This window comes from Actinia tenebrosa, unplaced genomic scaffold (genome assembly GCF_029948245.1).
Source record: "Actinia tenebrosa isolate PJP-AT-01 unplaced genomic scaffold, QUT_ActTen_1.0 PGA_scaffold5__44_contigs__length_20552954, whole genome shotgun sequence".
Taxonomy (NCBI): Eukaryota; Metazoa; Cnidaria; class Anthozoa; order Actiniaria; family Actiniidae; genus Actinia; species Actinia tenebrosa.
This window is the reverse complement of record NW_028292582.1, coordinates 12,206,997-12,279,085: the sequence shown is the minus strand read 5'-3', so window position 1 is coordinate 12,279,085 and position 72,089 is coordinate 12,206,997. Positions and strand designations below refer to the sequence as shown.

Sequence of the window (72,089 nt, the reverse complement as noted above, 5' to 3'; positions counted from 1 at the left end):
ATACAATCTGAGCATTGCTTCGGCTGTTTGTAATCTTGCAATGCGTGGCGATCAATCTACTTTTTATTCAGAACGCCTTAGATTTAAATGACAAAACTGGCCGAACCTCCTTCAAAACTCCATTGGAATTGTTCTTTTTTTCGTCTTTGGCAGTTTTTTCTACGATTTACATATACATCTACATTGACTATTTTCTTAAGTAGCCACTTAGTAAATACAACTGTTGATCAGTAATATCAAAACTTCGCTCGATCGAGTTTATGAGATTTTTTTGCTGAATGCCGCCGTGACTTTGAGCTGTCTCTATGGAGAATAAAGTCCTCCAGAGCTTGAAATCAGACTCTCTTCTTGAGTTCTAATAAAAATAGCTCGGTATCCGGCTCGATCTACGAGTCTTCTGAAAAATCGAAATGTTGACGTTGTACATAGGCGTTTTTGTTTACTTTAATGCATCAGAAAAAAAGATCTAACTCATTGAAAATTTATTTCAGGCGTTAATTGTATAGTTTTACTTCGACTTGCATATTAGCGATTTGAAGTTGAAAAGGAGCGCGCCGAGAAAACCCCCATCTAGCCTTATTAAGGCATAACCTAATGATAATGTTAGTCTGATAAAGTTTGTGTTTAAAATAATATAATATAGCTTACCAGACTTTAAGCTAGGATCACACTCTCGATAGATCACTTTTGAATCTGTTTTGGATCAGTTTTGGATGGATCATCAGTTTTTATATAGCACTAACGATACTAACGACTGCTTAAACGACTTATATAGTATTGAACTTGGCTTACCCTCCAAACACACGCCACCGCTATTGTTTCACCAACCAATAACAATCGGGGAGGCGTTTGTAACGAACGTCAAAATCTGTTGCACGACCACGATCTGTTGCCTATTCAAATCTTACTAAGCGGTCAAGCATATCAGATGCAAACAAGTTCCAAAGTTGAAGTTCCATTCATTTTTTTGGTTTTCAAAGCCGGCACTTTACGTTACTAGTAGGCTATTATTTATAGCTTAGTAGTAGCTTGTTCAATCAGAACGTTAGCCAAGAAATGATTAATAACAAATAAAATATCTTTTCAAGTGAGTGTTAAATATTTTCGAAATTCAATATATTGAAATCAGCTACCGGAAGCCAAAGTTATCCACATTAAACTACTTTGATACTCTAATGTGTTTTCCCAAACTAACATGGCACAATTTTGCTGTCCAAAGTTGTGGAATGCGCTCCCAAATGAACTTCGCAAAATTACATCTATTGAAACTTTTAAACGTCATCTGAAGACTTTGTAAATTAGCGTATAAATGCTAAGCTCCTATATCAGTCTACTCTTTTTACTATTTTGCTATGTTATCGTTATAGTAATCATATTATTGATGCATTACTTTTTATAGTATTCTTAGATTAGTAGTAGTAGTATTTGATTAGGAGTTAATATTGTAATACTCATTTCATCATTATTTGCAATCTGCGCAATATAAATTAATTAATCATTATTAGAAATTTGCCGACTCAAAGGTCAACGGGAACTTAGTTAGGGGCTTTCCCTGTAGTCAACTTAATATAAATATCCCAGCATGTGTATCATAACAATACTCTCACACTCTGTAATGCGTCTAGGCACGCCGACTGTGATGACATCAATCACGAAAATGCATTTCCTTTTAAAAAAAAACACCTCTTATTAGCAATTTACATTATTTTAGCAGTTAAAACATTCGTTTACGTAGATTCGGATTTCGGGACAATCCTTTTATTTTATTTTCATATTGCTATTCGGCGAATTTTTGCAAACTTTTGTACATTTTCATTTAGCTATAATGTGCCTTCGATTGTCAGGGATGCGGAAAAGGAATGTAGTGAGTCAGATTTCTTGGAACTAGAATGTGATATTCAAAGGAGTCACGTGAAGACCCTGTGGAGAATGCGTCTAGGCACGCCGACTGTGATGACATCAATCACGAAAATGCATTTCCTTTTAAAAAAACACCTCTTATTAGCAATCTACATTATTTTAGCAGTTAAAACATTCGTTTACGTAGATTCGGATTTTGGGACAATCCCTTTATTTTATTTTCATATTGCTATTCGGCGACTTTTTGCAAACTTTTGTACATTTTCATTTAGCTATAATATGCCTTCGATTGTCAGGGATGCGGAAAAGGAATGTAGTGAGTCAGATTTCTTGGAACTAGAATGTGATATTCAAAGGAGTCACGTGAAGACCCTGTGGAGGAATGCGTCTAGGCACGCTGCTATTTTTAAGGTAATATCGGGCATCGGCCGGTCACGGTCAAAATTTCGATTTTGCTCATTTTTGGTTTGCTCGAATGTATTACCGAGTAAACTAACTTGGTATAGTTAGTTTTTCAAAAAACCGCTAAAATTCTGAGAAATCCGAGAAAATTTATTGGCCTAGCGGCGACATCAAAAGTATGCACATTTTCAGTTGAATCAAACAGGTCCAAAAACAGCTAAAGCATGCAGAATAGGAAAAAGATATGAAAATTATACGTTTATAAATTGATAGAAGAGATGTTTGAGACTTGATTGGGTATAAAATAACGGTTTTAGCTATTTATTGAAAGCGGTCAGATGAGATTTAAAATTGGGTGGTATTAAGTGAATGATTAGCATAGTCAAGGGACAACAGAACAGTTTTGTAGACGACAACTATTTGATTTCCTAATTAGCGTAGGTTATTAATATTCATAAGTTGAAATTATGGGATGTAAGCGGGGGCAGGCAGCAAGACGATCGTAATACGTACACCATATGTGAAACTCGTAATTATAAATCTGTCTATTTAGTCCATAAGCTGAATCCTGAAAAGTCCCTAAAAATCAGTTTTCGTAGCACCCCCCTGGAGACATAGTGAAACTGGTATCAAATGAAAGCTTATTATCTATATTTTCATGAATCACTTGTTACTTTTTATGTAACCTGTGCTTAAGTGAGATATACGACCGAATCTGAGGGGGGTGGGGTGCGAATATATATAATTTGAAGTAATAGCCTCTCCACAGAGAAAAAATATATCTTTGAAAATATAGCTCCATAATCAATAAAACTTTCCAGAAATGATCCTCTGATTACATGGTGTCGAAAAATGTATGTGTAGGGAATCTAGATGTTTCCATGGCAACCGTTGCTAGGAAGAAGTTAAAAGTTGCAGAAACATACACGATTTTCACTGTTTTTATCGTAAAATATTCTTTCAGTTTTATTATTGTGAAACGTAGTTTTGCTCGAATAATGAAACTATGATAAATGATTATTTGGCCTTCATTTTACTTGTTTTGTCTCGTTAACTTGACCTTTAATTACTTTTGAGGGTTGATCTTTTAAGAGATCCTTAATTGGTGCAAACGTGCACGTATACGTTTGTAGTGTTTTTGCAAAATGTTTACAATTTTTTGAATCCCTAAACATGACACAGTTACACTACATTGACCACTTCTAGCTAGAAAAGGTGCCATAACAACACCATAGGTGGTGTACAACCCATAATGCAGTGCAACCTAATATGACATGTGATAAAACAGTGACCGCCATGTTGGAAAGGAAGGGTTGATGTAGCTGTCTGGTCTGTAAGTACCTCACTATTTGATGCAATACTGGATATTTAAATCTTTATTTGTGACTTTTTGTATTTAGGTAAGATATTTTTTTGATTAATTCTAGAAAGAAAAAAAGAAATAAGATGTGAAAATACTTATTTCTAGGTGAATTGTGAGGCTTGTTTTCCAGAGAAATTCAGTCGTTATGACTGAAATAACTTCTAGAAAACGTTCAGCAGTACAGCAACCGAACTGGAATAAATGCCTATGTCATGTTATTGAGAATGCTGATGGCAAGTTGACAGCTTTCACGGAGAAAAGTTGGGAAACGTTTCACAAATGTGCTCATCAAAGGAGGGATTTCATATGGATGAAGATGGAAAATTCTGGGGATCAGGGACCAAGAGGCAACTACCATCGGCGCTGTTATCAAGAATATACCGATAAAAACAAAGTAGTCAAAGCACAACAAAATCACCATTTCTCTAAAGAATATCTCAGTCAAGAATCCGTTATGTCTTCACCTCCTAAAAGAATTCGCAGGTCGCAGAATTCTAGTTTTGATTTGAAAAAATGTGCAATTTGCCAAAGAGATAAGATAACAACATCCAAAGGAGCAAGAACAAGAGAGTCCCTTACCTTAAACGTCAGCGAGTTTGGTAGCACTTCTTTGACCAAGGCAGCTCAAATACGCAATGATAATCACCTGCTCTTGAATATTCAAGATCAAGATACAATAGCAATGGAAATCAAGTACCATCGTTCCTGCTACAAAGACTATGTACGTCAAAGGGAACTTGATAAGTTAGAGGAGAACAACTGTAGAGAAGAAGATATTGGAACAGAAGGCTACAATAAAGCATTTGACAAATTAAAGGAGATTATAGAAGAGGAGATTTTGAAAGAAGCAAAAGCAATTCCCATGTCCGACCTTGTGGGAAAGTACACAACTTTTCTATTTGACGAAGGAATCAGTGCTACCTCATACAGGTCATCCAAGCTCAAGAACCGCCTAATTCGATGTTTTGGTGAAAAACTGTCTTTTCGCCAACCAGTAAACAGAAACCAATCTGATATTGTGTATAGCTCACTAGTCAACGTTGGAGAAATTGTAGAGACTATCCTTAAAAACAGTGCTCAGTATGAAGAGTATGAAGCAGAGGAGTTAAAAGCGAATGACTGTACAACCGATACGGTTCTGGATGAGAGCTATCACATTTTCCATGCAGCTAAAGTGATAAGGAGCTTACTTGTAGACGTGAAACCTACTATGACTTGGCCACCATCACCAGACGATTTAGACAGTGGCAGTGCTATGGTACCTGATTTGGTGTACAATATGATGGCGTGGATTTTAGTGCCCCAGTCAGAGTATTCCAAAGAGAGAGTTGGGAAGCTTTCACCAAATGTTCACCGCCTAGTAGTTTCTCTTTGCCAGGACTTAATACATTGTGTCAGTCGTGGTCGAGTAAAAACCCCAAAACATGTTGTTCTGCCTATGACAGTAAAAAGTCTTACTGGGAATGTTGAATTAATAACCATCCTCAACAGATTTGGTCATAGCTTATCATACTCTCAAATAGAAGAATTGGAAACAGCTCTAGCCGAGAATCAGATTGCAAAGCAGCAAAATTGTGTCCTAATCCCAAATGCTTGTTCTCCTGGCGTGCCTGGTGTGTTTTGCTGGGATAACAATGATCTTCTTGAAGAAACTCTTTCTGGTAGGTGTCAACGTAAGTTCAATTGAAACCACGCGTCCATTTAAAATGCTAGATTGTTTTTCATTACGCAGGAAAAGAGACCACCCATTGCACAAATGGCATCATTGTTCAACGCAAACCTCATACCTGTGAATTACCTCCTGTCAATTCAGCTAGTCCAGCATTATCAAAGAAACGCTCTATTGATTATGTTCCCTCAGATGTTCTTCATTTTAGCTCAAGCTCTCGCAAAGGGCCCAGTCCAGTCAGCATGGATATTAACAAAATGTCAAACAGTAACCAACAAGTCAGCGTTTATGCTCAACTCATCAACTTTGGCTGGAGACTCTGTCGGCGACCATATCAAGATAACATCTTTGATGTGCAGGAGAATCAACCACAAGTAATACCAGCATGGACTGGTTTCAACACGATGCTACAAGACAACAACCCTCTCAGAGAATGCTCCATTGGCTATTGCGAGGTTATTGATGCAAGTCCAACAGAGCTTCCAACTGTTTACACGGTTCTCCAAAGGTCACTCAAAATGGCAGACCAGCTCGGACAACAAGATGTCATCGTTGTATTTGATCAAGCCATCTATGCAAAGTGTCTTGAAATAATATGGCAAAATCAGGAGGAGTTCAAACGACTGGTTGTTAGAATGGGAACATTCCACACCATATGTGCTTACCTAGCTGCTATCGGCAAACGATTTGGAGATGGTGGCCTAGCAGATATTCTTATAGAAAGTGAAGTTGTTGGTTCTGGATCTATTGCTGCAGTTCTTGAAGGGCGCCATTATAATCGTGCAATTCGTATCCACAAGGTGATAATTTATAATACATAATTTAATATGTATTAATAATACACTAAAACAATTTCTTATTTTCAGATTGTTTATGAATCATTGCATCGATTGCAATGGAAGGGCTTTAGGTCTTGGCTACTAGCACATGATCACCCAGTTAATTACGTCATGATAGTCAACCAAGTAATGGACATCCGAAAAAAGTTCAGCAAAGAAAAGTTTGATGGCCTACTGTCCATGGAAGATTTTACCTTTTGGAAAGCCTTTTGGAATAGTTATCTAGAGATGGTTGAAGTGTTGTTGAATGTTGTACGAGCAACGAGGGAAGGCAACTGGAACATGCACTTAGAAAGTACCAAAGAGATGCTACCCTGGTTCTTTGCATATGATCACATTAATTATGCAAGATACCTACCAGTCTACTTGGCAGAAATGATGACACTGGAAGAAAGCCATCCAGAAGCACACAACATGCTTGCCAATGGTGATTTTGGAGTCCAAAGAACGATCCATCATGGGTTTTCCCAGGTGCCAGTCGACCAAACGATTGAGCAAACACTCAATCGAAGTACTAAGACAAAAGGAGGTATAGTGGGCTTCAGCTTGAGGAAAGCTGCTGTGCAGCGGTGGATGATTACTGCCCATTCTCGAGCAGCTTTTGTTGACAGATGTAGGATCATGACAGACGGTTGCCAAGAGATAAGCCAATTTCCCAAAGAGAATGGATCACTACGTATCAAAAAAGATGAAGAAGATGTAGAGAAGATAGTAGAGGTCATAGAGAGCTGGCGTAATCCATTTGATCCTTCGGAAGAGCTTTCTGTCATCAGCTCCGGGCGTGTTGCTGATGAAAATGTGAAGCAAGATTTGCTGATGGCCAAACAGAAAGGAAAGCAGGCGCTTGAGTCATTCGTAAATGAGAGATTGGTGACAAACAGCAAAGGATTCTTTCAACCCCTAACCAAGCTCAAGCTTGGGTCTTTTCGTGAAGCCCAAAAGAAGACATCATTAAAAGCAGGAGGAAGAAACATCATCATCAGAGCTGACAGAAACCTCTTTGCACGCCTTCTAATCATTGGTCAGAGCCGGAAAGTAGACCTCAGGGACCTTTTGACGTTTGAGCTTGGTCCTCTCCCCTGGTCACTGGCCTCGTTTGATGGGTCCATAGCCAAGACCAACAAAGCTGCTCTACCAAAACTACTTGAAAATGGAGTTGAGTGCCTAGACAGTCTTCCTGATCAGACAACGGCTTTCATCATAGACGCCATGGCACTACTTCAATCGTTGGTGAAAGTACCTGACAGATTTGAATCTCTTGCAGAAATGGTGATGAAACGAGTCATGGCAGTGGCTGGGCAAGCAACAAGAATAGATTTTGTAGCAGACCAGTATCCTGAAATCTCAATAAAAAACACTGAGAGAGACAGACGAAGCAGTAATGGCCAATTGGTGGTTGCAATCTTTAGCCCTCAGCAAATGTGCCCACGTCAATGGAAGAAGTTTATGGCAAATGGTTCAAACAAAACTGCTCTGTTGAACTTCCTCGTAGTCGAATGGACATCTAACCATATGTATGCCCGCATGATTGGAAACCGCACCCTTTTTGTTACACATGGACAAAAGTGCACCAAAATATGTACTCAAGACGGCAATATTATATCGGAGATCAGTGAAGATCTATGTAGTAATCAAGAGGAAGCGGATACAAGAATGTTGCTACATGCTTCTCATGCCTCACAACGTGGCCATCAACGCATCGCAATCAAGTCTTCAGATACAGATGTCGAAGTACTGGCTTGTTATTACCAGATAACCATTCCATCTGAGTTGATCCTGGTAAGCGGAACCCAGACTAGAATTCGACTAATCTGTGTGCCTAAACTTCGTGATGAACTCGGATTAGACACATGCCGGGTGCTGCCAAGCCTTCATGCATTGACTGGCTGTGATGCAGTTAGCTCTTTTGCAACAAAAGGAAAAACGAAAGCTCTTACTGTCGTTCAAGAAAATGAAATTTTGAGAAAAGCTGTTGAGACCTTGGGTGAACGAATTCCAATTGTAGATCTTGATCAGTTGGAAACCTATGTTTGTACCCTCTACAACGATCCAAAGTGCAAGAGTGTCAACGAATTAAGATACAAGATGTTTTGCAAGGGCAAAAACTTACAGTCACACCAACTTCCACCATCAAGAGCAGCGTTAGTAAATCATCCCAAGCGTGCCAACTTCCAAGCTTACATTTGGAAGCATGCCTTAGATGCAAACATCATCCAAACACCTAATGGTCAAGGCTGGCAAGTGAAACACGACTGCCTGGAGATCGACTGGACAGACCAGCCCCCTGCTCCTGAAGCAGTGATGGCCCTGGTATGCTGTGGATGCAAAGGACAATGCAAAACACGACGTTGTTCTTGCGTTCGTAACGCCCTTTCGTGCACAGGAGCATGTGCATGTGAAAAATGCGAGAACAAAGTGGGAGAAGAAGACACCTATGAAGATGATGAAGACGAAAGTGACGACGAGTAATTGTTTGACTATTTTTTGTCATTGGAGATTATTTTTCTTTTTGAAGAAGTTGTAAAAACAAGTTTTGATCTCACAGTTTGGATTAGATGTTTTTGTAAAAAACATTAGGGGACGACCCCTCCCCCTTGCTTTCAAATGTACATATACACCACCTATGGTGTTGTTATGGCACCTTTTCTAGCTAGAAGTGGTCAATGTAGTGTAACTGTGTCATGTTTAGGGATTCAAAAAATTGTAAACATTTTGCAAAAACACTACAAACGTATACGTGCACGTTTGCACCAATTAAGGATCTCTTAAAAGATCAACCCTCAAAAGTAATTAAAGGTCAAGTTAACGAGACAAAACAAGTAAAATGAAGGCCAAATAATCATTTATCATAGTTTCATTATTCGAGCAAAACTACGTTTCACAATAATAAAACTGAAAGAATATTTTACGATAAAAACAGTGAAAATCGTGTATGTTTCTGCAACTTTTAACTTCTTCCTAGCAACGGTTGCCATGGAAACATCTAGATTCCCTACACATACATTTTTCGACACCATGTAATCAGAGGATCATTTCTGGAAAGTTTTATTGATTATGGAGCTATATTTTCAAAGATATATTTTTTCTCTGTGGAGAGGCTATTACTTCAAATTATATATATTCGCACCCCACCCCCCTCAGATTCGGTCGTATATCTCACTTAAGCACAGGTTACATAAAAAGTAACAAGTGATTCATGAAAATATAGATAATAAGCTTTCATTTGATACCAGTTTCACTATGTTTCCAGGGGGGTGCTACGAAAACTGATTTTTCAGGTCTCAGCTCATGGACTAATTGTGAATGAAATAACTGAAGAACATCAAGATTATCGAGAATTAAATCGCTGATATAATCGACGAGCGTTTTGCGTTGTGTACCCATTACTGAATTAGATGTCCCCACTGAACGAAAGAAGATGTCCGCTACATTATTGTTCACATATGTTATTCACCGACTGATGGACATTTATTAAGCTTGATTCTGCAGTTATCCAGCGTTTATTTCATCTCCGAAGAGTGTTTACAAGAATCGTACGGCTTGTGAATTCCTCGAATTTCCATGTGCAGCGATGGATGATGACACAGGAAGCCCGCCGGCAAGACGCAAGAAGCCCGCTGATCGTGAAAGTTGTGACGGAGTGAGAGAAGAGAGAGCTGAAGCTCTAAGACGCTCAAGATCGGGATATATTGGCCAATTGACAAAGAATTATCGAAATATAAAAGAAGTGATGAAATCAGAGAATTTCAATGATATTGATACCGTTCTGAGGATAAGGCAGAAAATATTGAACACATTTGATAACTTCGAACGGTGTTGTCAACAGCACTTAGAATGCTTGAAGGAACAGTTGGATATTGAAGCTGAAGGCATTTACAGTAGAGAGCTAGAAGCTAAAAAAGACACTGAGGGAGAAATTGATGCGTGGACCCACCGGAACAAAAGACCGTTCATTGACTTTGATCTGCCTCTTGTCGAACCCTGCGATTCTAGTAGCCAAGCAGGCTCTAACGAAAGTTCCCAATCAAGTACAGCAACGAAGTTAAAGTTGAAAGCGAGGGCAGATCAAGCTGTTGCCGAGCTTAAGATTAGACAGTTGAAGGAAGAGCAAGAATTGCAAGAAAGAATTGAAGAGATGACGATGAAATTGCGGTTAGAGGAGGCAATTCAAGTCAATAAAATAAAACGTCGACACACATTACTAAAAGCTCAACACGAAATGGAACAAAGAAACACTGAACTAAAAATCTATGAAAGGGCCGAACGAGTTGAGCTATACAATTTTTACGACGACGACGACGACGACGTGTTACCTGGTTCAAACCCCTTTGGCTCCACACTAAGAAGTGCCCCAAAGGAATCGACTAGAGTTGCAGACTTTAGACAGCGCCTCCCTGTGAACCCGTTTGCAACTCCGATAACACCGATCTCCACTAACCCATTCGCAGCCCCGATGGCCCAGACGCCTGGCAGTTCGTTAGCAACACCGACAAGGGGAAGCTCAAGTAACCCGTTTACGACGACAGAATGGCCTGATGTAGTACACAGGAAGCCCAAACCGAAGTTTGTTATGCTGCGCATGCACCGACACCACAGGCATGGCTGGACCTGAACACACCCGAGTTCTACGTCGCTGATTATGATAACCGTCTAAGCGACACTGCCAATAACGATGAACCACCTAAGCCAGCAGTCCATGAGAAGGTCCTCAGTCAACTGATAAAGCAGCAAGAAAGGATCACCAGCGCCATGACCAACGCTTTAATGCTTCCTAAACCAGAGCTATTAACCTTTGATGGAAACCCATTACACTACTGGAGGTTTATTCGCAACTACGAACAGAACATTGAAGCAAAGACTGAGGATAACGGAGAACGATTGAATTATTTACTGCAATATTGTACGGGCAAGGCTAAAGAAGTGATCAAGAACTGCGTAGTATTGGACTCTACCGACGGCTACCTCACAGCACGAACGTTATTGCTTGAAAGATTCGGCGAACCTTATGTCATAGCCACGGCCTACATTGATCTTGTAACTGAGGGACCCCCGCTGAGGGCGTCTGATAGAGAAGGCCTGCAAGTTTTCGCCGATAAGTTAAAGGACTGTGAATTAACTCTACGTGCCGTTGGATATTATGACGACTTGAACAATGCTGACAACTTGAAGAAAATAGCAGAACGTTTGCCTGTCCACCTAAAGGCTAGGTGGCTCGAGACGGCTAGAGTGATACGAAGCGGAGGAGGAAAACCCAGCATAGACCATATGTCCGAATTTTTGTCTGAGAGAGCAAAGGCCGCAAATGATCCTGTTTTCGGACAGATTATGGACTCAAAGGACACGTCCAGGGACAGAATGCGACCCCGAAGTAAACCGTTTCAGAACACGCCAAGGCCGCCAAGAGCTACCACCCTAGCGACACACCAAGCAGAAACGCCGAAAGTGACGGCAACAACACAGGATTCACAATTAGCTTCGAGGGCCGCATATACTTTAAACGACCAGGTAAAGTGTGGTCTTTGTGCCCAAGCACATCTTCTCACAAGCTGCGATGAATTTAAGAAGACGCAAGGTGAAAGAATGAAGTTTGTTCGAGACGAAGGGTTATGTGACAGCTGCCTTAAGCGAGGACATAGAGCAAAGAATTGCTATCAGAAAAAACAGTGCGAAGTGGATTCCTGTGAGGGAAAACACCACACGTTGCTGCATCCACCGAACAGCTCTAACCTTAATTAACAGCCGAGCCAGGATTCAAGTAACAATACGAACAGTGCTAAAAATTATAATGTCGTCAAGGCTGATAGCGTAAACAGCGTCGATGTTCTTGCCAAGGAGAAAAGAGTATGTCTTCCAATCGTGCCCGTAAAGGTTCGTGGAAAGAAAGGTCAGAGATCTGTTGTCACCTACGCTCTTTTGGACCAAGGATCCGACACGACATTGTGCGAGAAACGCCTAATAGAACAGCTGGGAATCGAAGGCGCCGAACGAACATTCTCGTTGACAACTATCGAAAAGGCAAACGTTCAGCGAAAGGGATTAACCGCGAGTTTGGAAGTTACAGCTCTTGACTCAGACAATGTCGTCGAGATACCGACCGTATGGACAGTCAAAAAATTGCACATCACTACAGAAGGTGCACCCAGAGATGAAGACATTCGTAGGTGGCCACATCTAGCAGAAATACAAATACCTGAAATAGACACTGATGAAGTTACTTTACTCATCGGCAATGATACGCCTGAAGCCTTTTGGGCGTTAGAAGAGAAACGAGGACAACGGAAGGAACCGTATGCGGTCAAGACACTCCTTGGATGGACCATCGTAGGACCGATGACTGAGTCTACGCATCAACAAAGCTTGAACGCACACTACATATCTTCCCACGGTGATGAGCTTAAGGTTCAAGTTGAAAGATTCTGGAGGACCGATTTCGGAGATGCAGTACTAAGTTCCGAAGAATGCATGTCAGCAGAAGATAAAAGAGCGTTGTCTATCATGCAGGAAAGCACGGTTTTATCTGAGGGTCACTACCAAATGGTCCTGCCGTGGAGAAACAGCAGTTATTGTACATTGAACAACCGACCGATGGCTGAGTTTAGACTTGCAACATTAAAACAAAGATTCCTGAACGATCCTGGACTTTATGAGAAATACAAAGAAGTTATAGATGACCATCTGACTAAGGGCTATGCCCGTCGCCTTCCCAACGAGAATTTTGACCAGAAGAGAGTGTGGTACCTACCCCACCATGCTGTGATTACCCCCAAGAAGCTACGCGTGGTATTCGACTGCGCCGCCAAATGGAAAGGCATGTCATTAAATGACCAACTATTGCAAGGACCTGATCAAACGAACAATCTCGTAGGCGTCCTTACTAGATTTCGCGAAGAGCCCATAGCACTAGCAGCAGATATCGAAGCTATGTTTTTGCAAGTCAAGGTTGAGCCCAAGGACTGTGACATGCTTAGATTCCTTTGGTGGCCTGATGGAGATCTTAGTCAACAGCCAGCAAATTTTCAAATGCTAGTCCACATTTTCGGTGCAACGTCTTCGCCAAGTTGTGCGAATTTTGCACTCAGAAAAACAGCTGACGACAATCAAACCGAATTTGATGATGAGATTGTGAACATCGTGCATAGGAACTTCTATGTGGATGATATGCTGAAGTCGACAAGTACTGTTGAAGGCGCTATACGAACTGCATCTGAAGTGACTGAACTGCTACGACGAGGAGGATTTCGTCTCACAAAGTGGATGAGCAATAGTAAAGAAGTCCTCAAGTCGATACCTGAATCTGAAAGAGCTAAGGCTGTAAAGGAACTAGAGTTTGAACGATTTCCGACGGAAAGAGCCTTAGGAGTTGAATGGGATGTCGAGAAAGATTGCATCGGATTTAAGACACAGGTAAAGGAAAGGTCTCTTACAAGACGTGGGATGTTATCCATAACGAGTTCTGTGTATGATCCATTGGGTATCGCTGCTCCATTCGTCCTGTTAGCCAAGCTAATCTTGCAAGAACTTGTAGACAGCAACTAAAATGGGATGACCCAATCCCTGAACATAACCTCGTTGAGTGGAAGAGATGGCTAGAAGACCTACCAAGACTGTCAAATATGAAGCTACCGAGATGCTTGAAGTCACCTGACCTTGGAGACATCGTCACCTATGAATTGCACCATTTCGCAGATGCTTCCCAGTCAGCTTATGGCACCGTATCGTACCTGCGGATGGTTGACATTAATGGGGAAGTACATTGTTCGTTCCTGAACGGGAAGTCAAGGCTCGCTCCTGTAAAACCAGTGACCATTCCTGGCTTAGAACTATCGGCGGCCGTTGTAGCAGTCAAAATTGATAAGATGTTAACAGCCGAGCTAGATCTGCCGCTGACTGAGTCGACGTTCTGGACTGACTCTACAACAGTGCTTCAATACATCAACAACTTCTCAAGACGATTCAACATCTTCGTGGCACATCGGATTGCTATCATTCACGAATTTTCTACCCCCAAGCAGTGGAGATATGTGAATACCAAAGACAATCCTGCGGATGATGCGTCCAGAGGTTTGACCGCGGAGAAAATTACAGGAGACGAAGGAAGGCGATGGTTGTGCGGCCCTGAGTTTTTATGGAAAGGCCAAGATTCGTGGCCAGCACCAGTTCTCAAGATATCTGAGGTACCAAGTGACGACCCAGAAGTGAAGAGAGAGAGAGACAGGTCTATATGGCACAGCAAAGGGACTCAAAGAACCTCCTGCAACGAATGTACGAGCATTACTCTGATTGGTATCGCTTAAAGGTGGCCATTGCCTGGATGCTGAGATTCAGAAACTACTTCGTAAACAAGTTAAGAAGTTCAAAGCATGATATTGAAGTTAAGCCTGCTACAAGAGGAAGAATAACTGTGAAAGAGATTCGAGAAGCAGAAGTTGCAATTATCAAGGATGTACAAGGCCAAGGCTTCACAAGGGAAGTGAATATCTTGAGCAAACAGATTGAGAAGTCGAAAGTCAAAGTTTCCACAAGAGAGAAACCCCTACCAAAGGCAAGTTGCACTTTCAAGCTAGCCCCCGTGCTTAAAGGAGGAGTTTTATTAATTGGAGGCCGCTTAGAGAACGCCCCAATTTCTGATGCAGCCAAACATCCACCAATTCTACCGAAGAACCACCCTGTCTGCGAGCTTGTTATTAGACATTATCACCAACTGTACGGCCACGCTGGAAGAGAACACCTACTGGCCCTGGTAAGACAGCGATATTGGATAGTAAGCGCAAGATCCCTAATTAGACGTGTGCTGACGACATGCTTTGACTGCCGAAGACGTAAGGCCCCGCCTATATCCCAACAGATGGCAAACTTGCCAGTTGACAGGCTCACCCCTGACGAACCACCATTTTCATTTGTTGGAACAGACTTCTTTGGTCCATTCTTAGTGAAAAGAGGTCGGAGCACAGAGAAAGGGTACGGATGCATTTTCACTTGTTTAACATCACGAGCCGTACATCTAGAGGTTGCTCATAGCTTGGAAGCAGATTCCTTCATCAATGCGTTGCAGCGGTTCATGAATCGCAGAGGAAGACCCATCGAAATCAGAAGCGACAATGGCACTAACTATAAGGGTGGTGAGAGAGAGCTACGCAAATCTTTACAAGAATGGAATGTTCAGAAGATCGAGAGTTTCCTAAAACAGAGAGAAATCGTCTGGAAGTTTAATCCCCCAGGAGCCAGCAGCATGGGTGGAATATGGGAGAGAATCATAAGATCTGTAAGGTCCATTTTAAGGGCCCTGTTGAGGGAGCAAGTTACTACAGACGAAGTCCTGTTGACTTTAATGACGCAAGTGGAGACCATTCTTAACAGTAGGCCGTTGACAACTTGCAGTGATGATCCCAAGGACGACTCCCCTTTAACGCCTAACCATATCCTGTTACTGCGTCCAGGAGCGAGTATGCCTCTAGGTGTACTCACGGCTTCTGATAACTATGGCAGACGTCGATGGAGACAGTGTCAATATCTAGCCAATCTGTTCTGGCGCCGTTGGCTCAAAGAGTACCTACCAACTTTACAATTGAGGCAGAAATGGATCTCCCCACAAAGGAACCTAGCGAAAGGTGATGTTGTTTTGGTGGTGGACGAGACCGTTAAACGGGGCCAGTGGCCTCTGGCATGTGTACTAGAAGTTTACAAGGCAAGGGAGGGACTTGTACGCTCCGCAAGAGTCAAGACGTCTAAGACAAAGTTGGTCCGTCCCATTCACAAATTGTGCTTGCTGGAAGGAGTTGATTAAAGCCTCAAGAATCAAGGAAGCACTGTTAGCGAATTACACAAGAACATTGTTGAGTTAATTGATAATTGTGCTATGAAACCAAATTAATTTGTTATTGTCGTCAGGACAATGATTTAAGAAATGATCCATAAGAAATGCCTCATTTGGGGCTAGTAATGTAGACGACAACTATTTGATTTCCTAATTAGCGTAGGTTATTAATATTCATAAGTTGAAATTATGGGATGTAAGCGGGGACAGGCAGCAAGACGATCGTAATACGTACACCATATGTGAAACTCGTAATTATAAATCTGTCTATTGTGAATGAAATAACTGAAGAACATCAAGATTATCGAGAATTAAATCGCTGATATAATCGACGAGCGTTTTGCGTTGTGTACCCATTACTGAATTAGATGTCCCCACTGAACGAAAGAAGATGTCCGCTACAAGTTTTATCTGATTATTCCATTCAGTGGAAAAATCCAAAGTCCCGTTCCTTTCCTTGATACAGTCTTGTCTTTTCTACAATCGATTTGCATGCAATAAAGACTGAATTTTTAGAGAACAAGCAGAGATTTCAACGAAACTTGGCCATGCACTTGTTTGTTTTTCGCTTCTCGCTATCTATCACAGGATAGATAGTGAGTACGTTAGCCAATCAGATGGCAGGATCCGTGTTTTCAAAAATGAACTCGAAAATTAAGGTTTCCCTGCTCTACTTATCGTCCCTTAAAACAGCCCAAGATGCAACGCATTCTGCAAGTGGGAAAGGGCAATAAAGAGAAAACGATAAAAGAACACGCAATTTTTCTAAAATTTTATTTTGGTGATTGTAATTTTATTCTGTACATCCAATCTTGATCTTTTAATTATCTAATTCAGACTACTAAAGGCCGTAACATAAAAATATGATACACGTAACTAAAAATACAATTAAATAACTGGCATTTTTGTTTCTCAAATTCCCCACCAGAATAAAGATCACATTGGAATTAGCTTAATTTGAGAATTTAATCAAGATTGGACAAATTCCAATAATAAAGTTGCGATATTAAAAAAGATATATAACGTGTTTGGACACTATATATATATCTCTATGTAATTATACAGTGTTTTTATGCTCATAATATTGTTAGCATATGAACAACGTCCTGAAACTTAGTAAATAAGTTTGTTTGAACCTGGTCTTTCATCTGATTGGGTTATAATTTTCTACAATACTCTAATTATTTGATATTTAAGCTAGAAGCAGTCCCTTGCTTGTTTTGCTTTGTTTTTTGTTTTTTTTCACTAGCTAATATATGCAGTGTAGTGTAGGCCAGCTATAGCTAAGCGCCTTTATGCGATAGTTCTTTTTGTGCGTACGATAAAAACATGTATAACATGTTAATTAAAAGCGAAAATATAATTGATAAACATATTTAGAGAGGGTTACATTATAACCTCGTGCCCCTCTGTCTAGTTTAACGTCTGGATATCAGACGGGAGTGCTATACATTGTCATTCAAGTCAAGGCGAAGAAGTGAATATTTAACAATGGCCTATGAGTCATGAGCTCATAGGATATTGAACATAGTCAATAGGCTATTGACTCGTAGTATGAGGGCTAGAGGTCTAATCGTTAGTTAGGTTTTAGTCTAAACCTACTGAACGGTGAAATAAATGGATAAAAAAGAAGCTGCTTAAAAAGGCAAATTAGACTCCATAGTTCTAGTCTTGAAACCAGCTCTTTTCGTCTGCCGGTCCATCATCAATAAACAAGCTCAGCCAATCAAAGCGCAGGATTTTTGATAGCTCACTGTAGTAGTTTTAAACTAATTGCAGTTTTAGATCAACCTTATTCAGTTAACCTTATTTAGTTTTAGGTCAATCCCATTGGGATTGATAATTTTACGTGATTTAATTATTCAAAAATAAAACTTCGTTGTGGTGCGAAAAATATCTTTCCAGAAATAGCTTTGTCAAGGTAAAAAATTATCTTAACTAGCCCCACTAGTGTCCTTTGCCGAGAATAGCATAACGTGAAAAAGATTGTCTTCCATTAGCTTTTTTGGGATTGAAATCACCTCCCCTACCTCCAGCGGCCTCGCTTGCATAGGTACCATTGGGAGTCCTTACATCTTCATGTTTTTGTCTTGTGGTAGACACACGCCTTGGACCGCCTTGTTCTTGGCCATTAGAGATTGTTCTGTGAGATGACTCGCCGTCGACCACGACCATGTTCCTAAAGTCATAAAGGGGTGGAAATGTGGTTTCATTTTACTGTAAAAACTTGAGTTCAGGATTGAAAATGTAGATGAGCAGTTTGTACGTTTTCGTTAAGTTAGTTGCCATGGCAACAGCACATATGAACTTTGACCCTTAATTTAAGAAAACTTGATTAAAGGCCTCGGGATTGGGGATAGCAAAAAGTTAAAGCATCAGTATATTGTGACATTGTAGTCTCTGCTAAAGTTTCATGCAAAAATCCTACATAGTTGAGGAGATGGACCACCCGCTCTTGATTTGCAGGAGTCATTTTACTCCTGAAGACGTTATAGTTTTATTATATCAACAAGAACTGACTGGAAACGAATAGAAAAAAATAGATCAAAACAGGACCAAGAGTTTTGCATTGAGGTTTCACTCCAGAAACAAATGAATTTACAGATCAGTTTAAGGTCAACCTTATTTATTCAACCTTATTGGGATTGTATAGTAGTAATACATTATGCGTTCGGTTTATTGGGATTGATAATTTTACGTGATTTAATTCGGAAATAAAAACTTCGTTGTGGTGCGAAAAAATATCTTTCCAGAAATAGCTTCGTCAAGGTAAAAATTCTAAAAGATTCTATTTCCCGCAGGTACCCATAGAACATCCGCTAGGTCCGCCCTAGCTAGCTAGAGCTGTAAAACTGCTTGCGCGTCGATCCAAATGACGGAATAAATCTTTCGTTCTGGCTCATGATAGACACCATTGCCGATTGACCATGCTAGATAAAGTAAACATTTAATATATGAAAAAGTATAAATATATGAAACTGGTAACGGTTTTAATAACACGACGTTTCGGAGTCGTCATGACGCCATTATCAAGTGTAAGATAACAAGAAGATTGCAAGTGATTGTAAATCAATTAAATGAAATTTACATACTGTAACAATAGGTACCTCGTGTTACCAGTTTCATATCTTTATTCTTTTTACTATGCTTCTCTAAGCAGCATTTAATATATGCAGTTGTATAATACTATTGAGCTCAACAAACGCAGCCTGATCTCAACGAAGTGAACGAAAAATCACTGGGAAATGGAGATATTTGTGGCATCTTTTTCACGGTCCGGTTTCGACCCAGTCCTCCTAAGATATTAAACTCGGAAATAGCAACGACTAACCATATTCCTACCTGTTTTCAATAATACTTTAACGATTTGATGGCCTGTCAACTATTTCTTCTGGTATTTTTATGAAATTGCATTGCACAACGCACTATTTTTACAGATTTTCCAGCCACTTTTTTTGTGCTTGTGTGACATAAGCAACGGTAACTAATATAAGGGGAGTCGGAACCCATGGGCGTACGTGGATTGGTTGATTGTTAAATAAATGTTGCCAACCAGAAATCTATTGGACAATCCAACAAAGCAAAGTGACAAAACCTATCGTTAAAATGGACGTATAGGCGGCAGAGCATCACAATAGCAATGTTTATATAAACGATTAATATACCCACCTATATAATATCATTCTACTATTAATTTCTATTAATTATTATTTATTATTTATTATTTATTATTAATTTTTATTAATTTCTACTATTTCATTAGTGCCACGCGGTCCACATACTCTCATCTTTGCATCATAATTACCGCGACCTAACATCTATTTCACCCCGGCCTGCTCTCAGTCTGACCTCTAGCTCAGCTGGTAGAGCATCGGTAGTACAGTTCCGAAGGTCGTGGGTTCGAATCCCAGCGAGGTCGGAAATTAATTTTTCCGAATTTAATTCCAAGGGCTTTCGCCCGGAATAACCTCGTTCCCAAGCACTACAACTTACCTATATTATCTTGTACTATATAATATCATGCATAGCATGTTTTACTATGGGTTTTAAGAAATGCTTACCCTTGCGGTAGCTTGCGGTTTGTTTGTGTCCATATATCTTTAAGCTGATCTACTGCCTTGACGTTATGCTTTCCTAACTTCCCCATTTCTTTCAAGTTGATTTTCGCAGCATCTATGACCTTTTCTGTCAAGGGTGGATGAGCAGTTTCGTTCCCTCTCTTTTTGACCGGTTTTAGCTGTTTTAACAAATATTCGTCCCACTTAGTTTCGTTCTTTAACTCTTCCCATCTTAACCTTGCTTTATTTTGTTCATCTTCGTCTTCAATTTGCGTTGAAATGTAATTTTCCATATCCTGAGTCCTTTTGTTCTGAATTTCTTCGAAATATCCCTGCAGCACAATCCTCGAGAGGTTTTCCTGAACGCTTGAACAGAGTTGCCGAATGATCAACTCATCTTCAGAAAGCTCAGACTTCTTTAATTTTTCATCTAAGTTTCCTAACTTTGTCTTCAACTCTCCGATTTCCTTTTTGGCATTATCATCAATTTCTTTCATTTGTTTTTCAAGGAATGTGTTGCTCTCTTCTAAGTCTTCCGTTTTCATCTCCAACTCTTTGATATTTTCTTGAAGGGTATTGTTTTCTTCTTTAAGTTTTTCTATTTCTCCTTTAAGTCTTTTTATTTCTTCTTCCAGCTCATTGATTTTGGTTTGACAATTCTCATCATGGTCTTTCAGTTTCTCTTCTAATTTCCTTAACTTTTCTTCCATTTCAATTTGGATTCTCTCGTTGTTCTTGATATCGTCTTTCAGTCTTCCTACGTAACTAGTCTTACCTTTCTCGGCCATCACTGAAGCTGCCCTAAAGATAAATGTATGTAAGCAATAATGGTGGTAGAATGAAAAAAAAAAAAAAAAACATTCATCGTAGCATTGTAATAAAGTAGACGCTGTAGGCAGCGTTCACTGGGATACCTGGAAGGGGGAGTGGAGGACCTGCTTTCAACATGCATGGAGTATTTAGTTGATTGAGCTTCCAAAAATACTGATAAAGTAGTACTGATAAATAACTCAATTTGGATTTTGGCATACGTTATAATTAGGTTGTTGTTTGAGCATAAACGTGCACATTCGCACGGGCATTGTATAGCTCGCTTTAAAATCAAAATGCTTCATTTAAACGTAAATTCGGGCTAATATTTGCTCCAGACCTCTCTCATAATTGCTTTACATTTTATAATTTTATAATTTTATAGTTTTTCGATATTTTTTAATGAATCACCATTTTTTGAAGAAAAATTAAAGGAGATCATAACGCTTCGAACGGCAAAGATCAAACCCTGGAATGTGCTTAGCAAATTATTTATTTTGCTTCTTAAATCAAATAGAATCTTAAAATAAATATTGCTATGTACCTTATGTTCCTTTGTGAGTAGACTTTGAAGCCAAAACAGTTAATATAAATACATAAATGTAGGCTATAAGAATATCTATATTGTCATGCTGAATGGATTTGCAGCATCGCTTATCTTAGAAATTCTGACTTTTGAAACCCTGTTCTCCTTACCGATCTTCGCTCGTTCGTGCAGAAAATACTGCTCGAGTAAATGAATCATGAAGAGTAAACCAAAACAAGCTATTGCTCATGAAGTTCATTGAAAACTTCTTAGAAATAATCGCTTCGAAACCATCGGTATCTTCTTGCCTTGAAATCCATGTTTACGAAATTGATAAATTATTATTTCTAGTTCGGCTGTCTTGAATTACAGCAGTCAACAAAATAGAGCATGCGTAGACATAAACCTCTGCCACGTGGTCTGGTAGCTCCGCCCTCTCATAATCACTTGACAACATAGTGACATTGATTGACATCTGGTACATGATAATTGATTGGACTATTGATGTGAACCCCACAGCAGATGCCCGAAAAGGTCTCTTGGGTAAGTTCCTGAAGACCCCTGGGTACTATTGCGCAACTTTCTCATTTTGTCGTGGAGAAGACAAAAAAAAAAAAAAGACATTTTAATGACTGTGATACCACAGGTATCCCAGTAATGATACTTATTCGTTTGTCTCACGTGAGGGTCTTTTGTAAAAAGAATCGCACACAGTCCGCATCCTACAAATGACCCTAAATCGTGCGTGAGACAAACGGAAAATATCATTTATTACTACTCTTCCCAGTAGACCGAGGTAGTTGTGATTTTTTAATCGCCTTCGTAGCGTCTGTTATGTTATCCGCAAGTATATTTCAAATCGACCACGTGATGCCAATGTTGTACCACGAGGACAAGTTTTTTACACCACGTGATTAAAACTTGACTGAATTTTGATCACGTGGTGTAAAAAACTTGTCCTCGTGGTACAACATTGGCATCACGTGGTCGATTTGAAATGTACTTGCGGATAACATAAAAGACGCTACGAAGGCGATTAAAAAATCACAACTACCTCGGTCTACTGGGAGGAGTAGTAATAATAATGGTGTTAGCTGGAATAAGTGAGGTGAAACTTTCATAAAATGCGTCGAAAGTCGTATTCAATTTTAAATAAATGGTAAAGTAGTTTAACAATATATTCCTTCGAGTATTTTTATAAATTGGTGTTTTTAGGCTTTTTAGGCTTTATATGTGAATAGTTTATTGATTATAGTCATAAGGTCAGTTGTTTTGGAGTCAGTTGTTCTGTTCAACGAAAGATCGTACAAGAGCTGTGAGGAGCAGGAGCAGGGTATAAAGAACCTCGTCAACTATTCGAAGACAGAGTAGTGGGTTAAGAGATATACAAGAGAAATTCCAGGTTGTTGGTGGAAGCTTAACCACAGGTAGCCCAAGCTTGGTTTCTTTGGTGTCATGTTATAAGGAAATGTATGGGGATTCATCAAAAATTTCAATAAAATCCTTGAAACGTGAATAAAGCCTCGAAATTTTACCCGATCATTGAGAAATAATACATTTTTCGCTCTGTGTGGTTATTTTTTGAATTTAGCCCGTTTTAAGGATTTTTCCCCCAGCAGTAAGAAATAATATTTCATTGAGCATCGAACCAGAACTTAGCCTGCGTCACATCCGGAATATTCCGGATGTGACGCAGGCTAACCAGAACTCTGAATCAAGAATGATACGTTAGTATAATAAGTTTATAGTTTAGCACTTTGTTTAAGTTTATCGTTAAGGTTCGTTTTCCATAATAAATGGTCTCATCATTAGAACAATACTTCGGTGTTTCCCTTATTTTTCCTGAGAAGGAAGGCGCAATACTTAGTAAAACAAAGTACTGGTCTGAACAGCGTCACATGATGAGGTCGATGTGAACCGTAACATTTACGCTGTTCAGACCGGTACTATTTTTTACTAAGTATATTGATCCTTCTTTCCCAGGAAAAATAAGGGAAACACAGAAGTATTGCTCTAATGAACCACTCTGCATTGACACATAATATTATAATTTTTCGAAGTTTTTCATTCTTTCACACCCCCACATTTGCAAGTGCATGTTAATTATCAAACAAAATATTATCTTTGAGGCTTTCGCGTTAAGACATGATAGATTAAATATAACATTACGGATAAAACTCGTATATTTTTTAAAAAAATGACGTTTCCGCTATAACTTTTAAGAGCCTTCATGAGAAACGACATGAACATTCATTAATTTATCGCGCGCTTCATTGCCTTTCACTTTGTTTACATATATGCGCTTCACACATTTTCATCATCGTTTTATCCTAATCTTACATTTAAAGTGCCTACACCACTTCTACATAAAGTGAGTATTTGAATGGTAAAAAGATTTCTTATGATTCGAGTGATACATCTTGAAGATATCAAAGTTTATATTTCCAATATACAAATAAGTGTGATGTCATTCTAGGCAAGATTAAATATAAAACTCTTCTGGCGCAGCAAAATATCCTGTATATAACATGATTGTCTTACTCAGGGCTTATAGAAAACTACTAGCAATTTTTCTTTCTCACAGTAATCAATGTTGCAATTTAAAAACGATGAGAAGCAAACTCAAATTCCTATAATGACGTCACACTCATTAATATATTGGAAGTATAAACCTTGATATCTCAAGATGCATCACTCAAATCATATGAAAATATTTTATCATTCAACTATTCACTTCATGTAGAATCAATACTGAAAATATTAAGTGAAGTGGTATAGGCACTTTAATTTATCTAACAAAATAGTTAAAAGTACGGCTCACAGCAAACTTTAATCGACCTATGATGTTTTGGAATATCAAATGGTACGTTTTTTTTTTTTTTTTTCCCTTCAAATTCTTACTGATTCTATTATACCAATCTACCTATTACTTTATTCTTTTATTTCAATCCCCTGTTCATGGTTGAGTAAATAACGGTAATTAATATATACTCTAATTGTTTTGAAGTATTCTTTATTTTTGATAATCTAAGTTTCTTAAAGCCGGGGAGGGTTTTGAATTCAGCAGGGAAGTGTGGGGCTGATGAATTAATTAAATGAAAACTGCGGACAGGTCATTATCGTTTATCAAAATAAAGAATACTTCAAAATAATGAGAGTATATATCAAGTATTGAATCATAGTTAATAGAGGGGAACTATGATTGAATGATGGTCTCGCTCTTCGGATTATTCATAGCTAATAGAGGGGAACTAACTATGAATTAATTAATGAATGAAGTCGCGCTACGCGCTCGACCATTATCCACTACATGAAGTCACGACTCGATAGATATTCGCAAGTATAATACTTCCCATCGAAATACCAAGCAAAACTTTAAGCAGTGCTTATTAGACCCTTAAGGATTTTTCCAATAAACAGTTTCATCTGAATTAAAATTAATAAAAAGTATAAGGATGATTTGCCGTATAATAAATTAGTCTTGAATTTACGTCATCTCATTTGCGTATTGATATTTCAAATATTTATCTCTCTGAAAAGAGAGGTCCACATATAAAAATACTGCAACCATACTAGAACATTGTTCACATTGAACTTTATCATTTCGTAGGAACAAAGTTTTATGTGCCTACTACTGATGCTTAGTATCTTTCAACGGAACCAAGTACTAAAGCAAACAGTGGCTATTTGTGCGTAATAATAATAAATAATAATGATTTAATGAATATTTTGATATTTTGAAGAAATCGACAATGCTATTGATTTTAAATTATTCTTTCTTTGTTTAGAAGTACATAGGCGCCATTTCAAAAAGCTTCAAATTAAAGAGTTCAGATTTTATTAGCATAAGTGTCTCGCTATGCTTTATTTCAACGCGTTCCTTCGTACTACGAAGTTTGTTCATCTTTTCACGGTTTGGAATTAAGCGATGCTTTTCCGCAGAATCACAAGTTTTTTTTATTTTGACCACCATAGTGGAGCAGATAATAAGATTCAAAACTGATAATCGAAGTGAAAGCCAGCAATAGTTTGGGATGATATTAATCTGCAATAATAATAATAATAATAATAATAATAATAATAATAATAATAATAATAATGAGTCTTTGTTCATTCAATAAACGAAATATTGAAGGTTACAACAATAGTAAGAAAAATCATATAAAATCTATGAAAATCTAAAAACCTATATTTATAATTAAAGCAAGTACAGATAAAAGTTAAGTAAACGAAAAACTAAAATAGGATACTAAAACTGTACTGCTAAGATGTGGAAATAATTGAATCCAAAAAATTCCTCTGACTGCCAAATTAATTGAACTTGCTTCGAGTCGACCAGTTCAAATTTTGTGAGTCCTCCTTTTCTGTTGCCATATTCTGTAAAGGTGGTGAATCAAATTCTTTAATTTAAGCAGTAGGAGAATTGATTTAACTTAATACACCATATGGTTTGTGATGTTTAGAAACTGACGTTTCGGACGTTAGTCCTTCGTCGGAGTAAATCCGACGAAGGACTAACGTCCGAAACGTCAGTTTCTAAACATCACAAACCATACGGTGTATTAAGTTAAATCAATTCTCCTACAGTTCGATTCCAAACACCGACGCGGTTAACTAGTTTATCTAGTCTCTACCATATTCTTTAATTTAAAGCTTTTTGAAATGGCTATGTACTTCTAAACAAAGAAAGAATTATCCCAAATCAAAAGCATTGTCGATTTCTTCGGAATATCAATATATTTGAATGTCCGTACGAATAGGCATTACAAAGACGGTTACAGTACGAATAGCCCCTTCGTTTTCGGCATAATGAGAATGGTTATACATTTTGTGTCGTATTGCACACAAAAAAACATACTTACCAGACTTGGAGCCAAGATCACACGTTATGTAGAGAAAAACGAGCCTTTGCGCTTTTATTGCCCTAATTCACTATGACGTCACATCAAAATAATCTTCAACAACTATTGTTTAAATGCAAAGGATCATGTTCGTCGGACGGGGTCAAATCGGGTCTTGGTAAAGTGCGAGTCCGATAGTTGCTAGTTGCAAGTTGCGAGTTGCGAGTTGTTCAAAAAATTATACTTTAACGATAACTTCACACTTGTAAAATTATCAAAATCATGGTTATCAAAACCCAAGCAACAAAAGTTTCATTTATTATCACTCAGTACATTGAGGCGTTCCGTTTCATGAATCATTGCTCGATCAGTATAAACGAGTTCTCTTGGCTTACCATCCGAAGTATCTGTGGTTTCGGATGTGTGGGCTCCCTGTGGTCTCTTGTGGCGTTCGCCCGTTAATAAAATTTTGAATTATCGAGTGATTTCAGCTTCTCAAAAATACATCTTCTGAAGACTTCCTAAGAATTAAATGCCGTCAAAATAAATTTTAGTCATTCACTTCATGAAATTTGAGTGTTATTTCTTCGTCCGATGCGTTTTGAGGCCGGTTTTTGGCGTTTGATGTGAGCTATGTTTGTGTGTGTGAGAGAGGAGAAGAAAGAATTTGTCTATAAGCGTGAAACTCTGCTGAGGTATAGCTTAGGATCTCTTCGATCGTGCCGTGGTATTTTTTTTGTGAGATTTTTCTTGGATTTGAATTCTGATGGGCTAGAACGAGTGGTGGTCGAGTTTTGTTGCCTGCCTTCCCCTTTCTTCTCTACGAATCTACGTAAACGAATGTTTTAACTGCTAAAATAATGTAAATTGCTAATAAGAGGTGTTTTTTTAAAAGGAAATGCATTTTCGTGATTGATGTCATCACAGTCGGCGTGCCTAGACGCATTCTCCACAGGGTCTTCACGTGATTCCTTTGAATATCACATTCTAGTTCCAAGAAATCTGACTCACTGCATTTATTTTCCGCATCCCTGTGAAAATGGCTGCAATCAAATCGCTCAAAGACATCACAGACAGCTTCGAAGAACAACTGACCTGCTCCCTTTGTCTAGATGTATTCACCCAGCCCAAAACTCCTTCTCCTGTCTTCATAGTTATTGTACAAGATGTATCGCAGAGTGATATCACACAAGCGGGAATCAAGACGACAATCGAATGGACTGTCTTACAATCACAACCTGAAATCTCAAACTTCCAGATTTAACGCGTCCGCTCTGAGACACTGTTTAAACTGTTTGTTCACATCTACAGAGTGTGAGAGTATTGTTATGAACACACGCTGGGATATTTAGTTGACTACAGGGAAAGCCCCTAACTAAGTTCCCGTTGACCTTTGAGTCGGCAAATTTCTAATAATAATTAATTTATATTGCGCAGATTGCAAATAATGATGAAATGAGTATTACAATTATTAACTCCTAATCAACTAATACTACTACTAATCTAAGAATACTATAAAAAGTAATACATAAATAATATGATTACTATAACGATAACATAGCAAAATAGTACACCTTTTGCTGTTCATTAACAGAAAATGTACATTCATTTGTGCCAATAGTTGTATCAATAACGTGTAATGTACTTTCATCAACACCACAAGTAACATCATAAGCGCGGATCAACTTTCAATAACGATATTTGAATATGCGCGTACATTCATTGGCATCAATGGACAATCAATAGCGCGTTTGTACATTTGTAAGAAGGCCAGAAAAACATCTGATTTGTACTGTACAAGAAATCTAAGATTTCACTTAGGTTTCTATGGTAACAATTTAGCCTTAAGGACGAAGTAACTATTGGAACAAAAGATTTAGGTTTGTTGACCTTGTAGAACACCTTCCTAACAAAGGTCAGTAATTGAATTCTATTCATCGGATAATGAAAGGTTCTTCTTATTTACTCAATAATCTGGACTTGGACCTTTTGACTTTCAGCTGTTCACAAAACCAGTTTAGTAAGACTTGCGCAGAAAAGACTTCCTAAGGACACGTATATTTTTGGCGTCCTTCATTGTAGTTGTTTACTCATAAATTTTTAGTTAAGAATTATTCCCTTACTTTTGGTATAAACTTTGGTTTACTTAGAATAGTATGTTTTGACTTAGAAACACAAGCGACCGTCATCGACGTTTTATTGAGTTAATCCTTTTCTAAAGACTCTTTTTAAGATTTAGGTTCTTAGGTCAATAAGGCCAATATTCTAATTTATTCCTGTAACTCAGTACTTTCACTGGAAACCAGACTCAAACCAGTTTTCATAATTAATTCTACAATTATGCTAATTTCTTCTATAAATATAGGTTAATTTCAGATAGTTAGAGCAAGGGCGCTAGGGCAAAAATTGGTGGTTTTTTAGCCGTTAGACTCCGTTATATTGGTGTTTTTTAGCCGTTAGAAACTGTTTAAACTGTTACTCATCTGTTCTGTTATGTGCTGGCTTGATTTTTTTAGTTTTCCCGTCTATATACGCCAAAAATACTGCTGTGACCAACGGTCCAATCGTACGTAACGAACTACTGTATCCTATACCTGTCTCGTGACCGCTTACGCAAGCGTACGCGTCGGTTAATAAGTTAATAAGTTAATCCAAATCCCCTAGAATAACCAAAAATGAACAGGGGTAGGAAAAGAAAGGCCAATCTATTGTTCTCTCGTCACGGTGGCAATTTGTTTACTCAGCGATGACAGATGTGTAACCAACGAAACCTAACGAACCAACTTCGGATCTAACCGACCTGGCCTCGCCGAAACTCGAACCCCGACTTACTTGTCAACTTACGGTTTTGCTATGGCTGTAAATTAGAAACAGTTTTAAAAAACCAGTTCCATTCAAACTGACATCCAAAAAATCCACGAATCATTAAACAATTGTAGCTTCTTTAGTATTATCTTGAGCGAATGGATTCTGCCTGCGGTTGGGATTTCCAAACAGATATTGGATTAGCGCTTGTACTTTGTTTGCGGCAATGTGTGGATCCTATTTCAAAATTAGTACCATATGTCTGGAATCTTTTCGATACAAAGAATGTCTTAGAAATAACTTTCGAAATGCATTTGTAAGTTTTATTTTATTATTGGTAATCGTTCAAAATTATCAAGAACATCCTGGGAACCCAAATATCATTTACGAGGATTAGAGGTACCATCTATTAAACACAACACGTGAACGTTGTAAAAGGTCACGGCCGGGGGCTGTCATCGGATAAGATCGTTTGGGCCACGAGTCGGGGTTCGAGTTTCGGCGAGGCCAGTTCGGTTAGATCCGAAGTTGGTTCGTTAGGTTTCGTTGGTTACACATCTGTCATCGCTGAGTAAACAAATTGCCACCGTGACGAGAGAACAATAGATTGGCCTTTCTTTTCCTACCCCTGTTCATTTTTGGTTATTCTAGGGGATTTGGATTAACTTATTAACTTATTAACCGACGCGTACGCTTGCGTAAGCGGTCACGAGACAGGTATAGGATACAGTAGTTCGTTACGTACGATTGGACCGTTGGTCACAGCAGTATTTTTGGCGTATATAGACGGGAAAACTAAAAAAATCAAGCCAGCACATAACAGAACAGATGAGTAACAGTTTAAACAGTTTCTAACGGCTAAAAAACACCAATATAACGGAGTCTAACGGCTAAAAAACCACCAATTTTTGCCCTAGCGCCCTTGGTTAGAGAGAGAGTAAAGAAAGAAAGATGTAGATTGTTAGTCGTGAAACAGTCTTGTAACTACTAGTACTTGTGAGCGTCAATAAAGATCCCGTGGAAACTCTAACCATAGTCTCCCCGACTTCACGACACATTCATATGCGCGGAATGTATTTTCTTGTACGCGAAATTCAACTTCAATAACACCAATTGACAGACAATTGCATTTATGGACAACCATTTACCCAAAAGTGAAAATTCATTAGTGCTATTAGCATAACCATTGACAATCTATAATGCGTTTGGACAATCATGAGGGTCAATGTTATATTCTATAGCGTGGTTCGACAAACATTTGCATGATTCGAATGAACAATAAGAGAAATAAAACAATCATTAGCGATTTTTTTAAAAACTATTTTAGCCTTCAATTTCTTCGCCATTTATACATCGTGGCAAATACGTTTGCATATATCTGAACCACTGATCACATTTAGCGATAGTGATGGTTGCCACATTTCTCTGGAACCCTTCCATTAGCAACTGCTTTCTGTAGAGACCTAGAGCAATCCCTTGTCGTCTTGCCTCAGCCCGATCGTTCGTATGTTGTTGGATCTCTGGACGGCTGAAGTCGGCTTTGATTGCTGCTTTAAGTGAGCTAATTGCTATTCTCCTACGCAGCCGCTATAATGGAGGCAGTTTCCTGAGTTTTTTACAGTATATGTATTAAAGTGATAGAAAAAAATAAAAAAAACGCTAATGATTGTTTTATTTCTCTTATTGTTTATTCGAATCATGCAAATGTTTGTCGAACCACGCTATAGAATATAACGTTGACCCTCATGATTGTCCAAACGCGTTATAGATTGTCAATGATTATGCTAATAGCACTAATGAATTTTCACTTTTGGGTAAATGATTGTCCATAAATGCAATTGTCTGTCAATTGGTGTTATTGAAGTTGAATTTCGCGCACAAGAAAATACATTCCGCGCATATGAATGTACGAGCGCGCTATTGATTGTCCATTGATGCCTATGAATGTACACGCATATTCAATTATCGTTATTGAAAGTTGATCCACGCTTATGATGTTACTTGTGGTGTTGATGAAAGTACATTACACGTTATTGATACAACTATTGGCACAAATGAATGTACATTTTCTGTTAATGAACAGCAAAAGGTGTAAAAAGAGTAGACTGATATAGGAGTTTAGCATTTATACGCTAATTTAAAAAGTCTTCAGATGGCCAAGTTTCAATAGATGTAATTTTGCGAAGTTCATTTGGGAGCGCATTCCACAACTTTGGACAGCAAAGTTGTGCCATATGTTAGTTCGGGAAAAAACATTAGAGTATCAAAGTAGTTTAATGTGGATAACTTTGGCTTCCCGCTCCTTTCAATATATTGAATTTCGAAAATATTTATAATTTTATTATAATAATAATAATAATAATAATAATAATAATAATAACAATATCATATTTTATTTCACTGATTAAAAACAAACTGTTACAATGTCGTTAAATCTTGTCACTGCTTGTTTATGTGGGGGATAGAATCGCCAAATCCAATAGAAAATTCACAAAATTTGCTCATAGCGAAAAAGTTTAATCTAAAATGGCCTGGTTTTCAGATATAATATGTGTTAATATGTACTAAAAAATATTCTGAGCGTTTGCTTGCTATTCTACTTCTCTTTTCGTGGATTGATGCGGGTTCTAGAACAAGTTTTCGGTGAATATTGCGTTGATTTGACCGGGTGTGGGAAGAATGCGAGTCAAAAAGTTGCGAGTTGCGAGTTGCGAGTTCCTGAAATGAAATAATACATAAACGACAAAAATTCAAATTAAAAATTGGCAAAATAAACAAGTAAATGGAAAAATAAGGTTAGTTTAAATTTGTTAGCAAGATTGAGATCGAACAGCAAGAGCGGTGCACTAAACAAATAAAAATACAAAGCTGCCCAAGCGAAAAAACAAAGACAAAAAATAAGTTCAGATTCGAAAAATCTAATAAGTGCTAATTTATAGTGTAATAAGTAATGGTATAAAACCAATCACTTAAACAGTTATAACAGTTATTCATCTCGACTTTGTTTCGGTTATAATTCATCGATATTCACTTCGCCTCCGGTTAGTAATTATTGTTAACTATGCTGACTGTATTTTCTGAAGTCATGTACGTTTTTCAGATATCAGTGGACGAGGATTTTCTTGAGGATTTTCTTTTACAATGGAGAACGAGGTATAGGCTTGAAGAAGACGAAAATCATTGCGCTATATATAAAATATATAATCCCTTATGTAAACAGCAAACGCCAAACAACCTGACATCGGGTGGCTCTCGTGTTGCAAAAATTGACAGTCACAACATAAGTAATATACTTAGGAATAACGGTCCAAAGAGAATTTATGGGGGGGTTGCAGGAATTTTGTTTGCAGGAATTTTGGTTGCATGATATTAATTTTTTTGGCTCAACCCTTGCACGTTATTTTTTTTGCGTACAGTTAGATATTTTTCTTCCAGCAGAAGAGGTTGCGCGATTTTTTTTTTTTTGGTTGAAGTGCCAACTTTGGAGCCAGTGTGAACACATCGTTATTACAACCTGAAATCTTCGATTCGTGCACAGAAGAGGAAGAAGACTATTGTGGTTTGAAGCTATGTAAACACGACACCCCGACACAGACTGATAGAGCCGTCCCATTTTAAGGAACTCAAGATAAGACGTCTGATAAAAGCTAGTCTAAGAATGTACATTTGCACGAAATTGGAAAAAAAAGCTTTATTGTCTTAAAAAAGTTTCTCTGGTTTTTCTGCCGATCAGTAGTGGAGGTCAATGAAGATTTGCCAAGACGACAAACTCAGAGCCAACGTCGCATTTTCTCGTACTGGCACCATCATCTTTTTTCAAGACTTTACGATAATTATGTACAAGATATCTTCTTGTCATCATTAAAAATTGTGAAAGTACGTCGTCGGTAAAATGTTAGAACGTACCGTCACGAACCCCTACATTTTTAAACATATCTGCTAATTTATTGCTGTTTTTTTTTTTTTTTTTTTTTTGCTGTGAGAGTGCTGTTTGCATATGTAACAAGACTATGTCTCATTTTGAAAACCAACACTTTCAATCCAAAACTAAAATGAATTTATATCGGACCAAAAGGCATTACGTGTATTAAGAATCGTTTACTTACATTAAATAACAAGACAATTCTGCCCAAAAGGGTTGTAATGAACTGGCTGTTGTCCATATTACAGCCAATGCTCACTGCTTGTATTTTTACGATTTCTGTTCAACATGTTTAGATCACACTTGTGCCGACAAAACAGCAAAAATCAAAGGTTGTTTAGTCCTTCGGTTGTCCTTAAGAAGTCACGTAGCTCAGCAAAAATCTTCTTCTTAAGAAAAACTTCTTTTAATGACTGTATTTTCGATGTGTTGTTATGCTTTACAGATTGAAAAGGAAACCACTTTCCACGATCAATCGCCAAGAAGTCACATTCAAAAGATGCCGATTGCATTTTCTCCCACTGCTTTTCGCTGTAATATCTTCAACTTACTTAACCAGTTACTTTACAAAGATGCTTTTGACGATTTTAAGTGATCAGTTGGTCTTTTTAAGTCCTTTTTACGGCTTTTTAAGTCTTTTTTAAAGACTTTTGACGGTAAAATCGTTCTTCAGAAAATTTTTTTTGAGCCGTGGCTCTTTTTTTTCGCAAGAAGCGGTGAGCTCAACACTAAGATGTATTCCTTGATATAATTGGCTAGAAAATGACATGTCTCTCTTGTGATTGGTTCATATCAGTTGATGTGCAAAATCGTGCAATTTAGAGCTCAAAATCGTGCAACTCATGCTGAAATCACTGCTGCAGGGAACCAATCAGATTGCAGGATTTGCTTGTGATTTCAAAATGGATGTAATAAATCTGATTATTCCATTCAGTGGAAAGATCCAAAGTCCCGTTCCTTTCCTTGATACAGTCTTGTCTTTTCTACAATCGATTTGCATGCAATAAAGACTGAATTTTTAGAGAACAAGCAGAGATTTCAACGAAACTTGACCATGCACTTGTTTGTTTTTTGCTACTCACTATCTATCACAGGATAGATAGTGAGTACGTTAGCCAATCAGATGGCAGGATTCGTGATTTCAAAAATGAACTCGAAAATTAAGGTTTCCTTACCCTACTTAGCGTCCCTTAAAACAGCCCAAGATGCAACGCATTCTGCAAGTGGGAAAGGGCAATAAAGAGAAAACGGCAATAGAACATGCAAATTATTTAAAATTTTATTTTGGTGATTGTGATTATATTCTGTACATCCAATCTTGATCTTTTAATTATCTACTATCAAGGCCGTAACATGAAAATATGATACACGTAACTAAAAATATGATTAATGACTGGATTTTGTTTCTCAAATTCACAACCAGAATAAAGATCACATTGGAATTAGCTTGACTTGAGAATTTAATCAAGATTGGACAAATTCCAATAATAAAATTGCGAAATTAAAAAAGATATATGATGTGTTTGGACACTAGATATATATTTCTATGTAATTATACAGTGTTTTTATGCTCATGTTATTGTTAGTATATGAAAAATGTCCTGAAACTTAGTAAATAAGTTTGTTTGAAGGTTGTCTTTCGTCTGATTGAGTAATTTACTACAATACCCTATTTATTTGATTTTCAAACTAGAACCAGTCCCTTGCTTGTTTTTTTTCACTAGCTAATATACAATGTAGGCAAGAGAAAATGAACTAAGAGAAGGAATCCCCCCTATATATCCTTGTAACCATCATGTGCATAGTTTGATGCTATCTTTAAATTATTTGTTTTTCTGCACGCGCATTTACTGCGCGCGCTCTACGCTGTTTGCTTACGTTTTTGGGGGGTTTCCGTTATTTCGACTCTGCCCTGAATATGAATGTGCACGTCGAAAGCTCGGCAAATACGACGAGAAATTAAAATTGTAATTTGTTCAACTTTCTGGAGTATTTTTACATTTATTTTCCAAAGCTTTCGACCTACATCGTCATCTTGAGGGCAGATTTGAACATTTGAACATAAGAAACGCACACGCGCGTACTATGCGCGTGCAGAAAATCAAACGATCAAATAAATGATATCATTGGATGATATTTTTAGAATAGATTCTAAAAATAGCATCAAAGTGTGCACATGATGGGGCACGGGGATTCCTTTTCTTAGTTCATATTCTCTTTATGTAGGTGTAGGCCAGCTATAGCTAAGCGCCTTTATGCGATAGTTCTTTTGTGCGTACGATAAAAACATGTAAAACATGTTAATTAAAATCGTAAATAGATTTGATAAATATATTTAGAGAGGGTTACATTATAACCTCGTGCCCCTCTGTCTACTTTAACGTCTGGATATATCAGACGGGTGTGTCATACATTGTCATTCAAGTCAAGGCGAAGAAGTTATATTTTAGTGATATTTAAGTTATATTTAACATACCAGCTATCGGAATAGTCTACGAGTCATTAGCTCATAGGATATTGAATATATTCAATAGGCTATTGACTCGTAGACCATGAGGGCAAGAGGTCTAATCGTTAGTTAGGTTTTAGTCTAAACCTACTGAACGGTGAAATAAATGGATTAAAAAAAAGTTAAAAAGGCGAATTAGACTCCATAGTTCTGGTTTTGAAACCAACTCTTTTCGTTACTAGCGGTGTATCACCAATAAACAAGCTCAGCCAATCAGAGCGCAGAATTTTTAATAGCTCATTTGAGTATTTTTAAACTAATTGCAGATATTTTTAGGTCAACCTTATAGAGATTGATAATTTTACGTGATTTAATTCGAAAATAAAAACTTCGTCGTGGTGCGAAAAAATATCTTTCCAGAAATAGCTTTGTCAAGGTAAAAAATTATCTTAACTAGCCCCACTAGTGTCCTTTTTCGTGACAGGCATACCGTGAAATAGATCGTCTTTCACCAGGTTTTCTGATACTGAAATGATGTCTCCGTCCTCCAGCGGCCTTGTTTGCATAGGTTCGTCTTGCGGTAGACACAAACCTTGAACCACTTTGTTCTTGGCCCTTGGTGCTTGATCTGTAAGATATATGGAAAAGGCAACGTTGTAGTTGTATGATATCAAGAAGAACTGATTGGAAACGAATTGAAAAATAGATCAAAACAGATCCAGGAGTTTATTGAGGTTTCACTCCAGAAACAATTGAATTTACAGATATCAGTTTTAGGTCATACAACCTTGTTTAACGATAGTCAACCTTATTTAGTTTTAGGTCAACCTTATTGGAATTGATAATTTTAGGTGATTTAATTCGAAAATAAAACTGTTGTCAAAGAACATTTTTCCAGAAATAGCTTTGTCAAGGTAAACAATTATCTTAAACTAGCCCCACTAGTGTCTTTTTCCGAGAATAGCATACCGTGAAAAAGATCGTCTTGCACTAGGTTTTCTGGGACCGAAATCATGTCTCCGTCCTCCAGCGGCCTTGCTTGCATAGGTACCACTGGGAGGCCTTATATCTGCACAGTTTTGTCTTGTGGTAGACAAAAACCTTGGACCACCCTGTTCTTGACCCTTGGTGCTTGTTCTGTAAGATATATGGAAAAGGCAACGTTATAGTTCTATTATGTCAACAAGAACTGAATGGAAACGAATAGAAAAAATAGATCAAAACAGGGCCAAGAGTTTTGCATTAAGGTTTCACTCCAGAAACAAATGAATGAATTTACAGATCAGTTATGACTGAGAGATTCTATTTCCCGCAGGTATAACCTATAGAACATCCGCTAGGTCCGCTCTAGCTAGCTAGAACTGTAAAACTGCTTGCGCGTCGATCCAAATGACGGAATAAATCTTTCGTTCTGGCTCATGATAGAAACGATTGCCGATTGACCGGGCTAGATAAAATGAACATTTAATATATGTAGTTGTATAATACTATTGAGCTCAACAGACGAAGCCTGATCTCAACGAAGTGAACGAAAAATCACTGGGAAATGGAGATATTTGTGGTATCTTTTTCACGGTCCGGTTTCGACCAAGTCCTCTTAAGATATTAAACTCGAAAATAGCAACGACTAACCACGATTGTTTTCCAGCTATTTTTTGTGCTTGTGTGACATAGCAACGATAACTAAGGGGAGTCGGAACCCATGGGCGTACGTGGATTGGTTGATTGTTAAATAAATGTTGCCAACCAGAATCTATTGGACAATCCAACAAAGCAAAGTGACAAAACCTATCGTTAAAATGGACGTATAGGGGGCAGAGCATCACAATAGCAATGTTTATATAAAACAATTAAGATATCCACCTATTTAATATCATGCATAGCATGTTTTATTTTGGGTTTTAAGAAATGCTTACCCTTGCGGTAGCTTGCGGTTTGTTTGTATCCATATGAATTTAAGCTGATCTACTGCCTCGACGTTATGATTCCCTAACTTCTTCTTTTCTTTCAAGTTCCTTTTCGCATCATCTATGTCCTTTTCTGTCAAGGGTGGATGAGCAGTTTCGTTCCCACTATTTTTGACCGGTTTTAGCTGTCTTAACAAATATTCGTCCCACTTAGTTTCTTTCTTTAATTCTTCCCATCTTAACCTTGCTTTATTTTTTTCCTTTTCGTCTTTAATTTGCCATGAAATGTAATTTTCCATATCCTAAGTCCTTTTGTTCTGAAATTTGTCGAAATTTTCTTGGAGGACAATCCTCGAGAGGTTTTCCTGAACGCTTGAACAGAGTTGCCGAATAACCCACTCATCTTCAGAAAGCTCAAACTTCTTGATTTTTCCATCTAAGTTTTTTAACTTTACATCCAACTCATCGACTTTCTTGTCAAGAATTGTGTTCTTATTTTTTAGCCATTTTATTTTCTTCTTCAACTCTTCGATTTTTTCCCCAAGTCTCTCTATTTTTTCTTTCAGGTCATGGATTTTCTTTTGGTAATTTCATCATGGTCTTTCGGTTCCTCTTCTAACATTCTTAAGTTTTCTTCCAAATCAATTTTTTTTTCTCCTTTTTCTTCATTTCGTCTGTTAGTCTTCTTACATCTTTGTTTTCAGCCATCACTGAAATTTCCCAAAAGATATATGATAAATGTAAGTAATAATGGTGTTAAGTTAGAATGAAAATATTATTCATCGTGGCATTGTAATACATTTTACTTACAGTCGATTCGAAAAACGTTGTCGTCGACCGGCTCAAGCCTACGCGACTGGACCGAAAGAAATATGGGTAAAAATCACTGAAGCGGTTAAATATTCGTTCTGTTAATTGTTCCTGCTAGTAATAAGATAATGATGGCGAGGAACAATCCATCACATGCATGTCTTTGGGGTTAGGGAAAGAAAAACAAAGTAGTTATGATTCAGTTCACAATTCCGAAAATATGAAGGCATTAAAAAAACTTCTCCTTCAACACTTTCCGCTCGCCTACGAAGGTTCGTGCTGTAAACCAGGCATAACTAGTCACATAAAATTATGGAGTCAACTCGGCTTCAATGACTACTACCCAGAGTTCCTTTCGGTCCAGTCGCGTAGGCTTGAGTTGGTCGTCGACGACAAAATTTTTTGAATTGACTGTATTCGTTTGTCTCGGCACGTGAGGGTGTTTTGTAAAAAGAATTGCACACAGTCATTATACAAATTACACTCAAACGCGAGACAAACGGATGATATCATTTATTAATGACAATGGTGTTAGCTGGAATAAGTGAGGTAAAAGTTTTATTCAGTTTTACATAAATGGTATACTAGTTTTACAATATGTTCCTTCCAGTAGTTTTATAGAAATTGGTGTTTTTGGGCTCATGTATATATGAGGATAGTTTATTGATTATAGTTATTATTGTTTATTGATCATAGTTTATAGTTTTTATAATTGTTAGTTTTATAATAGTATTATTATTAACTTATTCAGTCTTAGTAGTTTCCAAACCAGGATATCTTGCAGCGCAGTATTTCTAATAAAGGCCGTAGATAGTATTCACATGACGTCATCAGAAAGCTAAAATCAAAAGTATTATTCATTACACAAAACCGTTTGTTGGAATTTTGATATTTCAAAATATTGGGTCGATTAAAGTTTTCTCTGTTAGACTACAGTAAGAGTTTCAGCTTACATTTCATACTGGGCCAGTTGTGAATAATAAGAAAAAGCCAAGACACAGGCAAAGGTTTTAATAGCTCCTTAAACTTGGTAAACAACCAAGATGAACATCGAAACTCGAAGAGAACAAAATGACCGACCGAGGTCGGTTACATGACAAACTATAAGTACCGCTGACCGGTACTGGCGCTGTTAACTTGGGCAACAATTTGTCCCAAAACAGCAGAGTACGTACCAAAATCCTGAGTCGTATTAAGCTCTTCGTGCTTTTGATTAGCATTTTCCATGATTATGCCAAGAGAACTAATGAAACATGATTTCTTCATTCTTTGAATTGATTGTAAATGGTAGTCGAATTCATCATTTATTTATTTATTTATTTTATTTATCCAACTTTGCCTCGAGTTCAAAATACGAAAAACAAAAACGTAGTAGTAGTTTTGAATTTAGGAGCATGTTAGTTATCATAACGAAATAGTTTAAAACTGTAAGGAGGAAAGAAATATTTCAACATTATCAGCCTTTAAAAAATTGATAAGAAAAAAGGATATATCGGCTGTATTAGAGGGCTGTGGTAGGGATTGTTATTTATGTATGACTTAGTGCAAGAATAAGTAAGAGTTAGTTACCGAGAACGGAGGTAATAAGCCATATACATGTATGTAAATGCCTTATTGCCAACGTTCGAGGTAACTAACTATTTTAGTTATCAATTAAGAAGGTTTTCTATAATATTCTGATGTTAGACTTTTAAGATAATGAAAATGAAAAGAATTTAAAAAAGTATTCGTGGTTCAGTTGGAAGTTTAGAATGTATACAAAAGGGGTAAACATTTTCCGCTTTGTTTTTATATTTCCCTTGTTGTCTATAGAGCATGAACAATGTGAGTTGATTATAAAGGGATTTACTAATGCCCTCTAGTCCCTACAGAGGTAATGTGGCACATAGTTTTAATGTTCTGGAAATCTATGATGCTAATTAAACAAAAGTGCAGATGATAATAGAAAACCATAGATTTTAGGGTTTCGTAATCACATGTGGCTGTATGGCAATGGAGTTGGAGAGTAGTGACGAAGAGGCAGTTTTTATAACGCCGAATACCTTTTCTCAGCATTCAAGCCCAATTTTCAATTTGCAAGACAGCGATTTCCAAGTGCTTTGACAGTGGAGGTAAGCCTTTCAATGAATGTACCACATCTACGGCAAAAAGACCTAACGAAGATCTCGATAATGGCGGCCAGGAAAACAAAAAGAAATGTAGTGAAAAGGATGAGCAAAACCCAGTTTGTAAGAATTATTATTTTAAAAACTGTGTTGTAAACTTTAACACATAAACCATGAGCACTAGCAACGATTTGATAATGTAATGTTTAGAAAACATATCTCTATAGTTTTTTTGAATGTAAACATTAATTAGATTAGTTCTGTAGAATAGTATTATTCCCCAGATAGTTTACTCGTCAGGCAGCAGGGAAGAGCGGGGCTGATATGAATTAATCTGATTGGCTCATTATAAATTCAAGGTCAATATATAGTTATAAACCGGGTTTATAACTATATATTGACCTTCGATTCATAATGAGCCAATCAGATTAATTTATATCAGCCCCGCTCTTCCCTGCTGCATTTCAATTCCCTCCCCGGGCTTTAAGTTTGTCCATTGTTTATGAGGGTTGTAATAAAAATAAAGCCTTATGAATAACAAAGAAAACCGTGTCAATTGATAACTAATCTTAGTTTAGTCTTTTTTACTAGAAATAATTTTAGAAATGATTTTAAATTTTAGTTAATTTTTTTTTTTTTTTGTAGTTCATGAATTGTAAATTATGTAATTATTAGCATTAACTAAGATTTTTTTTTTGAGATTTTAATTTTTAATTAATTATTTGTGTCCCCAATTAGTGCCTTTCCCCCTTTATTGCTTGCTTCTGCTTTTTTTGCCAGCTCTTGAATCAATCGTTTGTGCTGCGACTACCATCGTCAATTTTACGCTAATTTACGGTAATTTTTTTTTTAACCGTAATTTGTTTTCCAATAGCCCGAGACTACGATTACAAAATACTACCTACACTACTATAGTTCAGGGTCAACTAAAAAACACGTTTTCCAAGTACTGCACTGCTAGCCTTCTTCCAATTTTGAAGATCAAAATCGGCTCCTCGTCTCTCGGTTCCTTGGCATTCAAAGTGTTCATAAGCTGGTTTTCTTGAGTGTTTGTACAGGTTAAATGTCCATTTAACGATCTGAACTTTGAAAACGTTTTTCAAACTCTTCAGTATTTGAATTTTCATTTCTTCTAGCAGTTAAATGCTTGTTTTCTTTGGCTTTTTTGCTAAAATTTACAAGCAATTTTCCTTTCCTATTGAACAAATGCGATAAACCAGTTGTATGCCAGCCTGTACAGATCTGTCATTACCTGTCAAAATTGGACCAATCAGATAGCTATAGGTCGCGTTTTTAGCCAATCATCGCATAGATCAAATTTGTTTGCGTGAGTTTAACGACAGACGCGCGCTCTTTTTGTAAACAAATCTTTTCTTGAAAGATTTTACGCTATTTTTTTCGTAAAAATCTATTATATAAGCGAATAGATCAGGCTTAGCTATGTTCTGTTCTCTGATAAAACACTCCTGAAGCTGTAGAACACTCAAAACGTTATAGAAATTACCATAACTATTTTCGTGTCCTACAGCTCCAGTCATGTTTTATCAGAGAACAGAACATAGCTAAGCCTGATCTATTTGTTAAAGGGAAGGCCCGTTTAAGAACGAGACATGGTATCTACATCCATATTTTGAAATTAGGGAAATACTTGAGATTTTCTCCAAACTCATCAGACAAAATCATGACAATATATTTAGTACCGAGAATCTAAAATTCCATGAATATCAATCGATTTTAAGCGAACAAAAAGGCACTATTGTAAAAGACCACTGTAAGGAAAATCGACCCTTAACGGAAGCATAAATGTTTGAGCTACTATAATTTAGAAATATCCGATAGTTTTTGACGAGATACGAGCGGGTTAAAAAATTGCTAGGTTTATGCTGGAGACACCTTAATTAAGCTAGGATAACCTATTGAGAATGTTTTTTAAAGCTTGTGTTGTGTTGGAAAAATAAATATAACTTACCAGTAGAGCTAAGATGACACCTTTAGAGGATAGTTTGAGGTTTGACGGATGAGTTTTATTTTCTTGAGTTCCAAGTGTGTTTAGCCTCCTTCGCAGATGTTCAATAATTTTTCTAGAGGACCTGCATGAGGTCGTCTTTCTTATGCAAAAAATCCATTGTTTTTCATTAATAGTTCAATTCAATTTGTATAGGTAATCGTATGGGGCCGAGTAAAATTAAGGATTACTTTCACGAATGTTTTCAAAGTTTTGAAATTGGCCGAGTCGTGAAGCGACAAAGCCAATTTCAAAACTTTGGAAACACAAGTGAATTTTTTAAAAAGTAAATTTCTGAGTTCCAAGTAACCCAGGAAAACAGGGATATCTGTCATTTGACTAAATTCTTCAAGCCTTCTAGAAGAAAAGATTCTCTTGGGATTGTCCTTGCCAATATTTGAGAGAAAATAAGAAAATAAGAAAGTTAGGTCAATTGTATAACTTTGGCAAAAGTAAAGCCGTTGAAACTCCTATCCCATCCCATCCCATGTAATATATCCCTATTACATCCATATCCATATTTTGAAATTAGGGAATCATTTAGATTTTCTCCAAACTCATCAGACAAAATCATGACAATCTATTTAGTACCAAGAATCTAGAATTCCTTGAAAATCAATCGATTTTATAATAATAATAATAATAATAATAAATTTATCCAGGAGACCTACTCGCAAAAGCGATTTTCAGTAGGGTCCTGCAACAAAAATAATTGTTAAAAATATATACAAGAATAAAATAAGACATAAATTAAAATTACAGATAAAATGCTAAAAATGTTATATATAAAATTGTCATATAAAAAAGATTTTAAGCGAACAAAAAGACACTATTGTAAAAGACCACTGTAAGGAAAATCGTCTTCCAGAACAACGTAATATTTTTGAATTAATTAATAATTCAATTCAATTTAATTGATAATTTTTCTAATTGTCTCGTTCGAATTGACCTTCATAACCTATACTGAGAAAACAGCAAAAGCGAAAATATAGATCTCCAGTTATCGTTAACAGAAGCGTTTGACTATTCTAAATAAAGTAAGAATACTTTCGATGGGCAAAGATGTGCTTATGTGACGATTTTTTTCAAAAATCAAAAACTCCTGGGTGTCTAGTACTATTTTGAAAATGGTTCCGGGTGCCAGGTATCTAGACCGCTTCGTAATTAAATATTAACTATACTCGAAACAAAACATTCAAAAAGTTTTTAGTGATTCTATGACCAATAGCAAGCGCGAATGAAAATTATCGGTTTTGTAATTGTTCGTTCTAAAGTAAATTTCTGAGTTCCAAGTAACCCAGGAAAACAGGGATATATGTCATTTGACTAAATTTGTTCAAGCCTTCTAGAAGAAAAGATTCTCTTGGGATTGTCCTTGCCGATATTTGAGAGAAAATAAGAAAATAAGAAAGTTAGGTCAATTGTATAACTTTGGCAAAAGTAAAGCCGTTCAAACTTCTATCCCATCCAAGACTAAGGAAGAAGGCGAAAGATTACTACATATATAAATAAAATAAATCGAGTCCCTTGAGGCCGAGAAGACAACAAAGATAACGTGTTCAAAGTAGTCGCGCGCAAAGAAGTCGCTCAGCTACCAATATATATACCGCTGAGGAAAACAAAAGCCCATTGTTGGGAAAGGATAACGATGCAAATTTTTCCTCGTATTTGAATGTGGACGACTTGCCAAAGGACGTCAAATTCTATTTATTTATTTTTGCCAAAGGACGGTCACATTTTCAACAAAAAGTTGTTATGCGAAACATAATGGCACTGTGCAAATGAATAAATGCACAAATAATCTACTGACAGAAATAACAACACATCATGAAAAAGTCCTTGTTCACAATGATGGGAAAGTTAAGATGGATCAAGATGCTTTCAACAGAATAATGTCCTCTATCAATAACAACATAGGTGTATTGAACTTTTATTCAGTTATTTCAAAATGGGGGAGGGGGCTAAGATTAGAAAATATGAAATACTAGTATTTATGAAGCTACACGCATTTCTCAAGGATCGAAGACTTTATTGGACGTAATTAGAGTAGGATCAGAAGGCTTAAGCGACCGCAACAAACGCAATTACTAAGGAATTACGCAAAGTACGATCCTACTTTGTTTTGCCAGGATCTGAATAATGTTGAGTGGGATTTCACTGGCGACTAAGGGTGATCGCTCCTTTCGTTTAAATGAACAATGGTCTAACCGTCATGCCCCGCTTATTCACAAACTTTAGTTTGTGTTGTGTTAATAATGGTAGAAATTGAATGCGTTCGGTGTTTTGTAACTGTGAAGCGATGTGCTCTTTAAGCTTAAGCATCCTTGCATGTGTCACGTGATCATACTGACCAATCAGATTGTAGCATTTACATGTGTTTCGCAGAACACATTATTAAAGGCATGGAGTAGTCCTAAATGTCTAGTGTTCTCACTCTCATGTTGATATTTACTTTTAGGGTTACCGCAGACATTACAGTATATTGCTGAGTATTATAAGTTATAATAGCTTTTTTTAATGTTCTCTCGTAGGCTATGGATGCTGAATTGTATGATGCTTTGGTTTCCGCTGGAGTAAAGCATGAGACTGGCAACTCACCAAGCTTGTTCACGATGAGGTAAATTCAAAACGAAACTGTCTTCCAAGATATATTTGTATTCCTTCAAGAAATACTGATATATACGGTAGAAAAATATAAACCATGTTTCCACACAATGGAATATCCCTCTTGTCACTTATTGTACACACCGACTCGCCTGAAAACTTGTGTGTACACGAAGATAATACAAGTTAAACAAAAACAAGAAAGAAAGAAAGAAAGAAAGAAAGAAAGAAAGAAGAAGAGAAAGAAAGAAAGAAAGAAAGAAAGAAAGAAAGAAAGAAAGAAAGAAATAAAGAAATATCACCGAGCTACATGATTGGCTAATAGAGAACAATGTAGAAAGGAATCTTGTTCGAGTTGGAGCAGACGGTAGTGGGGAAATGACGGCAACCGGAAGCGCCTCACAACGATCAGATCTATAGATTTTAAGATCCTCAATATTTTGACCACAAAAGAAAAAGGAAATTGATTTCTTTCGCTAATTACTGAGAAACGATTTTTTTAAAAATTCCATTCCTTCATTGTAAAAAGCTGTGCTTCCAATCATGTAAGGGAGCAAGCATTAAGACCCACTGTCGTGGCCGGGTAAGGGTTGGCGACTAGGTGAACCAAGTCTTGATTCTCTGAATGATTAATTTTACAACTGCACGTGGTATGCTAGTTTACAGCTAGATAGTTTGATGTATCATGCGCAGGGACCCCGGAGCCTTTGGGGCTATATATATAGCCACTCTCCCATTGATTTTGCCGCCATTTTCGGTTTGGGCTATATTCGGAAGTTATTTTTGAAATCATCAAGAAACGAAAGAAATTTGAAAATGAACGAAACAATTAAGGTTTCCTTGCCCTGCCAAGCGTCCAAAAAACATCCCCATGATGCAACGCATTCTGCAAGCCGGAAAGGGTAATAAAGAGAAAACGGCAATAGAACATGCAAAATATTTTAAAATTTTATTTTGGCGATTGTGATTATATTCTGTACATCCAATCTTGATCTTTTAATTATCTAATTCAGACTACCAAAGGCCGTAACATAAAAATATGATACACGTAACTAAAAATACAATTAAATGACTGGATTTTTGTTTCTCAAATTCCCCACCAGAATAAAGGTCACATAGGAATTAGCTTGACTTGAGAAGTTAATCAAGATTGGACAAATTCCAATAATAAAATTGCGATATTAAAAAAATCAAAAAAATATAAAAATATTAAAAAAAAAGTATAGGAAATCGCACGATCTCGAGTAAGATCGTGCGATTTTTTGTTTATAGTTCACTCAACAAAAATTCAGTAAAAAATGCGAAGCGAAGCCTTTCATCTTTGTCTATTTGGCGGCCGATTTTTACTCCATCGCGCAACTGAAATGCATAAAAAAGATTAGTTCTTACGGCTTTAAAATTTTATTTATGTTTTTTAAGTACAAAATGATAGAAAATAATTGTTTTGACATTGTTTTGGCCGTGTTGCCATAGCGACTTAATTCGGTACTCCTACGGAGTACGATTAACGCTATAATTGTACTCCTCTCGACCAATCAGAGTCGAGTAATTTTGTTGAGTGTACTATAAGAATAAAAATAGAAAGTATGTGTGTTTGGACACCATTAATTTCTATGTAATTTTGGCACGGTTTTTATGCTCATGACAACACTGTTATTGTAAAATGATCCCCTTCACAATAAAAATCACGTAGAAATTAGTTTAACTTGAGAATTTGATCAAAATTGGTCAAATTCAAATAATTAAGTTGTGATATTAGAAATAACATACTGTATAACGATACAGAGAATGTTTGTGTGTTTGGACACTATATATATATATCTCAATGCAATTTTGGCAGTGTTTTTATGCTCATAACATTGTTAGTATATGGCCATATTTTAAACTGGTCGTGATTGGATAATTTTCTACACTACTTTAATTATTTTAGTTGTTCAAACTAGAACCCAGTCCTTTTTCACTGGCTAATAGACCCCTTGCAGCACGTTGAAATGTAACTCAATCTGGGGGACAAAACAATAGGTTCCAATTCTCAGGAAATTGGAATTCTTTTGCCTTGTCCCCCAGCCGAGATGCTTTGACGTTACATGTAAGGGGCCTATAAACAATGTGGGTGTAGGACAACTATGCGCCTTTATGCAAAAGTTCTTTTTGTGGTAACGATAAAAACTTGCACAGCATGTAAATTAAAATCGTAAATAGATTTGATAAATATTTAGAGAGGGTTAAATATGTGACATTATCAGCAAATAATAACATCGTTCCCCTCTGTCTAGTTTAACGTCTGGATATCAGACGGGAGTGCCATACAATGTCAATCAAGACAAGGAAAAGAATTCGAAGCACTGTTTGCAGAGAGTACATTCTTTTCGTGCGTACATCATAAAAAAACATGTATAACATGCAAAATAAAATCGTAGATAGATTCAATTGCCCGAATGGTCTACAAGTCAATAGCTCACGAGGTCGAAGGCCAAATAGGCTATTGACTTGTAGACTATGAGGACGAGAGGTCTAATTGTTTTAGTATAAACCTTCTAATCGGTCAAGTTAATGCATTTTTTTGTTTTTAAGTTAGTTAGACTCCACTGTTTTGGTTTTCAAACCGGCTCTTTGCGTTACTCAGTAGTGGTCTATCACCAATAGACCACTAGTAGCTCAGCCAATCAGAGGACAGGATTTGTGATACATCATTAGTAGGTTTAGACTATTTGCAGATAGTTTTAGGTGGTTATATTAGTGAAAATATTTTATGTCCAACTTCTTTAGGATTGATAATTTTACGTGCTTAAATTCGTTAATAAAAACTTTGTTATGTTATGAACAGGAGGGAGAGGGCGTGTCTAGGCTAATGGCTGGAACAGTGTGTTGTTTCCATTCGTGAAGTTTGAAGACGAATAGATGACGGCTCAAAAGGTCAAAATATTCCTTTCAATGACGATTTTCTATAAAGGATTTTGCAATCAACACAAATTTTAGGCATTGTATAGTATACGTTTTATGAGTTATTTTGCGGATACTTGGGGAAAGGGTATGGTTTAATTTAGGAGATGGAACTTAGAAGGATAGCGGAATGTCGAGTAAGAACATCAAGAACCAACCTCAAAATAGAAGCCCGGTAAAAATAGAAATAATAATCCAAAGCTTTTGTTATTAGAGAGATTATGGGCGTACGACTTTGATAATCGTTCAGTTATTAGGGCTATGGAGCTGAGATTGCTCTTTCAAAACAGGCATAATTTATTCTATGTAAATCATGTAGTCTAATGCGTTTCATTGAAATCATTGCAAGCTCGCTCTGCAAAAGCGAAGAAAAGTCTTTTCTGATTTTCTTGCTAGTATTAAATAAAAATAATCAGTAAGAACTTCAAAATAAATGTTGAGCTTTAAAGACTCTCTTTGGACTACCTGTGTCTAGCAGTTGAACGAGTATAAAATTTCTAAAACTAAAAAAAAAATACTTCAAACATGTTTCAATGGAAAAAAACATGCAACTGAATATTTGTTTTGAGAATAAAATAGCCATGTTTTATCATTTATAAAGAAGTAAAGCGCATTCCAAGGCATTCAAAATGTGGAGGAAGAATTGTTTGCTTTCCAATCTGACTTATTCAAAAGGATTAATATGAGGCTTGAGGGAACAACAAATCATAAAACTGACATATTCTTAAAGCCAAATTATTATTTAATCAAATGTCCTGAAATGAATTGACAATTCTCTATCTTTCTACCAAAAAAAACATTACCTCAATAAAAGACACGTCCGAGCCGCGACAAAAATGACGCGCGGATCATCAAAACGTCCCGCGATAAATAAAAACAAATATCAGCACATGCATGGATAGATGAAAATACAAAGCAGATTGCACAAGACTATAAAACTATCTACTACATTGGGGGCGGATTTAGCTTTTAAATGCATTTCAGTCTGTAACTTAGCCTCATTTTGGTCTATTTTCCAACTGCTATGGAGGTTTAGTCGTATTAGCCACAACAAAAACCCCGAAGCAATACAGCAGTTGCTAAGTGACGAGTCACGAATGAAAACAACACTGTTCTGAAACTAGCTCAAGGCTGGAAAAAATAGAGACGCCCCCTCCCTCCCGTTTATGAACTCTGATATCCGATGGAAAGAGAAATATCATCAGGTAAAAAATAATGTTAACAGGCATATTAGAAATATTATAACAGAATTAGAAATATCATTCCTAAAAATTAAATACCTTTTGTGAGGTTAAAAAATGATCTTAACTAAAAAAACCCACTACAAATTTTTCAATTGGAGAATGCGGGGCAGAAAAAAAGATTGTCCCCCAATAGCTTTTTCGGAACTAAAAGAATCTCCACGTCTGTCAGCGACCTTACTATATTCATGGTTAATTTGTCCTGTGGTAGATACACTCCTTGGGGAGCATGGATCTTGGCCCTCTGTGGAGCTTGTACTGTAAGAGATATGAAAAAGGCGATGTTGCATGTAGTTTCATGATATGTATAGGAAATCGCACGATCTCGAGTACAATTCGGAATTTATAGGTACGAGTGATGTTTTGAAAGTTTTAAAAATTGGACGAGCTTTTAGTCGAATTCAATTTGAAAACTTTCAAAACATCACGAGTTTGTATAAATTCCGAATTGTACGAGAAGATTGTGCGATTTTTTGTTTATAAATAATACACTCAAAAAATTGAGCAACGTAATAGGGACTCTACAGAGTACAATTTGAGATTTAATCGTACTCCTCTTGTCCAATCAGAATCGAGTAAATTTGTAGAGTGTATTATAAGGATAGGTAATATAACTACATGCTGTACAATTTGGAAATAATTGGATGAAAAAAATTCGGCCGAGAACTGACAAAATTGGAAGAGGCCCATAGGCCAAGTCCAATTTGGCAGTCAGAGGAATTTTTTGAACTCAATTATTTTCAAATTAGACAGACATGTAGTCCTATTGCAGATTAATTATATCATAGTTTTCCCTCGAAAGAATACGAATGGAAACGATCCAAATTATCTTTAATTTCGACAGGAAAGAGAATTTGAAAATGATACGATAAATTAGTTGTTTATAGAAAATGCTGTCCCCAAAATGACTAAAGAGGCTAACAAATTTGCACTAACTTTGTTCAAAGGTAAAAAAGGACTTAAAACAATCAAATAAACTCAAACAAACTCGAAGACTCGCGTCTCGGTAAATATTCCCCGATATTCACTTCGCCTTTGGCGAATAATTGTTAAATAGAGTGACGATACAATTAGAACAAGAACTGACTTGAAACGAATAGAAAATAGTTCAAAACATGACAAAGAATTTTGTGTGATTCCGGTAATCCTCCTCTAGCACTGTAAAGCCGCTTGCGCGTAGATCCATCATGCACTAAACATCATGCAATAAGTCTTTCGTTTCAGCTCATACATTGACACATAATCAGACACGATTCGAGTGGTAGGACTGGGGAGACCAGACAACTGTTGACCAGGCCGGATATTTAATATATGTAGTTAGACAATCGCAATTGAGCTCGACGAATGCAACTCGATTTTGACCGAATGAATAAAAATCATTGGGAAGAGCGTTTTCCACGGATGACGTCACAATTGTGCATCATTGGATTGAAATACGGACAAGCCAAGCCAAGTGCACATGCTAACATGCTGCAACAATGCTCTGTACTCTGGCTGTTTTCAATTCATTTCAGTCTGGCTGGATTTTGGACTGATATTCTTCTTTTTTCATGTAATTGAAGCCTTGATTTGCAATGTTTGTCCGCATTTGGATCCCACAAGCCTTTCCGAAATCTATTTTTAGTATTCGTGAAAGATGCTAGTGGTTGATGTGACATCTTTTTCACGGTCCGGTTTCGACCCTGTACTTCCACGATATGAAACTCGGCAATAGTAGTTTTCCTCACGCAACTTCTTGTAACACAATCAAGTATACTTCTGCCTTTTTTCAAGAATACTACAAGGAATTAAAGACTAAGTACTTCTTCTGGTATTTTTATGGAATTGCAAAAACCAAAACAAACTACTAACAATTTTCCGCAAACAGAATTTCAAAAATCTGCGATATTGGAGCTAAAGTTTTGCGCTTGTGTGACATAGCCAAAGGTAACTAAGGGGAGTCGAAACCACGAGATTTCACCAAATTTCTTTTGGTTGATTGCCATTTAAATTGCCAACTAGACAACTGTTGGATAATGTTGATTAATGAGTGACAAAACCTATTGTTAAAATGGTTGGCACATTTAAAACATTTTATAACAATGTTTATGAACATTAATACGTCAACCTGTAAAAACATGCATAGGATATTTTATTTTGGGTTTCAAAAAAATGCTTACCCTTGCGTTAGCTTGTGTTTGTTTTTTCCCATATATCTTCTAGTTGATCTACTGCCTTGACCATTTCCGGTCCTAACTTCTCCCTTCTTTTCAATTTGTTTTTCGCAGCATCTATGACCTCTTTTGTCAAGGATGGATGAGCAGTTTCGTTCCCACTCATTTTGACCGGTTTTAGCTGTTTTATCAAATATTCGTGCCACTTGAATTCTTTCTTCAACTCTTCCCATCTTAACCTTGCTTCATTTTGTTCCTCTTCGTCTTCAATTTGCCATAAAATGTAATTTTCCATACACTGAGTCTTTTTGTTCTGAATTTCGTTGAAATTTTCTTTGAGCACAATCCTCAAGAGGTTTTCCTGAACGCTTGAACAGAGTTGCCGAATAACCAACTGATCTCCAGAAAGCTCAAACTTCTTGACTCTTTTACGTAATTTTCCTAACTCTGTCTTCAAGTCTCCGATTTCCTTCTTGGCTTCATTGCCTTTCCATACAAGGAATGTGTTTTTCTCTTCCATTTTCATCTCCATCTTATTTATTTCTTCTTCAAGTCTTTGTATTTCTTCTTTAAGTCTTTGTATTTCTTCTTTAAGTCTTTGTATTTCTTCTTCCAGATCATGGATTTTCTTTTGGCAATTTTCATCGTGGTCTTCCAGTTTTTCTTCTAATTTTCTCGCCTTTTCTTCCAGTGCAATTTTTATTCTTTCCTTTTCCTTGACATCGTCTTTCATACTTTCTATATAATTTGTATTACTTTCCTCGGCCATAACTGAAGCTGCCCTAAAGAATGTACATAAGCAATAAAAAATGATGGTGTTAGAATGAAAAGTAGCATTCATCGTGGCATTGTAATAATTATATCTTATTTGGGTTTTTTCCCGTAATACGGGCTGATATTTTACGAGTTGCGAATGTGTTTTTCCGAGTCCCGTAGGGACGAGGAAAAATACGAGTAATGAGTAAAATATCAGCCCGTATTACGGGAAAAACCCAAATAAGTTATTTATTATACGACATTGAAAATTAATATGTATTTGTCCCTTTTTGAGCGAGTTCATCAGTATTTTTTGAGTTTTCAAGGTCCGCACGCTATCTCAGAAAAAACGTAAACACAAGGAAACCCATTAAGTGCCTTTAATCTTATTGGTCAATAGGCAAATTACATGACAACTGACATGAAACTCGTCAAACTAGATATGATCTTCGTAAAATCACACTTCGCATCGATTCAAAATAAGTTTACTAACAATCAAAAGCTTTGAAAAGTTAGAATCATGAAGACGAATTCCAGCAAAAAACAAAAAGCTTTGTGAGTTCACTAGTTCTCATAGCTCATCGTCGCTGTTTAATGGATCAATTCTCTTGAATTCCTTCTTAAAACTGGGGGATGGTTCAACCGCCAAAGCATGATGATCTCTACCAAAGTTGATAGAACAGTTATTGAAAACAGCTCCATCAAACATGCTTTGATTGGATTCTGGCTGTTCTGCAGGCTCAAATGAATTGGATGTCAGAGTACTGGAAAGTTGAAGCGGTACTTTAGGACTCAAGGCCGAATCTTTCGTTAGTTTTCTTCCTTCGATGTGCTCACTTAATTTGGAAGACATAACGTGCTGTTGCTCTGTACTGTTGACGCTTCTGAATAACTATCCAAAGACTTTAGGTTTCTCTGGCCAGCCAGGGCGATTATATTCAGAGGCTCTAAGTTTTCTTTTCGTAGCGTTGAAATCATGGTTCTTCGTTCCGAGTGGTTGGTAAAACGGCCTTCAATACCGGCGGCTTTGCATATCTCTTTCATGAACTGTGCCAGCGAGTGCTTTCCAAGTGGTTGTCTCTTGTACCATATCTCTGATGATGGTTTTTGAATGGCTGCCAAGTAGAAAGGAGATTCTGATTTTTTCATTTCTGGTGGTACATGAGAAATGTACTCCTTGAATAATTTCACTGGACAACGAGGTCCACCAGTTGCAAACATCTTAGGATTGAACGGACGATCCGGGACGAACTCATTTTCGCCTGTTCTAGTTTTGCTTCCGCGTTCCTTAATCCATTCCACGTACTCTCTTTCTCCATCTGTTTTGACTTCAAAGTCGCCGTATCTTACACGATGGTGCTCATCTTGTGCTCTCCAACCCAAGTAAACAGTGTTGTGAAACCAAACTGTACGCAGAAGGACTTGAGGATAATTGTTACCAAGCTGTTGTTTTTGCCATAATATCTGAATATGGTCTGTACTCAGCCCCTGTGCCTTGTTTGGCTTCTGGCCTTTCCCACGCCTACGGAGCTCCTTTCTTTTGCAAGCCAAGCTTCCCGAGAACGGTTGAATTCTCTATCCAGCAAAATGGAGTATTGTTTGCCTTGTTCTCTAAGGAAGCGGTCGATACTACGGAAATAGGAGGTAAGAGTATCTGGTTCAAATTCATCGCCATTTTGCTTGCGTACTTTTCACCACAAAACAGGCTAGTAGTTTGTCCAGCTCATTAGGCGGTATCTCTTCAATTTTTCTTGTTTCTTTAATCGTTTTTGCCCACCTGTAGAAGACTTGTAAATCGTTATGTGTCTTTTTTTCAGTGTTTTTGTTCCTGTTTTCTCTTATGAATGTTGATACTTCATCTTCATCGGCGAAGTTAGTGGTCTCGAGCTCGTTGTCTTTCTGTACTTCGACTGTCGTATCCTGCGGGTTTTCAAAAACTTTTAAAAGAACATCGTCATCTATTTCAAAATTGATGTCTAGGAAATCTAGGTCAGTGTTCGTGTCATAGTGAAGATTTAGGTCAAAATTTGGGTCACTTTCACCTCGAAACATGATGAAAAGAGTTGCGAAAAGTTGCGAGCGTATTATGCTAGTCCTGTCCCGGTTAAACCGGTTAAACCGGGACAGGACTAGCATAATACGGTGCCATATTTTGCGAGTTCTCTTGACCTTATAAGGTAAAATCACGTAATAGTCGTATAATAAATGATACTTATTCGTTTGTCTCACATGAGGATCATAATAATAATAATGTAAACTTTATTATGTTTTCCAAATTCCATCGTAAATCTCGCTATAGGCAATTTACGATTAGCTACTTGAATCTTTAACAATTAAGTACATGAAAGATACTAAAAACATTAATCATACTTTTTTTTTCACATTTAGTTGTAACGCCAAAGTTAAAATTTCATCAAGTCAGGGTTATCCCAGATTTTTTTTCTACAGCAAAATATATAATAGGTTGTTCGAATAGCAATGTTCATAATTTTCCTTATTATATATTTACGTTGGTTTTTGTTGTTGTTGTTGTTGCTGTTGTTTTTATTTATAATAATAATAATAATAATAATAATAATAATATTGCTAGAATTGCTAGAAATTTATTGTAACTGATTGTGTGTATATATATATATATATTTTTCCCCGAACCATTTTAAAGACAATGATTTTATGGGACATCTATTTAAATACATTGTAGTTAGTTTCCTTTTAGACTGTATAGTTTACGCTGTGCGCCCTATACAGGTCATAGATTTTTTGCACATAATAATAATAATAAGTATAGGAAATCGCACGAGCCTTTGGTGAGTGCAATTAAAGAACTTTCAAAACATTACGAGTGTCTATTAATTCCAAATTGTACGAGAAGATCGTGCGATTTTTTGTTTATAGTTCACTCAACAATATTTCAATAAAAAATGCGAAGCGACGCCATTCATCTTTGTCTATTTGGCGGCCGATTTTCAGTCCATCACGCAACTGAAATGCATAAAAAAGTAGTTCTTACGGCTTTACAATTTTATTTATATGTTTTTTAAGTACAAAATGATAGAAAATAATTATCACAGGTATCCCAGTAATGATACTTATTCGTTTGTCTCACGTGAGGGTCTTTTGTAAAAAGAATCGCACACAGTCCGCATCCTACAAATGACCCTCAATCGTGCGTGAGACAAACGGAAAATATCATTTTTTACTACTCTTCCCAGTAGACCACGTGATTAAAACTTGACTGAATTTTGATCACGTGGTGTAAAAAACTTGTCCTCGTGGTACAAGATAATATAGGTAAGTTGTAGTGCTTGGGAACGAGGTTATTCCGGGCGAAAACCCTTGGAATTAAATTCGGAAAAATTAATTTCCGACCTCGCTGGGATTCCGAAGGTCGTGGGTTCGAATCCCAGCGAGGTCGGAAATTAATTTTTCCGAATTTAATTCCAAGGGCTTTCGCCCGGAATAACCTCGTTCCCAAGCACTACAACTTACCTATATCATCTTCTACTAATTCATTAGTGCCACGCGGTCCACATACTCTCGTGGTACAACATTGGCATCACGTGGTCGATTTGAAATGTACTTGCGGATAACATAAAAGACGCTACGAAGGCGATTAAAAAATCACAACTACCTCGGTCTACTGGGAAGAGTAGTAATAATAATGGTGTTAGCTGGAATAAGTGAGGTGAAACTTTCATAAAATGCGTCGCAAGTCGTATTCAGTTTTAAATAAATGGTATAGTAGTTTAACAATATATTCCTTCGAGTATTTTTATAAATTGGTGTTTTTAGGCTTTATATGTGAATAGTTTATTGATTATAGTCATAAGGTCAGTTGTTTTGGAGTCAGTTATTCTGTTCAACGAAAGATCGTACAAGAGCTGTGAGGAGCAGGAGCAGGGTATAAAGAACCTCGTCAACTATTCGAAGACCGGAGTAGTGGGTTAAGAGATATACAAGAGAAATTCCAGGTTGTTGGTGGAAGCTTAACCACAGGTAGCCCAAGCTTGGTTTTTCTGTGGTGTCATGTTATAAGGAAATGTATTGGGATTCATCAAAAATTTCAATAAAATCCTTGAAACGTGAATAAAGCCTCGAAATTTTACCCGATCATTGAGAAATAATACATTTTTCGCTCTGTGTGGTTATTTTTTGAATTTAGCCCGTTTTAAGGATTTTTCCCCCACCAGTAAGAAATAATATTTCATTGAGCATCGAACCAGAACTTAGCCTGCGTCACATCCGGAATATTCCGGATGTGACGCAGGCTAACCAGAACTCTGAATCAAGAATGATACGTTAGTATAATAAGTTTATAGTTTAGCACTTTGTTTAAGTTATCGTTAAGGTTCGTTTTCCATAATAAATGGTCTCATTAGAACAATACTTCGGTGTTTCCCTTATTTTTCCTGAGAAGGAAGGCGCAATACTTAGTAAAACAAAGTACTGGTCTGAACAGCGTCACATGATGAGGTCGATGTGAACCGTAACATTTACGCTGTTCAGACCGGTACTATTTTTTACTAAGTATATTGATCCTTCTTTCCCAGGAAAAATAAGGGAAACACAGAAGTATTGCTCTAATGAACCACTCTGCATTGACACGTAATATTATAATTTTTCGAAGTTTTTCTTTCTTTCACACCCCCACATTTGCAAGTGCATGTTAATTATCAAAAAAAATCGTATCTTTGAGTCTTTCTCGTTTAGACATGATAAATTAAATATAACATTACGGATAAAACTCGTATAATTTTTTAAAAAATGACGTTTCCGCTATAACTTTTAAGAGCCTTCATGAGGAACGACATGAACATTCATTAATTCATGGTTGAGTAAATACTTACTCTTATTGTTTATTCGAATCATGCAAATGTTTGTTGAACCACGCTATAGAATATAACGTTGACCCTCATGATTGTCCAAACGCGTTATAGATTGTCAATGATTATGCTAATAGCACTAATGAATTTTCACTTTTGGGTAAATGATTGTCCATAAATGCAATTGTTTGTCATTTGGTGTCAGTTGAAGTTGAATTTCGCGCACAAGAAAATACATTCCGCGCATATGAATGTACAAACGCGCTATTGATTGTCCATTGATGCCTATGAATGTACACGCATATTCAATTGTCGTTATTGAAAGTTGATCCGCGCTAATGATGTTACTTGTGGTGTTGATGAAAGTACATTACACGTTATTGATACAACTATTGGCACAAATGAATGTACATTTTTTGTTAATGAACAGCAAAAGGTGTATACTTGGTCTCGCTCTTCGGATTATTGAAATAATGACCTCGCGCTACGCGCTCGACCATTATCCAATACATGAAGTCACGACTCGATAGATATTCGCAAGTATAATACTTCCCATCGAAATACCAAGCAAAACTTTAAGCAGTGCTTATTAGACCCTTAAGGATTTTTCCAATAAACAGTTTCATCTGAATTAAAATTAATAAAAAGTATAAGGATGATTTGCCGTATAATAAATTAGTCTTGAATTTACGTCATCTCATTTGCGTATTGATATTTCAAATATTTATCTCTCTGAAAAGAGAGGTCCACATACAAAAATACTGCAACCATACTAGAACACTGTTCACATTTATCACTAACTTTATCATTTCGTAGGAACAAAGTTTTATGTGCCTACTACTGATGCTTAGTATCTTTCAACGGAACCAAGTACTAAAGCAAACAGTGGCTATTTGTGCGTAATAATAATAAATAATAATGATTTAATGAATATTTTGATATTTTGAAGAAATCGACAATGCTATTGATTTTAAATTATTCTTTCTTTGTTTAGAAGTACATAGGCGCCATTTCAAAAAGCTTCAAATTAAAGAGTTCAGATTTTATTAGCATAAGTGTCTCGCTATGCTTTATTTCAACGCGTTCCTTCGTACTACGAAGTTTGTTCATCTTTTCACGGTTTGGAATTAAGCGATGCTTTTCCGCAGAATCACAAGTTTTTTTTATTTTGACCACCATAGTGGAGCAGATAATAAGATTCAAAACTGATAATCGGAGTGAAAGCCAGCAATAGTTTGGGATGATATTAATCTGCAATAATAATAATAATAATAATAATAATGAGTCTTTGTTCATTCAATAAACGAAATATTGAAGGTTACAACAATAGTAAGAAACTATCATATAAAATCTATGAAAATCTAAAAACCTATATTTATAATTAAAGCAAGTACAGATAAAAGTTAAGTAAACGAAAAACTAAAATAGGATACTAAAACTGTACTGCTAAGATGTGGAAATAATTGAATTCAACAAATTCCTCTGACTGCCAAATTGAACTTGCTCCGAGTCGGCCACTTCAAATTTTGTGAGTCCTCCTTTTCTGTTGCCGTTTTCTGTAAAGATGGAATCAAATCCTTTAATTTAAGCAGCAGGAGAATTGATTTAACTTAATACACCGTATGGTTTGTGATGTTTAGAAACTGACGTTTCGGACGTTAGTCCTTCGTCGGAGTAAATCCGACGAAGGACTAACGTCCGAAACGTCAGTTTCTAAACATCACAAACCATACGGTGTATTAAGTTAAATCAATTCTCCTACTGTTCGATTCCAAACACCGACGCGGTTAACTAGTTTATCTAGTCACTACCACTATTCTTTAATTTAAAGTTTTTTGAAATGGCTATGTACTTCTAAACAAAGAAAGAATTATCCCAAATCAAAAGCATTGTCGATTTCTTCAGAATATCAAAATATTTGAATGTCCGTACGAATAGGCATTACGAAGACGGTTACAGTACGAATAGCCCCTTCGTTTTCGGCATAATGAGAATGGTTATACATTTTGTGTCGTATTGCACACGCAAAAATACTTACCAGACTTGGAGCCAAAATCACACGGTAGGTAGAGAAAAACGAACCTTTGCGCTAAAGATAGGAGAATAAACTTTTGCGCATGAGTTATTTTGATGATTACGAATTTTCCACTCAACCTGCGTTTCTGGCATAATCCATATTTTGGCGCATGCGCAATTTTCGGAAAGTGAGATATAAACGGTCAAAATAAGCAAAGTAAAAATTAAATCGAACTCAAATTCAAAGTAAAAATCATAGTACGAATTAAAAATGGGAGGAAAAAAATATTTTAAAATTTTGGCAAGGTTTTGAACGCGTGCGCTGTTATACCGGAAGTCCAAGAAATCCTGCATGGATTATGCAAAAGCCTCGTTCTTCAACGCAGGCCAGAAGAAACGCAGGCTCTGGGTACGAGTTTGCAGGGCCCTACAACATTTATAAGGGGGCCATTTTGCATGACCATGCGCGAACTGCTGTGCTGTGAACGCATTTAGCTTGTAGCAAGATGTCTCGGTGTTCGATTTATTTATTTCCCTTTCTAATAATTTTCATAGTTACTTGAAACTAATCAGCTACATGTAAAATCGGCTAAGAAATGTTCTCAAAGAAACAATTTTTGAATAATAGCTCTAGACATAATTTATTCGTAGGCAAAGCAAGACTATGCTCTTGCAGATAATTGATAATTGTTCTATTTTCCCCAATTTTTCTAACTAATCAAACACGACAGGTCGAAAGCACAGATAACAAAGACATCACATCAAATGAATTTTGTGTGGTAGTTTCTCTCACAAGTCAGAAAAGTACTCGAGAATAAAGACAAACAGATAAACATGATTATCAGTAATTATACTGCATTTGATACTTTCTTAAATAACGTGGCATTTTCAATGTTTTTACAAATATTTCAAGGAGAAAAACGCCGAAAAGCTCGATTACTTATGAATATATGAAAAGAAAGAAAGGCGAATATTTTCGCATGTCATTGCTTATATACTAAACGTCGATAGATCGCGTGTAATTTGAGCTTTTGAAAACGACATAAGCCTAAGTGGTACACCGTTTTTATATGAGCATTTGAAAACGACGTATACTTATGGGCTCAATAGTCCCTTTCACATTCCCTGCGCCATCTTGAAAGGTAGCCGTGCCTTTGCATTGAAGTGAGACGAAGGGTGAGCTCGCAATGATAGAGACATATGAATAATTGTCCAAGGTGTTAAAAAGATCTCTATCATTAATACAAGCTCACGGTTCGCCTTCACGCTTCGATGCAAAGGCAGGGCTACCTTTCAAGATGGCGCAGGAAACTGTGAAGGGTACTATTGAGCCCATAGATCGCTTGCACTTCAGATTAAGAACAATTGCACCAGTGAGTAATGATATGCAGGGGTCGTAAATGGTTGCACAAGTGGTAAAATTCGTAGGAGTCGTACAAGTAGTTAATGTATGCATACCACAAGGTGACCGTCATTATTTAGTGTTCATGAACTCGTTGGGCCATAGTTACCATTTCAAAGTCTACGTTTTATCAATTTGCTTTAGTATTATGATTAATATATTAATAAATATCTTAGATTTTCATTAATATGTGACATAATAAATTAATATACTCGATTTATGCATGTTAATGCGAGAGCTGTACGAGTTGTGAAATAAATTCGTCACTTTTATCAGGTCGTGCGTATTGGGTATGTCTGAACGAATCGGGACCTTTTTTAAGCTCACTTTCAGCAACTTTTTCAACAAATATTACTAAGGGTGAATGGTTTGAATCCAGGCTTTGAAGTTTGTTGTGAAATGTGATCGTCTGGGTAAGTGTACGTAGTCTTGAGAAAGACTGTTGTTGGTGGTGACCGATCACATTTCACGACAAATATTACTACATAACAAAATATGGCTATTTATTTACAAGATTAGTAGATATATTATTATTTTATAATGTTATTATTGAATTTTCATCTTTCTTCTGAACTTCTTCTTTGAATGCCTCAAGACAATCTCTAAAAATAAAGAAAATGTTCCAATATTCATTTTCTAAACGTTAAAAAAATGATGATCGTTCTTCTCTTCTCTCTACTCCCGTGCCTTTCCTTTTCTTCTTTTCGTTTCGCATCTATTTCTCATTCATTAACTTCCATGGCTTCATCTTAAAGAATAATATCATCAAACACATCCCCCTACCTGAGCTGCTCTAACGTGGCATTCATGTTTCGTAGTTCCTTCTCCAGCTGATTGCGGTAGCTCTTGCTGTCTTGCAAGGCATCTCTGTATTCTGCCAGATACTCTAACAAGGAAAGGCAAAGATGACCAAAATATCGAAAATCCGACAAATATAAGAATCAAATAATTGCTAAACTGGTAAACAAGGGGATAAGCCACAATGCGTTATCGTGCGCAATGGCGTACATTTTCAGTCTTTGTAGTACATTCGACAAAATTTCTCGATTCTGGACAAGAGAAGTAATTAAACCAGAGAATTGTACTCTGTAGAGTCTCAATTAAGTTGCTCAATTTTGTTGAGTGTATTACAAACAAAAATCGCATACAACTCTGAATTTATAGATATTCGTGATGTTCGACCAATCAAATTCGAGTAATTTTGTTAAGTATACTATAAGGAAAAATTAATAGACACGAGTAATGTTTTGTAAGTTCTTGTAATTGCACGAGCCTTTAGGTGAGTGCAATAAAAGAACTTTCAAAACATTACGAGTGTTTATTAATTCCAAATTGTACGAGAAGATCGTGCGATTTTTTGTTTATAGTTCATGATCACTCAACAAAATTTCAGTAAAAAATGCGAAGCCACGCCGTTCATCTTTGTCTATTTGGCGGCCGATTTTCAGTCCATCGCACAACTGAAATGCATAAAAAACATTAGTTCTTACGGCTTTAAAATTTTATTTATACGTTTTTTAAGTACAAAATGATAGAAAATAATTGTTTTGACATTGTTTTGGCCGTGTTGCCATAGCGACTTAATTCGGTACTCCTACGGAGTACGATTAACGCTATAATTGTACTCCTCTCGACCAATCAGAGTCGAGTAATTTTGTTGAGTGTACTATAAGGAATTTAATTGTACTCCTCTTGTCTAATCAGGATCAAGCAATTTGGTAGAGTGTATTATAAGTATAGGTAACAGGACTACATGCTGCCCAATTTAGAAATAACTGGATGAAAAAAATTCCGAGGACGGACGAAACAAAATGTAAGAGTTAATTACCCAGAACGGAGGCAATAAGCCATAAACATCCTGAGGGCCGCCGTTTTACTTTGGGTTTTAAGAAATACTTACCCTTGCGGTAGCTTGCAGTTTGTTTGTTTCCATATATCTTTTAACTGATCTACTGCCTTGGCCATATACTTCCCTAACTTCTCCCTTTTTTCCAATTTGTTTTTCGCATCATCTATGATATCTTCTGTCAAGGATGGATGAGCAGTTTCGTTCCCACCCATTTTGATCGATTTTAGTTGTTTTAACAAATATTCGTCCCACTTGATTGCTTTCTTTATATCTTTCCATCTTAACCTTGCTTTATCTTGTTCACCTTTGTCTTCAATTTGCCATAAAATGTAATTTTCCATATGTTGAGTCCTTTTGTTTTGAAATTTGTCGAAATATTCCTGGAGTACAATCTTCAAGAGATTTTCCTGAACGCTTGAACAGAGTTGCCGAATAACCAACTCCTCTTCAGATAGCTCAAACTTGTTGATTTTTTCATGTAATTTTCCAAGCTCTGTCTTCAATTCTCCGATTTCCGTCTTGGCTTCATTGGCTTCCTTTTCGTGGCTATTTTGTAAGCCTTCTATTTTCTTCTTCAACTCTTTGATTTCCGTCTTGGCTTCATTGGCTTCCTTTTCGTGGCTATTTTGTAAGCCTTCTATTTTCTTCTTCAACTCTTTGATTTCTCCTTCAAGTCTTTGTATTTCTTGTTCTAGATCATGGATTTTCGTTTGGCAATTTTCGTCATGGTCTTCCAGTTTTTCTTCTAATTTTCTCACCTTTTCTTCCAATTCAGTTTTTATTCTTTCCTTTTTCTTGATATCGTCTTTCAGCCTTCTTACGTAACTAGTCTTACCTTTCTCGGCCATGACTAAAGCTGCCCTAAAGATAAATGTACGTAAGCAATAATGGTGGTAGAATGAAAAATAGCATTCATCGTGGCGTTGTCATAATTGATACATATTCGTTTGTCTGAAGCGAGGGTCACTTGTAGAAGTGGATCGCGTTCCTTCTATGAATGACGTTCAATCGTGAGACAAATGGATAAGTATCATTTATTAATAAAGTGGTGTTAGCTGGAATAAGTGAGGTGAAAGTTTTCATTAAGTGAGGTGAAACTGTAAGTGCGTCGCACGTCTTATTCAGTTTACATAAATGGTATACTAGTTTAACAATATGTTCCTCCGAGTAGTTTTATAAATTGGTGTTTTTGGGCTTTATATGTTTATATCTATATTAATATTATGGATTATAATTATTATTGTTTATTGATCATAGTGTATAGTTTTTATAATTGTTAGTTTTATAATAGTATTATTATTAACTTATTCAGTTTTAGTTTCCAAACCAGGACATCTTGCAGCGCAGTATTTCTAATAAAGGCCGTAGATAGTATTCACATGACGTCATCAGAAAGCTAAAATCAAAACTATTATTTTTTTCACAAAACAGTTGGATATTTCAAAATATTGGGTTGATGAAAGTTTGCTGTGAGCCGTCAGTTTTAAACTATTTCGTTATGATAACTAACATGCTCCTAAATTCGAAACTACTTGTACGTTTTTTTCGTATTTTGAGCTCGAGGCAAGGTTAGATAAATAAGATAAATAAATAAATGAATGATGAATTCGACTAGCATTTACAATCAATTCAAAGAATGAAGAATTCACATTTCATGGGTTCTATGGCATGGCAGAATCATGGACATGCTTAACACTAGATTATTGAAATAGTTACGTTAAGTCTTATACGTGTGATACCGAGTTCAATTTGTATATCCTTGTATATCTATATCCTTTCGCCAGGTTTTAAGGAATTGCTAAGTTTTCAAGGTCTAACTATACAACAAATATTTTAATTTGATTTTGAAATGTTCAGCTTTTACGAAACTGAACTGTGGATAATTTCCATAAGCAGGTAAGCTTTTCATGCTTGTAAACGGTGTGCAGAGAAGTGTTTTCATAAACCAAACTGTTATTGGTTCTGATATTTGTTATTGCTTGATTTTTCTTAGTTTTAACTGATTCTAAATAAGCAACACATAGAATAAAGCTTCCAGGTTATTCTTAACTCTGATCCTGCTCTGCTGATCCTCTCCTAAAAGCTTACCACAGGCCTCCCAAATTTTTAAATCAGATCTCCTGGAGGGAAACCCATGGAGATATTGTTTCTTATAAATCCCCCTTGCCCCCTAACCCTCCCCCAAAATGCTGCTAACATTAATAGGTGGATTTATATAAAAGACATCGCAAAAAATCACAGCTCGATTTGGGGACGAATTTTTGGGTTTCCTGTGGAAACTTTATGGCCATTCTCATATTTTCGCGAAGTGTCTTGCGAAAACTACTTGATAAACTACTTTGGTAAAAATGCGAAAATAAAAGTAGGCCATAGGGTGGGTTTTACGCATACCTCTAATCTCTCGACCCAAATAGCCGTATTGAAAGCAGTTTTATAAAAATCGGTATATTCAAAATATTTTGGCACGATGAAAGCAACTCGCCATAGAGTTGTTATGCAGATGCTCGTCAGTACATCACAAAAACTGTGAGTTTTTTGTCAAACCGTTTTTCACTTTTTCTCGCAAACGAAAAATTATGTTTAAACTAATCACTAACCTAATTAAGCCGCGCATCTTTTTTCATCATAATTTCAAAAAAAGAGCGAATAGGGAATGTGCACGAGCACGAATCTCTAGCACAAAGCATGATGGGAAACCGAGTACTATGCAAATCAGGACACGGAAATCAATAGCATTATCAGGAAAAAATACCCTTTTCTTTTCTTTTGACACACGGTGCAACATTACATGTAACATTGCACGCAACAGGACTGTTGCAGCGTGTGTCTACCCCAAACTCGTTGCACGCAACATTGCATTCAACAAATCTGAAGTTAAATCGTGCTCTACTCTTGCGAAACTGTGCGCAACAAATTTCATCGTATGAACATGGCTCCAACATTGCGTGCAACAGTTTGAAATTTCGAACCAATCAGCTTGCAACAAATTTATAACCGCTGACCTAATTTCATAGCATAACAGTATGACACAAGCGATGTGGCATGACTTTGCTGCAACGTGTGTCACCTCGGTTCAAACTTGTTGCGTGAAATGCTGCACCATGTGTCCGCACCTTTACTGTTCCATAGGAAGTGTCGACGGAAAAATTGTCAGAGTTATTTTTAGAGGGGCTGAAAAACCGTAAGTAATCGGTTTTCCATCATGCTTTGTGCTAAAGCTTTGTGTTCGTGCACATTAGCTATTAAGAGCGACTGTCTGTAAAAATCGAGTATCGGCCGACAGTTACAAAAAATCGAATTTCTTTTTATTTTCCCATTAGAACCCCACGCCTGGCTACGCAGGCTAGAACATCATGTAAAGATTACACTGTTCGAAATGGGCAATTTATAAAATAATAGTAATAATAATTTATTACTCTATATAGCGCATTTTCCATTAAAATGATCCATACAAAGGTTATTAGATCTATATTCACCACTTTTAACGGCGTGTTTGAAATTTTAATTTTTCTCCAAACTCCAGTAGGCAGACAGAATAATGACAGTCTATTTACCAAGCTGAATCTGAAATTTCTCTAAGATAATAATGAACTTTTCGTTGATTTATTTCATGGTCTGTTCTGTCCCAAAATATATGGAATCTTCTTTTAAAACGTGAAGCATCAACTTTACCACAAATATGAAGAAAGTTAGAAGACATGAATTGTATGAAGAGCTAGCTAACGGTAAGTAGGTCAAGGTAATATATTTCTTTAGTTGTATCTTAGTCTGAGCATAGTAATAGAGCGAGATGACTATTTATCAGTTAGACGACATAAAAGCGCGCCACTCTTTCGCTTGTTAATCGTTCTTTATATTTTCTCTAATGCGTCTATATCGCCATGGGCGCGCGCTTTTATGTCGTCTAACTGATAAATGGTCAGTAAGCGAGTCAGTTTGCTAATGAATCGGCAACTGATATGCAATACACCAACTTTTACAGAAAAAACTCAAGTAAACATAACTATATTTGTTTCGGGATTTGATATATATATCTCAGCACAAAAATTACTAGATTGAAAGCATGGAATGCTAAAAGTTTACGCATTGAGTCCTACAGAACACGTTGATATGTAAACGATCTTGACCTGTTGCGTGACAAACTTTTTTTCTCATAGCAGTTATTGTCATTTTCGTATTCAGCTTCGATTTATGAACTTAAAAAGCACAATTTTACTCTAGAAAACACTTCTTAGACGAAAGATATAACAAAACAAGTTTCTTTTTTTTTATATATATTTTGCATATTGTCAATGAATGACAGCGTTGAAAATAGGTAGTCGCGTTTCGTGCTTTGCCGCGGGCTTTGCCGCCTCCAAATAAAATTCGCTCGCAGGTTTGCGTTTTATTTGTAGAAGCTCCGACTTGGCCTCAAGACACTAGAAGAGATGTTCTTTAATGTGATGTATGTCACTTTTTGATTTGTTAGGTACCAGCAGAAATATTGAAGTCTAAATTTCGTCTAAAATGTGACCGTCAATTGATCACAAAATAAAGAGGGTTTTGTGAGGCTAAATATAAGTGAAAATGAAATAGTTGGTGAGAAAGCAAATAGTACATATTAAAGATACAATATTAAGTTAGCTTCATGTGAAATATGATTTGAATTGGTTACTTATGACGCCGTCTAGTGGCTTTCGATTTGTGCATATTAATTAGGAAAAATCTTTATTTTATTCGATTTTTCAAACTTTCGTAAATTTCACACAAAAAAATTGCGCTTGGATTTTTTGATCGAGTTTCCTGAAATACCTATCTATAAATGTTCTTTTGGTTACCAGGGTTACCAGGTTCACTGGTATCTAAGTCTCTAAGAATCTATCGCAAAAAGTTGTAATAGCAGCCGCAAAATTTCGAACAACATTGTCGAAAGCCGTTTAAGGCAGAGCGGTTATGCCATACTGATCAAAGTCATCGAATAACTGAATCTGGAACTCCAAACTTTTATAGCCTTCTTTAAAATCGAAATGCTTCATTTAAAACGCAAACACAAGCTAATCTTTGCTCAGGATTTCCTTCAGAATTGCTTGATTCTTCATAGTTTCCTTTGTTAATCTATGTTTTGAAATTAATAAACATTTTCTAATTTTCATTTACCAGTGAGCTAGAAGTTGAAATACGATTGACCTCAAGCGAAGGTTAAAAATGCATGCGTTTTAGAAATTCATTTTCATCATTTTATTAGTCTTAATTACAAAATCAAAACTCGTATAAACTTATATGTACCTGAAGGAATAATTTTTTTTTACTAATTGTCGTTTTGCTAAAAATCACATTTCGCCGTTTTCTTCAAATCCAAGGTTTTTCTTCAAACTCCCTATAAGACGAGAGTGCAGAATATCTGCATAAACACAATGACATTGAAGGCGAAACCCTTTAAAAATCTTAGAATGAAATACACTTTTAGAATCTAGGATAACCAAAGCACATTATTTGAAAAAAATATTACTTGTAATATTATCTCCGAGTCTTCTTAAACAGTCCAGCTAAACCGTGAGAAGATCTCTTGGTAATCTTTGCCTAACTAGTTCAACAACTGAATCTTATGTAGGGACTAGCATTTTCTCAGCCTTTTCTTTAAGTCAACTAGCGACTTTGTACAGGTCCTACGAAGCCTTCCGTTTTCTCCAGCACTCAGATTTGTCTTTTTCTTCGCTCGCTTGTGTCAATAAGGCATTGTTATATTTGATTTGTCTTAACGTTTTCTAATTCTCTTTTTTACTCCTACGAAAGACTAGCATCCGAAACGTCAGTATAATATAATAATAATATAATAGTTCCTGAGCATTATTAGAACTCAATGCTCTTACATAAGTGTCCTAAGGTCAAAAGCAATGAATACCAATGAGATAGATAGATACCAATAAAAAATCAGTATGCGAACAAATAAAAGGGGAAGAAAAAATCAGGATGTGAACAAATAAGTTTTAAGCTCTGATTTAAACGAGCATATCGTACTAGCAGTCCTAACGTTGTATGGTAGCGAGTTCCATAACCTAGCAGCAGTTACGGAAAAAGATCGGTAGGTTTTTTCATCTTATCACGGTGTATAATTTACCTTTTTATCCGTTCACTGTTTCATTAGAAACACCGATGCAGCTCACACTTTCTTTAAGCTAGTTTTCTCTTCTAGTTTTTTATTGTTTAGTTCTAAAAATATATGTCAACTTGTGCTTTTCCTTGTTTAATTTTCTTTTCATTAACTATTTTTTTCCATGAAAGAGGAATGGATGAATATCATTTTTCATTTCAACGCTAAACATCATACACTCAACACTAAACATCGCTTCATACATTTCTTTGTAAATAACTTCATGTTTTACATTAACCCAAAGATCCGCTTCGGGACTTAACGCACATAACTTGCGGCTAGAATCATTTTATGGTATCTTTTCTTCAATACAGAGTATAAAACTAGAAGATATTTTGATTACAAAATACAAAGAAGTGGAATGTATGACGTCACAGAGTCCTATAAATTCGCAAAAATATAATACTTCACATCCGAATATCAGAAAAACTTTAACCAGTGATTATTAGACCTTCAAGGGTTGTAATTCCAGTAAAGTTTCAGCAGAATTAAAATTTGGATGATTTTCGTGCTAGTCCCCCTTTAAGCCCCGTTTACACTAGTTTTGCGATTTTTGCGGCGATTTTTGCTGTGATTATTATTATTTTGTTTAGGTTAGCTTTTAATTTATAATTTTACAATTAGTACAATTCGTATTGTTTTGTTTCACATACTTTTACATCTCAATTTTTATTTAGCTTAGTTAATTATATATTATTTTTTATTAGTGAGCGCTCTGAGCAATTAGTGGATTTAGCGCTATATAAATAAATATTATTATTATTATTATTTTTTTTTTTTTTCGGCGTTTCTGGCCATAATAAATAATGGTAAAGAATTTACTTGTAAAGTTTTATTCAGGAAACAAGTTTCAAGTTTATTTTTACAAAATAATTTATCACCCTCCCGCAAATAGCATAAAGCTAATCTAGGCGGGAGGCGATATATTACATTAAATAAATATTAGAAGATTTACAAATAAAATATGACGATAAATAAATGGAAAACTAACAGTTTACTTAAAATAAAGAAACGAAAAGGGAAACAAAGAGGAGAAAAAGGAAAAATGATACTAACCAAGTATTGGAAATCAAGAAATAGTTATTTATAAATAGTCGCAATATATATAGACTCAGTCCGAGACGTTCAAAGTATAATGTAGTCTGTCCACAATAGTGGAAGTGTCAACATAGCTATCTTCTCTTAGGAGAAAATCAGATAGTGTTTTACGTAATATTAACTTAAACTTCTTCTTTTTTAATTTACGCAAATTGCTCGGTATCGTATTCCATAACCTAGCTCCAAATCTTGAGAATGAATTTTTTTGTACTTCCAGTTGAGATTTTTTAATATAGAAATTTCCTGATGATGAGAATCTTGTGTTGTATGAGTGAACACTCGTAGCAAGGGTAAATTGATTTAGAATATTAAGAGGTGCAAGCTTATTTTCAATATCATGCATTAACTGGGCGACCGATTCATAGTAGAGGAAATTAATTGGTAGTGTATTAGCTCTGATAAAAAGAGGAATGGCATGTTGGGATCTATCAGTGAAGTACATTAATCTAAGAACTCTTTTTTGTAGAAGAAGAACTTTGTTTAGGTGAATTTGTGCAGCTTGTCCCCATAAAGTTAAGCCATAAGTAAGATAAGGGTGAATCAGAGATCGATAAATATTGTGGAGAGTATGGAGAGGAACGAAATGTCTTAGTTTCGCAATTATTCCTACAGCTTTACTTATTTTTAGTGCAATATAATCTATATGATGATTCCAAGAAAGGTTGTCATCTATCAGAATTCCGAGGTATTTAACAAAGTCTTTTCGCTCCAAAGGAAGGAATCTATTTAGATTGCTATCTAGAATCTTTACAATAGGTTCAAAAGGGAGTTTCTTTTGATACGGACGAAAAATTACATAATTGGATTTTTTGATATTAAGGGTTAGTTTATTCGCAATTAACCAGCTACTTAATTTGGCAAGTTCAATATTAACAGTTAATTCAAGAGTTTTTAAGCTTTTATTGGCATATAATAGGTTAGTGTCATCAGCATAGAGATAAAATTTATATTTATTAGAACATTTATAGGTATCATTTACATAAAGCAAAAATAATAATGGACCTAGAATAGAACCTTGAAGGACACCGCACAAGGTGGTTTCTTTATTTGAAGTTACTGTTCCGATCTGTGTTGTTTGAAATCGGTCTTTCAAGTAAGATGCAAACCAATCATTAATAATACCTCTAATCCCATAATGATAAAGCTTACTTAAAAGTATCGAATGGTAAACCGTGTCAAATGCTTCTTTTAAGTCAATGAAAATACCACAAGAAAACAGTTTTTTATCCATATTACTCTGTATGGCATTTATGATATCCAGAGCAGCATGTTGAGTAGAATGATCCTTACGAAAGCCATATTGCGATTCGAATAAAATGTCATTTTCCTCGATAAAATTAATCAATCTTTTACATATAACTTTTTCAATAATCTTATTAAAATTTGATAATAGCGAGATGGGCCGGTAATTACACCTTTTGCTGTTCATTAACCGCAAAGGAATATTCATTCAAGCGAAAAAGCATTATCATTAGCGCGAAGAGGCACACAATAACGCGAACGGAGTTTCAAGAGCGCGATGGAACATTCATTAAGGAATTTAGCATAACATTGGACAATCATGAATATGTTTGTGCAGGTTCATTAGCGTTTTCGAAGTTTCATTAGCGCCTTTGTGCAATCAATAGACAAAGCCACGCATTCAAAAACGGTTTTTGGACATTCATTAGCGCAATACATAATGTTTTGCGCTAATGAATGTCCAAAAACCGTTATTGAATGTGTGGTTTTGTCTATTGATTGCACAAAGGCGCTAATGAACAATCTTGGCAATTTTGAGTTTTTTGGGGTATTTACCTGACCGAATTGAAATATTTATTATTTTTGCTAAAGCATTGCCGAAGAAACTCTTTGCACACTTCAAAATTCGAGTAGGACAAGAGTATAGACCATGAGATTTGTTGTTGGAAAGCAATATAATTTCATACTCGACCTCTTCAGGTGTAGCTGGTTGAAAGAAAAAGGAATCTGAATTTTGGACGGTAGGAAGGTAGTCAGAAAAATTATTTGTTGATGGAGGTAATTTTGCTGCTAGGTTGAAACCAACAGATGCAAAATGCTTATTAAGAATATTAGGAATTCTCTCAGAGTCACGTACTATTCCAGTTCCATTAAGCTCCTTAATAGCACATATAGATTTTAACTTTTTCTTTTTGTGATTTATTATGCTATTAATTCCCTGCCAAGTTTTCTTTATATTAGACAAATTATCATCGAAATAAGCTTGGTAATAAAGCTGCTTACTAATTCGAGTTAACCTTGATAATTTGTTTCTATACAGCCTATATTTTTCTTGATCTCCCGAATGAAAAAGATAATTTTTAGTCTTAATTGAAGTTTTTAAACCCTTTGTAATCCAAGGCTTAGAAAATTGTTTAGCTTTATGGCGCGAAAGTTTTACCATAGGTGCATGCTTATTTACAAGGTTATTGATTTTCTTGTAAAAAGAAGAAAAAACTATATCAGCATCATCATTACAGAAAACGGAAGCCCAGTTAATTCGTTTAAGCTCATCATTAAAGCGATCAGCAGAAAATCGTGAAAAATCACGTAATTTGGTTGCATGATGAGGTTTATGTACGTTCTTATTGAGTGAGTTGAAATTAATGCAGAATTGTGCAAAATGATCACTTATATCAGATATTATGTTGCCACTAACCGTTACTTTCTAAAGGATTGTTAGTAAGAATGTTATCAATCAAGGTGGCCGAACTAGAAGTGACTCGAGTTGGTTTGTCAATAGTAGGAAATAAATAATAACTTCGTAAAGATAGTAAGAAATTTTTGCTAAAGGTAGAAAATTCTGATTTAAGAAGATCTATGTTGAAGTCTCCCAATATGTAGACAGGTTTACCGGAAGATATGAACCTTTCAGACATTTTGTCAAAA

General features: G+C 36.4%; 6 protein-coding genes across 9 annotated transcripts in view; 3 read left to right on the top strand and 3 right to left on the bottom strand.

Annotated features, from left to right (window-relative positions):
- LOC116290227 (uncharacterized) overlaps positions 1 to 807 on the bottom strand; it is a 9,259-nt gene extending 8,452 nt beyond the window's left edge. For both annotated transcript variants that reach the window (XM_031697231.2, XM_031697229.2), the window contains exon 1: positions 649 to 807. The gene's annotated coding sequence lies outside the window, so the exon portion shown is untranslated. The remainder of the gene's footprint in view (positions 1 to 648) is intronic.
- Positions 808 to 3,770: 2,963 nt separating this feature from the next.
- LOC148906560 (uncharacterized) lies at positions 3,771 to 8,602 on the top strand. The gene is made up of 3 exons (XM_089038070.1): positions 3,771 to 5,298; positions 5,358 to 6,094; positions 6,161 to 8,602. Exons 1-3 carry the CDS (start codon positions 3,771 to 3,773, stop codon positions 8,600 to 8,602), a joined length of 4,707 nt encoding a protein of 1,568 aa, XP_088894196.1.
- Positions 8,603 to 13,746: 5,144 nt separating this feature from the next.
- LOC148906559 (uncharacterized) lies at positions 13,747 to 14,427 on the top strand. Its single transcript, XM_089038069.1, has one exon. The coding sequence runs from the start codon at positions 13,747 to 13,749 to the stop codon at positions 14,425 to 14,427; it is 681 nt and encodes a 226-aa protein (XP_088894195.1).
- A 17-nt stretch (positions 14,428 to 14,444) lies between these two features.
- Positions 14,445 to 15,917, top strand: LOC148906558 (uncharacterized). Its single transcript, XM_089038068.1, has one exon. It carries the CDS (start codon positions 14,445 to 14,447, stop codon positions 15,915 to 15,917), a length of 1,473 nt encoding a protein of 490 aa, XP_088894194.1.
- Positions 15,918 to 16,704: 787 nt separating this feature from the next.
- Positions 16,705 to 58,814, bottom strand: LOC116307171 (uncharacterized). Of its 3 annotated transcripts, none has more exons than XM_089037854.1 (3): positions 58,744 to 58,814; positions 20,009 to 20,806; positions 16,705 to 18,126 (listed from the first exon to the last, which is right to left on the bottom strand). In XM_089037854.1, the coding sequence occupies exons 2-3, from the start codon at positions 20,791 to 20,793 to the stop codon at positions 17,895 to 17,897; spliced, it is 1,017 nt and encodes a 338-aa protein (XP_088893980.1). In that variant the 5' UTR covers positions 20,794 to 20,806; positions 58,744 to 58,814; the 3' UTR covers positions 16,705 to 17,894. The 3 variants fall into 3 exon arrangements, with proteins under 3 accessions (XP_088893980.1, XP_088893981.1, XP_088893979.1); XM_089037855.1 differs by lacking the exon at positions 58,744 to 58,814 and adding an exon at positions 27,278 to 27,453; XM_089037853.1 differs by lacking the exon at positions 58,744 to 58,814 and adding an exon at positions 26,204 to 26,284.
- On the bottom strand, positions 35,453 to 37,970 carry LOC148906557 (uncharacterized). The gene is made up of 3 exons (XM_089037856.1): positions 37,275 to 37,970; positions 36,328 to 36,495; positions 35,453 to 35,986 (listed from the first exon to the last, which is right to left on the bottom strand). The coding sequence occupies exons 1-3, from the start codon at positions 37,562 to 37,564 to the stop codon at positions 35,821 to 35,823; spliced, it is 624 nt and encodes a 207-aa protein (XP_088893982.1). The 5' UTR covers positions 37,565 to 37,970; the 3' UTR covers positions 35,453 to 35,820.
- Positions 58,815 to 72,089: the final 13,275 nt, after the last annotated feature.

Excerpts from the sequence above, each read along its gene's own strand:
- LOC116307171 (XM_089037854.1), bottom strand. The coding sequence starts at position 20,793 with ATGGCCGAGAAAGGTAAGACTAGTTACGTAGGAAGACTGAAAGACGAT. Across the intron at positions 18,127-20,008 it reads AACCGCAAGCTACCGCAAGG|GAACATGGTCGTGGTCGACG; the intron begins GTAAGCATTTCT and ends TTATGACTTTAG.
- LOC148906557 (XM_089037856.1), bottom strand. The coding sequence starts at position 37,564 with ATGGAAAATTACATTTCATGGCAAATTAAAGACGAAAAGGAAAAAAAT. Across the intron at positions 36,496-37,274 it reads AACCGCAAGCTACCGCAAGG|AACAAGCACCAAGGGTCAAG; the intron begins GTAAGCATTTCT and ends TATATCTTACAG. Across the intron at positions 35,987-36,327 it reads GCAAGACGATCTTTTTCACG|ATCAAGCACCAAGGGCCAAG; the intron begins GTATGCTATTCT and ends TATATCTTACAG.
- LOC148906559 (XM_089038069.1), top strand. The coding sequence starts at position 13,747 with ATGAAGCTACCGAGATGCTTGAAGTCACCTGACCTTGGAGACATCGTC.
- LOC148906558 (XM_089038068.1), top strand. The coding sequence starts at position 14,445 with ATGCTGAGATTCAGAAACTACTTCGTAAACAAGTTAAGAAGTTCAAAG.
- LOC148906560 (XM_089038070.1), top strand. The coding sequence starts at position 3,771 with ATGACTGAAATAACTTCTAGAAAACGTTCAGCAGTACAGCAACCGAAC. Across the intron at positions 5,299-5,357 it reads TCTTTCTGGTAGGTGTCAAC|GAAAAGAGACCACCCATTGC; the intron begins GTAAGTTCAATT and ends TTCATTACGCAG. Across the intron at positions 6,095-6,160 it reads GTGCAATTCGTATCCACAAG|ATTGTTTATGAATCATTGCA; the intron begins GTGATAATTTAT and ends TCTTATTTTCAG.